The sequence below is a fragment of the Herpailurus yagouaroundi genome, unplaced genomic scaffold (assembly GCF_014898765.1).
Source record: "Herpailurus yagouaroundi ecotype Mexico unplaced genomic scaffold, PumYag 191, whole genome shotgun sequence".
Lineage (NCBI taxonomy): Eukaryota > Metazoa > Chordata > Mammalia > Carnivora > Felidae > Herpailurus > Herpailurus yagouaroundi.
The window spans coordinates 1,846,382-1,910,851 of NW_024412422.1; the positions used below are offsets into that span (position 1 = coordinate 1,846,382).

Consider the following 64,470-nt stretch of genomic DNA (forward strand, 5'->3'; position numbering starts at 1 on the left):
CAACAAAGTACTGGAAATTTTAGCTAATTCAGGAAGAGGAGAAAAGGAAGTAAAAGCTGTAGAGATTGGGAAGGAAGAAATAAAATTGTCTTTGTTCACAGATGACATGATCATCTCTATGTAGGAAATCTGAAAGAATTAACAAAAACACCTCCTGGAACTAATAAGCAATTATAGCAAGGTACAGGATACAAAGTTAATGTACAAATATGAATTATCTTCCTATACGTTAGCAATGAAGAGGTGGAATTTGAAATTTAAAACACAGTACCATTTACATTAGCACCCAAAAATGAAATACTGTAGGTATAAATCCTAAAAAAAAATAACATAAGAGCTAGATGAGGAAAACTACAAAATTCTGATGAATGAAATTTCTGAAAAGAAAGAAATGGAGAAATATTCCACGTCCATGGATAGGAAGGTTAAGATGTCACTTCTTCCCAACTTGATCTAAAGATTCAATACAGTCCCAGTCAAAATCCCAGCAACTGGAGCACTTGGCTGGTTCAGTCAGTGGAGCGTGCGACCGACTCTTCTTCTCGGGGTTGCAAGTTGGAGTGCCATGTTGGGTACAGAGACTACTTAAAAAAAAAAAAAAAATTCCAGCGAGTTCTTTTGTGGATATTGAACAAATGATTCTAAAGTTGATGTGGAAAGGCAAAAGACCCAACATAATATTGAAGGAGAAGAACAAATGCTACTACCTGACTTCAAGATGTACAATAAAGCAACAGTAATCAAGACAGTGGTATTGATTATAGAAGTTTGTGGTATTGGTGAAAGAATAAACAGATCAATGGAACAGAGTGAGGAGCCCAGAAATACACTGACATAAATACAGTCAACTGATCTTTGACAAAGGAGGAAAGTCCATACAACAGATGGTGTTGGAACAACTGGACACCTACAGGCCAAAAACACATGAATCCAGACACAGACCTTACACCCTTCTCAAGAATTAACCCAGAATAGGGGCGCCTGGGTGGCGCAGTCGGTTGAGCGTCCGACTTCAGCCAGGTCACGATCTCGTGGTCCGGGAGTTCGAGCCCCGCGTCAGGCTCTGGGCTGATGGCTCGGAGCCTGGAGCCTGTTTCCGATTCTGTGTCTCCCTCTCTCTCTGCCCCTCCCCTGTTCATGCTCTGTCTCTCTCTGTCCCAAAAATAAATAAACGTTGAAAAAAAAAAATTAAAAAAAAAAAAATTAACCCAGAATATGTGCTAAATGAGCAGAAAGAGTAAAAATACAAAAAATAAGCATTTTATATTAGTAGTGGCTTCTGCACCATCTGTTCTAAAGGAACTGAACTGCGCAGAAGATCTGTGAAGAATAACCTAAGAAATCACTAGTTTTCCAGGGAGTAGAAAAAGGTGCTTAAAAACAATAAAGCCGATATACATACGTAATCACAGCACAAACTATACATGAGACAAGAGGACTGTGTGGGCTATCCTGGGAGCTCTAAACTTAGAAACAATTATTTTGGCCGAGGTTAGGAATTTTTTTTTTTCCTTTAAAGAAACATTTATTTTTTGTTTCTTTCTTTTCAGAGATAGATAGCGGGGGAGGGGCAGAGAGAGAATCCCAAGCAGGCTCCCTGCAGTCAGCCTGGAGCCCAAGCAAGGCAGGGCTGGATCCCACCAACCAAACCATGAAATCATGACATGAACTGAAACCAAGAGTCTGACGCTTAACCAACTGAATTAGGGTAGAGAACCAGCACAACACAGATTTTTAGTGCCGATAAGGAATATTACCAGCAGGCTTCCAAAACAAGATATTCAAAGAAATAAAAAATATTCAGTAAATATTTATGTTCTTATCTCCCATCTGTCCACATCTACTCTGTACTGGAGCTCAGACAGTATAGGATTCCTAATAATTCCCTGTGGTTTACTTAAAAGAGGATCCAGTGGAAATTGGATGGGAGACAACACCACTTTCACAAGAAAAATGAGTAGAACCTAGAAAATGTGAGCAGTCATAGAAAATATGGAAAGCTGTAGGAGATGGATTAAATCAGTAAAAATCTATCATTCCATACAACCCACTTTGCGATAATTAATACAAGCAACAGTAACAAAGTCTGGAAGCCATGCTGTCAGACCAAAACTTTATTTCACGATAAACGAACATCTGAAATGGAGGAAGCAAATATGAGCAAGCATAACGAAAGTGGTGCTCAGGGGGTCCTATCCAAAGAAATTCAAGACAAGAAAACGAAAAACAGATTAAGGATGCAGTTTGCTGCTCCGTTTGTTTTTATAGCACAATGGATGTGAAAGGCAATGCAGCCTTTACACTCAGGATTTTTAAAAAATAAACTCTGGTTTTTAACAACCTGGCACACAGCCCTATCTATAATTAGCTATAATTTACTGAAATGTGGAACCTTAAATACAGTATAATGAAAACTGAAACCTCAGAGGAAGAATATGAAAAAAAAATACAAATAAAAATAGGGTTATTGCTGCAAGGAACTTGTAGCTATTTGTAGAGATTAATCTAGAACTGTGTCACATTGTTAGAACAGTGGGAGGAGAAAGTTCTGGCCGATCTGGTTGAGTGTGATCTAGTCTTCAGGCCCCGTGCCCCTTCCTCTGGGCACATAAATCCTACAAGGCTGCCTGTAGCTGAGACCTTCTTCCAAGACACAAGAGGTCCAAAGTGTTGTGCCAAAACGTTAGTCAACCAGGTGGCCTTTTGAGGCCCCCTTTTGGGGCTTAGTAACTAACATACATGTTGGGATCACCACACAGAGTGCTCCATGGAAATTCCACCACGTTTCCTAAAGGAGGAAAGACCTATTTCTCGACACCCTTCCGGAAAGCATCCGTGGAGCACATCAGACTGTCTCAGAGTTCACAGCTTTTCTTCTTCCAGAAAATAAGACATGATCCTTTTGGGGCCACTAAATTAATAAACTGTGAAAGAAACTGAACTGACACTTAGGAGTCTGTTATCGACAGAATAGTGAAATTTAAGTGGCAAGTTTAAAAACTGAGAAACTTTCCTCATTTCTCCAGCTGGAGTCTTTACTGGAGGTTGACAATTATCGGTCTCTCATGGGACTGTGTGGCAGCACTCTCAGCATGTGACTGTAAGAGCCCCTTTCTTGGATACAAAAGGCAGGAAAAGGCCTCCTGCTGGGTGCTGCATGTCTACAGAACGCTGGCTGGTGAGGCCCTTGCTCTGTTTGACTGTGGACCCCAACAGGCTCAGTGAACTGTTACACAGCGACCTGAACACTCGAACCGAACACCGTACAGCTGTCTGGTGCCTGCATATCAAAGGCCTCAGGGACCTCACTCTGTGCTTCCAACACCAACAAAGTCAGTTCCAAGCAATTCTGGGATGTCCGTAGGGCTGAGAAAAGAAAGAAAACAGAAGCCTGATTAGATCAGCAGTCTCTGGAGCATTGGGAATTGATCCCAACCGAAATAAGAGCTGAAAGCCTGGTATAGTTGGCTGTTTTCATTTACAACTGAGAAAGCTTGGACCCTAAACCACAAATGAGGTACTTTATTACCTTTTTTGTAACATTTCCACATGTGCTCCGTGAAAACCTGATCCTGAGGCACTCAATGATCCCTGGTCAAGTGAGCTTACAATTAGGGTGAGGCAACAGGAAACCATATATCCTGTCCTAGGACACAGCCCACAGCTCCTAGCGTTGATGTAGAATCTGACTTTACATGTCTATTATGGGACTGTGTCGCTGAGACCTTCCCAAGACATGAAAGGTCCAAAGTGTCGTGCCAAAATGTTAGCCTGCACCTCAAGAGCCCCAGCCGATGAGGACAAAGCAGTTCTGCGGCAGGTGAAGCACCTGCTCTGTCTCGTGGGCGGGCTTCCCAGAGTCCCCTGAAAACAAAGGAGCCAGCCTCTTCGTCTCGCAGCACTTTGGAGCGCCAGGGTGGCCGAGCGGCCCTGGTAAAGGAGGGGCAGGCGCAACATGCCCGCCAGGCCCTCCCCCAGCTCTCAGGGGCTTCATTAGTTACCAGCTCTCTGGGAGTAGGGGGACAACCCTCGCTTCTCTGTGCGTCGTGCACAGGGGCCTCTCACGTACTTCCGAGGACAGGGAAGGATGGAAGAGGACAAGAGGATCAGGGAGGGGAGGGGCAACCAGAGGTGCTGAGAGGAAGGAAAACCAGGCCCCTGTTCGCCCGGGCACTACTGTCTGGACAGCTGCCTCTTCACCTCTCCCCTGCCGTGCCAGAGCTCTTAGATGGCTCCTGGTCCCAAACAGGGCCAAATGACATGCACCTCAGCAGTCAGGGCCCAGAGTAAAATCTCCTCAAGGGCTGTCTGAGGCCAAAACAAGGGCTAAGATACGTGTCGAGGCTCCCGACTGGTCGAGAAGGTAGAAACACAAGAGAAGAGGAACGAGGGGGAAGAATCTGAGCTGGCTGGGAAGCAGAGCTTAGCACGGGGCTACAAACAGGCCGGGAAAGCAGGGGCCAGGCTGGGCGCCAGCAGCCTGTGCCCTTCAGACTCCTTACCTTGGGCCAGGAGCCCTGCTTGGCCATCGTCTTCACCTCCTGCTGCAGTAAGGCGTCAGTGAACTGCTCTGCCTGCCTGGCCTCCTCTTCCTCCTCTTCCTCCTGCTGGTCCTCTTCCCATGCCCGCAGCTGGCGCTCTGCAACCTGGCCACCAAGAACAAAGTCAGCCGGGACCGAGCTCCCTGGGCAGAGCCCTGCTTCAGGTCACGAGGGAAAGCCTGTGGATCTACCCCAGTCAGAGAATCCAAGCTAAGGCACAGTGATGGCAAGTGCAAGAGGGAAGGGCACTGATGAGACTGGAAAGGTTGCACGCATGGTAATGTGCAGCTTGTGAAAAGCTCTGGGTGTGGCCACCTGCTTGGAAGATTCTGTGTTCTCTACCAGGTTCCAAACTGAACAGAGAATGGTGGCCCAGCGAGCCACATGCCTGTGGAGGCAGACAGGAGAGGGATGACAGGTAGGCACAGCAGCCTCGCTCCCACACATGGAGGACCTGGAGTGGCACCGGAACGAATCAGGAGGGTCGGGGTTTCAGCTGGAAATGAAATGGGTGCACTGAGCTCACAAATGTGGGCCTCTCGGACAAGGTCTTAGTGCCTGGATGTGGAAATACGTCAAGGGTCCCCGCGTCCGGTGCCATAACAGTGCAGAGGCCACAGCAAGCGGCCTGCCGCTCACATTCCCCTGCTGAGGCTTCCTCCCCCACCAGGCTCAGCCCACCTGGGCCTCCAGCTCCTGTTTCCTGGCCGATTTCAGTTCTTTGCTTTCCTCTTTCTCACGACGAGCTGACTCTCTGACCTCCTCAAGATTTCGAATAAGTTGCTCCCGGTGTCTCAGGGATTCCTCTTGTGCCCGTCGGTTTTGTTCAAGCTTTGCTTGTATTTGTTGTTGTCTCCCGGTCAGAACCTACCCTCAGCAGGAAGGCAAAGGGCAGATTTCAGTTCGACTTAGCAGTTCCCTATTCCACAAGCTGTGGACAGGCTACAGCTGCCCCAAGACCCAGCCTCGTCCTCAGCCTCAGGCCCGAATACCCCACGTGAAGGCAAGTGAGATCACAGCACTGGCCCATGCCACGTCAGCCCGGCTTCCCAACCGTCCCCACCACACAGAAAATGCACACAGACCACGCGTTAGGGAGAGACAGCTGGGCACTGACAAGATCCAAGGAGGCGGATGGAGCTCCCTCCCTAGGCACAGAAACAGCAACAAGCTTGTGAGCCTCACTCCCTCTTGGTAGGTTCCAGAAAAAGAAAGAAACCACAAGCCACACAGATGACCGGAAGTAATCTGGGTCATCCCCTCAACCTTCGGGATCTAAATACTTGCAGAAACCTTGCTGGGCTTGAGACTTGGCCACAGCACAGGATCACATCCAGAGCAGTCAGGACTCAAGAATCAAGAACGGTGGGAAGCCACTTGCTGTACCCAACAGTTATGCTCCCGGGACAGGACACGTGAAGTGGCCACAACTAGGAGGAATTTTGTTTTTCATTTTCAAATTTGTATTTAAATTCTAGTTAACATATAGTGTAATATTGGTTTCAGGAGAATTTAGTGATTCATCAATTACATATCACACCCAGTGCTCAACACAAGAGGAGGAACGTTTTTAATAGGGAAAATCAAAGGTGTTGCAGAGTACCGGTATTCACAGAAGGGAGAGAGCCCCACTGGGACCGGACTTCCCACGGATTCCAAAATGACATGCACCAAATAGTTCCATTTTTAAGCCACTTTAATTTTCAATACATGGATAATGAAAGATTTTTTCTAAAAGATTTCTTGAAAAAAAAAATTTTTTTTTTTTTTTAACTAAGTAATCTCCACACCCAATGCGGGCTCAAACTCATGACCCTGGGATCAAAAGCCACGTGTCCTACCAAATGAACCACCCAGGTGCCCCTCATTCCTTTTAAATTGGGGTACGTCTTAACGCATTACTTAAATACTGACGAGTTGTGTTCTTTCAAGAGTCCACTTCTGGTTATGCACCCCAAAGAAAAAACTCCTAAATAGGATTTTTTTAGGAAATTTCCATTTCCTAAAAATGGAAAGCCTTATGAACCAAGATGTTCACTGCAATGTTTCTTGTAACACCTCAGGAATAAATCAGAATAAAAAGAACACCCACAAGAGGGGAATAGGAAAAAAACCCCACAGTACACCCAACGTGATATATTAAGTGTGATATCATCAAAATACCTACAAAGGAGATGGAACAGTGCATTAGAATGCTGGAACTCAACAGATAGTATAATAAGGAATATGCAGAAAGACATGTTTGCACGTTTCCACACAGAGTGGAAGGAAACAGAGTAACAGCGACTATGCAAATAATGGGGACCTGGGTGACTTTGTTCTTACTTCCTGTACTCCTGAATTTTCTTCTAAAAAGCTGATACTACTTTCACAATGACATTAGAAGTCTATTTAAAAGGAGCGTCTGGGTGGCTCAGACGGTTAAGCGCCCAACTTCGGCTCAGGTCATGATCTCGTGGTTTGTGAGTTCCAGCTCCACATCAAGCTCTGTGCTGATAGCTGGGAGCCTGGAGGCTGCTTTGGATTCTGTGTCTCCCTCTCTCTCTGCCCTTCCCCTGCTCATGCTCTGTCTCTCTCTCTCTCTCTCTCAAGAACATCAAAAAAAAAATTTTTTTTTAAATAAGTCTATTTAAAATAAGCAGAGAGGCCTGTGTTCCAGAACATTTGGCAGGGTCAGTACGCGCTCGCAGCCAGGATTACCTCGCTCATCAGTCTGTCTCGTGCGCTCCTCTCCCGGGCCCACTCCGCCTCTCTCTTTTCCCACATTTCCTTGGCCTCTTCCCTGGGAACACAGAGTGGATGACAGCAGGCTCCTTGCCACCACCAATGGCAGACGAGAACTAAAGACGTGACAGGGCTCCAGCGCATCAGGTACACACGTTCCATAGGGCCAACCTTCAAACCCACTTCTGCGCGCAAACTCTTCACAGTTTACAACTCTGGACTAGCTCATGGAGAGTACTCCTACAGGAAGTACTTTAAGTTGCCTGGCTTATGCTCCCACCTCCTTACAAAACACAACTGTGATGGCTTGCACCCAGGCCATTTAGACACCATGGCAAATGGAGCCACCAGGACCCTGGAGAGGCAGAGGAGCCCTGCTGTGCCTGAGCTCTGTCACTTTGCTCCTGGGGTCACTGCTAGCTCGCCCTGTGGCCTGAGGCAAGTCAGTGACCTCCTCAAGTGACACCTACCCTGCGGATGGATATCAGGATTAAATAAGAGGAGGATGGTAAAGCGCTCTGCACGGTGTCTGACCCACAAGAAATGCCCAATAAATGTGACATGTTATTCAATTTTTTCAATCTACTAGATTTTTAGGATCCAGACCCATTTAAAAAAGACCTAAGAAGCATTCAGCATCTCCATAATTTGTAACAATTTCCTTTCAAATTTCTAAGATCTTAAATGAACAGATCCTTACTCTAAACCCTAGTGGTTTCCACCTTACATAACAAGGGAAACACCCCTGCAAGCCGGGTCTGCTAGCAAACATGTGCTCCTCCCCATGGGCAGATTAACAAGGACGGATGCTTCAGGGACAACAGGAGACCCTGGTGGTGGCCTGCAGAGACCTAAGGGACCAGAGCAGAGGCTGGGAGGGTCCAGCCCAGGCAGGCATCGCCTCTCACCTCAACAGCAGCTGCAGCTCTGCCTCCCGCTCCCTCTCCAGCTGCAGCTGCTCCTCGATGGCCTGCTTCATCCACGCCGCATCGGCCACGGCCTGCTCCCGTCTGGCCAGGTGCTCGCGCTGGTTCTCGTCCTCCTTCTCCAGGAGCGCTTGCAGGATGCGCTTGTCCGCCTCCTAGAGGGTGGAGGAGGAAGCGCGGTGGGCACCCCTCTGCAGCCACAGCACCCCCCCCCCCCCGCCGCTCCCACAGCGCCCCCTTTCTGCACTCAGCACTGACAGCAGACGTTCGTGATGCTTCCAAAGCTTCCCTACATAGAGATGGGAAGAGTCAGGGTATAACCACTTAGGAGTGGTTTAAAATAACGCAGGAGAGGCCCCTTTGCCACCATGCACCTGTCCCTGCCCTCGGACATGCCTGGTAGCACAGCTTTTGAGAACACGGCTGGACAACAGTTTCACTTCTAAGAATATGGACTAGAGACCCAAAGGCACAAAACCAAATGCACAAAATGCTCACTGCAGAGGTCCCGTAGAGGAAAAACAAAAATGACCCAAACGCATTGGTAGGGAACTGGCTGTAGTGGACATGTCCACAGCGAGATGCAGTAAAGAACAAGGGACTTGGGAGGTCCTGGGACGGAAAAATGTACTCGGGAACAGCAGTGGCGCTGCCACCCCTGGACCACCCTGACAGTAGCGGGCAGGGATAGAGGTAGGCGGGTTCTCTCATTCACTATCCCTGTCCCCGTGTCACTAGAGAGCCCATCGACATACCTGACAGGAACACTGAGCAGCCAGTAAAAAGAACAAGCTCATTCCAAGGATTTGAGGTTTACTGTTAGGTGACTGTGCTGAGGAATGCCACTTCAGGGTTTAAAGAACCCCACCACTGCCCTCTGTGTGTGCTGGGTAAATGTATCTAGAATACACAACAAAGCAGACCCCCCTGGGAAGGGGTGGGGGTCGCGAGCTCATCAAGGGGGAATCTCCCCTAGTGTGATATTCTTGCGAGAACGCACTCATTCTGAGCGATAGAAAGCATTTTCTTCCAAAAAGGGTGAAAGAAATGCCAGGCTGACTCAGACTTACCAGTTCCTCTTGGATCTGCTGTGCACGCCTATTGAGTTGCACATTATACTGATGTCTCAAAAAACGTCTAGAAAGGAGCAAAATACGGTCTGCCTTCAGTGTCTTATGAACGATTAGCGGGGGCCAGATAGCTACTTACTACAGATCTTTCTGGTTTGGGACAGCAATGCAAGTCTGAGAAAGCACGAGGCTTGCCCATCTGGGCACACGCACCCCAGCTCTGCCTTCTGCCGGAAGGCTGCCATCTGCTTCCTCTCTTCCTCCAGCCTCTCCAGCTCCCACCGCTGCTTCAGCAGATTCTCCTGCTCCTTCTTCAGTTTGGTGGCCTGTGGTGACAACAGTGCACCCAGTTAAGGTCATCAGAATCGGAGCTTCCTTCACTCTTCGTGTGTATTTTCGGCAGATGCCAGGCAACAGGGCTGGCCCGGCCACCTGGTGATCAGAACTCCCTCTTACCTCTGGGCTCTGAGCCCTTGGCCCAGCACACTCCCTTCCTGCAAGAGCCTTTCCCAGGCCTGTGGACAAGGATCAGATCCATGCTCCATGCTCCTGCAGGACCCTGTACTTGTTCACACCTTCCTATAACTTAATTCCCTTCCGCACCTGACACGGTTCCTGCCATGAAGGCCAGGACCGTGGGTCTTGCTCACAGCTGTATCTCTAGCACCCAGCTCAGTGCTCAGCATCTAGCAGATAGTGGGCATTAAGGATCTGGTTCTGGAATCATTTGGGCCTAAGGAAGGATGGGCTTTCCTTCAGCCAGATGGGAAAATCTAGCCCAGGTATCTAGCTCAGGGAGACTGCACAGTATTCTCAGAACGGCCTCCGAAACCAAAGACCTCATGGTTTATGCCTTGAGATCCAAAACATGCTAGCTGGGGAGAGCTGTAGCTGCATGCTAGAACATCAGACTAAGTCAAGTCTACTTAGTGCACTGGATAATCCAAGTTCCTTTTTTTTTTTTTGTATAAATTTTGAGACAGAGCATGTGAGTTGGGTATAGGGTCAGAAGGGCAGAGAGAGAGAGAGAGAGAGAGAGAGAGAATGAATGAATGAATGAATGAATGAATCCCAATCAGGCTCCATGCTCAGCATGGAGCCTGATGTGGGGCTTGATCCCACAACCCTGGGATCATGACCTGAGCCGAAATCAAGAGTTGGACACTCAACCAATGGAGCCATCCAGCTGCCCCAGGAAAATCCAAGTTCTAAGAAGGCTCTCACATAGAGCCTAAAACACACACGTAAGAGAACAGCTATTAGCTCCATATTGTGAACATTCTAGGATCTGGATGCACAACCTAGGGGGATGGAAAAACCACGGCGAGGAGTATGTGTCCAAAGGGAAAACCCAGCACTGTTGCATTTCTTAGAACCACCCCTCCCCAATATGGTCTTTTTGGTGCCGCTTCCTAAATGCCTGCTTTATAACGGCAAGCGGCTGCAAGAGGAGGCCATGCCCTCACCTCCAACTCCTTCAGCTTCAGCTCCTCCACCTGCTGGAGCAGCGCCTCAGCCTGGAGTTTGCCCTCCAACCGCCTCTTCTCCTCTTCTGCTTTCATCCGCTCCAGTGCTTCCCTTCGGGCCCTTTCATATTCATTTTCATACCGTTTGTTCTCTTCCTCTTGGGTGGCTTCTTGCTACACGGGGTCAGATGAACGCAGGGGGTCAGAATCTGTCACAGAGCCAGCAAAGACCCAGCTCCCCGCCGCTGTTCTGCATTCCAACGTGTCTACAACAGAGGTCATGCCACTTTTCAGCTGCGTGACCCCGGGTGAGGGTGCGTCTTCCCCGGCTCTGTTCTCACAGTGGGAACCATGGAGTGATCCTTCCCTCAGAGGTGATGCTGGGGAAGTACTCAGGACGGTGCCCGGCACAGAGGAGGGGCTCAACAATGTCAGGATTCCTTCCCTTCCAAAAGTCTCCCCAATGAACCCAGAGGCAAAGCTGTGGGTTCACGGAGGTGTGGACTTTTGTCCCCAGAGGTGCTGCTGTCAGCCCGGGTTGAGAGTTTATGATGCGTGCTACATCAAAAGAGACTGCCGGCAGCAAGAGCGACCTTTAAGATGCACCTTCCACCTGCCAGTGGCTGGCCACTGGTGTTATTCTGCCCTGGGGATGATCGGAAAGGATTCTCATATATGTAGGAGCAACAGACGTCTGCTTTTAACGTGTTAAAGTTAACTGAGATAAAGTCTGTTCCTGGACTGGACTCATTAACATCCAGAACAAGAAAACTTGAGAGACCTGGAGTCACAGCACTTGCACCATGCCATGTAGGACTATTTCCAGAGTCATATACCACACCTGTTTTTTTTCTTCTTTCTGCATTTTCCAAGAGTTTATCACGTGCTCCTTGTGAAGGGCTGATTCAATCTGAGGGTGAGAAGGCAGAGAATGTTCATTTCCTCACTGGTTCATCCGACAGATGGACGCTGCAGAGCACAGTGCTACGCCCTGGCAGGTGACCAGAAGTTCCCTAGGCAAGGACTCAGAGGGGCCCAGGTATCTTACAAGGGAGCACAAGATGACCCCAACATATACATTTGGAACCCAACTCAGTTAGTAAACCAAAGGACCAGGCAGTTTGAAACAGATCTAAGGAGTTGTAACAAAGGAACACAAACTTTTCTCCCAGTACCCTGGGGGTTGTGCAGGGGCAGGTCAGCAGACACTGGAATGGAAATATGATCTCAGAGGCCACCCCTGGTTGGTCTGAAGCATGCCAGGGCCCAGATCAGCAGGAGCTGGGTGAGGCCCAGACTCAGCCTTTTGCCTGGCTCCTCGAAACGTCCTCTGCGAAGCAGTGGCTGTATAAACATGTACTCCCCGCAGCAACAGATGTAACACATTTGGGGTTATTAAGAAGAGATACGGGTTTAGCGAATCTGTTGGATCAGAAAATGAACTGGAACTCTATCCAAAAGCTTTTGTTTGGGAAATTGTTTATAAAAATTTTTAATCTCTTTCTCAACTTACAAATGTAAACATCCGCAACTAACTTGAGCATTCTAAATAAACATTTCTGAGTAAAAGACTTTGGAGCACCCACCTAAACGCTCAAATGGCCAGGGAAAGGAGACCTCCCGTGGCTTAGTGCTAACTGCACAAGGCTCAAAAGCACCAAATTGTTCTATTACTTAGTGGCTGGCAATTTTCTAAATATAATTACAAATAAATTAATGCCACCAAACATACACGCAAAATTTAAGTTAAAATACATCAATGAAATCATCACGGATCATCTTCCTCTAGCCCTGTCTCCACAGAATGCCGCCACCCAAGCCAGACCGCCCCCCACCTGCCCCAGGATCTTGCATATTTGTCCTCCTTTCTCCTGCCACCCTGTTCTGGTCTCCGCCGTCACTGCCCTGCTCACCTCAACACTGCTGCCAAAGCTACTGCTCCCTGAAATGTGGCCAGGGTGCCGCCACAGCCCTGCTTAAAATCATCCAGGTGCTCCCCAGCGCTTCCAGGAGAAGGCCACACAGGGCTGGCTGGGGTCCAGGCCCACGTGCCTCACCAGCCTCAACTCTTGCAGCCCCTGCTCGCCATATGACATCACAAACTCTCAGCCACTCGTCACTCCCTAGATGCACTCTGCTCTCGTGACTCCGGCCTGCTCCTCGCTCAGCTGCCTCAATCTAGAATGTCCTTTCCTCACCTTTACACCATCAAGTTAACACCCAAGTCCTTCCAGACTCCTCCATCCCCGCAACTTCTGAGATGCCGCTCTGACCCACAACTGAGCTGGGGGCACTGCCCCAAATGCCCATCCTCCTGGGCTTTCCCAGCCTACTGCAACCCGCACTGGACCGCAAGTTCCTAAGAAGGGGGGACCCCAGCTAATCTCCACGTGCCCAGGTGCTGGACCATGTGGCAAATGTTCAATAAGTATTGGCTGAACACCCAAGAAACCAGATCTGCATGTGGCATCGTTCAGGTGGCCGGGGTGTTCTCTGTTCCACCCCAGTAAGAGATGCAAGTTCAAAAACAAGAAGAGAAACATGATTTTATCTACTTAGGCAAAGCAAAGGATCTCGCTGGTTTTCACCTCTCGAAGTTTGGGGTTGTTCTTCTTCCAGTGTTCATACAGAAGCTGTTCGGCAATCTGTCAAGGAAACACAAAGAGGGAAGCCTGATGTCACTTTTCAAATTCATTCACATTTTGGATAACCCACAGTGGCGGTCACCTGAGGCGGAGAGCCCCTCGGCTGGCACGCTGTCACTGCGCCTGCCCTCCGGACCTACTGCCTGCCTTGCATCCCTGGCTCTGGGAGACACCAGAGTGGAACCAGACAGCTCTGACAAATGACTCCCACAGTGGTGATGGAAGGGCGCCAAGATCTGATGCTACAGATGGGTCCCAGATGTGACAATCTGCTTCAAAATATACAGCAGGCTTAAAAACACAGACTGGGGCTCACCATTCCCCACAGCTACTTGGAAGATCAAACAGACCAGCGCGCAGCCTGCTGGGGCCACAGGACTGATATAAAGACAAAGGACTCGGATGTAATGACCTGAGGTGACTCGTGCAAAACACACGTGGAGAACAACGTAGCACAAAGCACCTCGCCCTGCAGGCTCTGGAGTTTACCGTTGTCTCATCAGACCAGTGTGCCCAGGGACCCCGTGTGTGTGTCACTGACGGGCTGGGGACGCTCCTGCTCCGTAGGCTCCAGAAGGGCTAGGAGGAGTTACCAGTTTCCTTTGCTCTTCTCGGGCCGACTTGAGATCGCCATGCCGCTCTCGGAGTCTGCCTTCCCGCGTGTCCATGCTTAGCCTTAGCTCCTCCAGTTGTCTGGCCAGCAGGGCCTGCTCCTCCAGCAGCAGCTGCCTCAGTCTCTCCCGCCTGGCTTCCAGCTGCTTCCGCTTCTCCTCTTTCAGCTTCTCACGCTGATAGGCATGCATGCTGGGTGAGAAGGAGCCCTCCCCACGTCAGTCACGCTACAGCCACACGTGGCACACTCACTGCCGTGGGTAAGAGAGGCTGAGGTGGACATGACGCGGTGACACGGTAAAGTGTCTTCCGGCTAAAGTGAAGACAGCGGGTCACAGACCACCGTGCATGACAGAATCTTGCTTTTGCCATAAGAAAATGTACATTGGGGGCGCCTGGGTGGCTCAGTCAGTTGAGCGTCCAACTTTGGCTCAGGTCATGATCCCGTGGTTCGTGAGTTCGAGCCCCGCGCTGGGCCCTGTGCTGACAGCTCAGAGCCTGGAGCCTGCTTCGGATTCTGTGTCTCCCTCTCTCTCTGCCCCTCACCTGCTCATGCTCTGTCTCTCTGTCTCAAAAATAAATAAAACATTTCAAAAAAAAAGAAAGAAAATGTACAGCGGGGGCACCCTGGCGGCTCAGTTGGCTGAGCGTCAGACTTCGGCTCAGGCCATGATCTCCCTCTCTCTCTCTGCCCCTCCCCTGCTTGCGCTCTCGCTCTCTCTCTCAAAAATAATAAACTAAAAAAAAAAAAAAAAAGAAAGAAAAGAAAAAGAAAATGTACAGTGGTCTCACATATGCATGTGGTAACAGTACTAGCTAGTATTGTTTGAGCAATTCCTATATACTAGGTATTATATCTAGGGATAGCTTTCTATTAATCACACACCCAACAAAGTAGGTTCTGTTTTAGCCCCACTTCACTGATGAGGAAACTGAGGCTCATTCATATAGCAAGTGACAGTCAGGAATTCCATCTGGGTTTGTCTGACTCCAAAGCCCATGCTTTTAACTTTCATGTTTTTTACATGTAATTCTGCAAAAATGGATGCGTGTGTGTGCGAATATTTATACACACACAAATGGGGAAAAGCATGGGAGAACAGGTGTATCAGACTGTGCACTGTGATTCTCTCTGGGGACACGGGGTTACAAGAAGACTTCCAGGTTCTACACATATTTCTTATTGTTTTCACTTTTTCAATGCAAATGTATTATTCACTGATGATCTTTTTTTTTTTTTTTCAATTTTCAGTTGGGAAACATCACCATGCATGCAATCTATGCAACTTCCTCAAGCAAACATGCTGATTAGCCATGGGGTTCTTAGTTCTTACAGCCACATCCCCTGAACAACAAGTGGTTTCCTGCCTCCATCCCATCAAGGTCACTGCAGTTACCTTCGCTGGTAGGACGTCTTGGAGCTCCACTCCGCCTGTTTGGAGCTACAGATATCAGACATCTTGAAGTAGCGGCTGTTCTGGTCCCACTGCTGCCGAAGCCGGGCCTCCTGCTCTCGGTGTCGCTGTCGGGCCATCTGCTGGTCCAGGAGCCTCCGGCTGCACCATTGGGAAGGCAGCGTGGGGAGTGCCATCTGAGGAATGGTAGCAATGGTAGGAAAATGAGCCTGCTGCAGCTCCCTAATGAGTGGTCCTCATCCCTTGGCTGCACCCTGGAATCACCCCACTCCAGACCAATGACATCAAAGAAGTCTTAGCTCAGGCTCCCAGGCATCAGCATTTTTAATTTTTTTTTTTTTAAAGTAGTCTCTACACCCAACGTGGAACTCGAACTCACAACCCTGAGATCAAGACTAGCATGCTCTTCCCCCTGAGCCAGCCAGGCACCCTAGGCATCAGCATTTAAAAAATCATGTGCCATCAAGTCTGCAAATCATCACTGTTTTTAAATTTTTTTAGAGAGAAAGAGCGTGAGCCGGGGAGAGGGTCAGAGAGAAAGAGAGAAAAAGTCTCAAGCAAACTCCATGCTCAGCACGGGGCCAGATACAGGCCTCCATCCCACCACTCTGGGATCATGACCCGACTGAAATCGTGAGTCACATGCTCAACAGACTGAGCCACCCAGGTGCTCCTGCAAAGCATCACTTTAAATAAGCCTGGACTCCACTCAGCTGTGAGCCAGACATCATCAAGGGCGCTACAGACGAAGACCGGGAACCAGTCCTAGCAATGCTGGACCAAGCACCTGGGGCTTTCTATGCTCCCCACAAAGTAACAGGAATAATAATCTCAGGGACAAAAAATGTACCAAGCTCTTGACATATATGAATGATCTTTTTCACTGTAATAATCACTCCATTATTTGGCAGGTGAAGAAACTTAAGTTCGAAATGGTAAAGTGACTTGCCCAAGACCACAGAGCCAGGAAGGAGAGGCAATAAAAGAGGTGGGATCCTAATTCATATCAGTCTCAGGCCAGGGCCTAGTCAAGAGTCTGCCTGTTGGGACCAACAAGCCCTGGCTCTGGCAGCCCCCAGGGAGCGGCCTCGCCTGCCCTCATCTTACAGATGGGGAAACTGAGACCCAGGAAGAAATCGATTTGCCCGGGTCACGGAGCAAATGGGGCCATAACTGGAGACTTGAAAGCAGAGAGCAGTCTTACTCCGTACACGTTCCGACCCCAGAGCTGTCCTCCTGGGCAGGGTCTACACTGTGCCTGGTTAGGACAGTGCTTACGGAAAGTCTGTCTGGGTCCAGGCCAAGCCTCAAACTCAGTGCTCAGGCCTGGGGGGAAATAATCTACGTCTATGGGCCAAACGTGGCCCGCAGCTGCCCCTTTATAACCTGTCTTAAACCTGTGGCGCGCCTGACATGATTTTTTCCTTGCCCTGCAAGCCGTCCGCGGAAAAGCTTTCCGCCGGGAATCAAGAAACAAGACTCCGATCCCGCATCAGTCGCATCCTTCACGCAGCCTTCACATCCACGTACGCTTTGCAGAGCAAAGCGTGGGACCCAGAGTGCGCAGGGAACAGGGAGGACTCGACGGCCGGTCCCCCGGCGCCCGCCGCGGTTCCCGCCAACACCGGGCCACGGCGGCCGGGCTCCGCGCGTTCGGGCCCCCACGCCGGTTCCGGCCGAGCCCAATGCCCGACTCACGTTTCTCCGCGCCCCGGAGTTCCCGAAGACTGCCCCCACCGAGCTCCCGCATGCTCCAACCAAGCCCGACAGGTCCCGCGGCCACGCTTCCGGGGCCGCCAAGCACCAACTCCGGCGGTTTCGCCGCTTGTTGCCGGGGCAACAGACCGATGACGGAGCGCCGCGAGGGCCAAGCCGCCTCCAACGCGATACCGGACACTCAGACAGAAAGGAGGTTGTGATTTTTCTCTGGCGCCCTCTCGTGGGGGGAGGGAGATCAATCGCAAACGTCGCTGGTCCCGGAAACCAGCAAGGAGGAGGGTAAAGGCATCCAGTCACTACTACTCAAAATTCAGGGTGGTGGTTACCTGGAGTGTGTGTGTTGAGGGGGGGGGGGGGGGGGGGGGTGGTGGTGAGGGGAATGTAGGTGAGGGTGGAGGGAAGTCAGGGGGATACGACAGGAGAGGAGAATATAAATCAGTGGTTCTCAAACCTGGCTGCACACGAGAATCACCTGGGGAAGGCTTAAGTCTAGATGCCGTTAAAGAAGTAAAAATAAATAAATACAGACCAAACTCCAGACGAGTCCCATCAGGTTCTCAGGGTGTCAGAGGTTGTCTTAGCTCCCCAGGGGCACTCAGTGTGCAACCAGCTCGGAGAACCGCTGGCCTAAATAGATACACGTTATTGGAAACGATTGTCTTTCGCTTGGTGGTGAGTTCCAGAGTGTTGGTTCTATTGGTGTTTTCTGACCCACATGTGTTACACGTATTGTTTTATGTGTGAAAAAGATAATTAAGGGGAACCTAGAGCATGCGACTCTTGATGTCAGGGTCATGAGTTCAAGACCCACGTTGGCGTAGTTTTAAAAAATTTTATTTTTTAAAAAGTTTACCAAAAAAAAAAAGATAATAAACTTCACTCATTCATCCTCTTTTCTTTAATTTTCCCATTCTTTGTATTTAATTCCCTTCATTCCTCCTTTCATTCTTATTCATCTGTTTTTTCTGGTGCGGTGAAGTATCTTGTTGAACACTTTGGCCTCTATTCCAACCTCCGCCAAGCTACTTGTGGGGTCTTGGGCATGTCACTTCATCTCTCTATGAAATGAGAATATGAAAGTAATTGAACAGGGATACCATTAGACCAAGACAGCCCTGATGCCTTGCTTGCTTAGGACGCAAACTGAAACCTGAATCAGGTTTCAGGCAAACTGAAGCCAGAATCAAGGCCCTAGAGTCTGAGAATATTTTTTTTTTCTTTTTTTTTTTTTTAAATGTTTGTTGTGGGTTTTTTTTTAACTTTTTTTTTAAATTTATTTTTGAGACAGAGAGAGACAGAGCATGAACGGGGGAGGGGCAGAGAGAGAGGGAGACACAGAATCGGAAGCAGGCTCCAGGCTCTGAGCCATCAGCCCAGAGCCCGATGCGGGGCTCGAACTCATGGACCGTGAGATCGTGACCTGAGCTGAAGTCGGACGCTTAACCGACTGAGCCACCCAGGCACCCCTAGAGTCTGAGAATATTAACGTTTATTCATTTTTGAGAAAGAGAGAGCTCGTGCGTACAAGTGGGGGAAGGGCAGAGATAGAGGGGGAGACACAGAATCCCAAGCAGGCTCCAGGCTCTGAGCTGTCAACACAGAGCTCGACACAGGCCTCGAACCCACAGATAGTGAGACCATGACCTGAGCTGAAATCGGACCCTTAAGTGACTGAGTCACCCAGGTGCCCCTAGAGTCTGAGAAAATTAAATGTAAGGACAACCAATCACAAACAGCCACCTAGCCTTTCCCAGATAAAACAACTACCTATGTGGCAGCCAATAAAATGATTTCCTTGCTTTGCTTCCGTGTCTTCTTTGTAAAAAGAAAGCTCTCCCCCAGCTCCTGCCTGGTGGCAGAGAGCTCCTACCCACCTTTGGTGTGGCATCACCCAGTTAAAATATATGCCCAAATAAACTCTTGAAAAATTAGAATGTGCCTCAGTTTACCCTTGAACAAGAATACCACCAGTGCTGTTGTTTAAGGTTGCCCTTGTGAGACGAAATGAAGTTTCAGTGGAGACCACCTGGTCGATCCCAGGTAAGTACTCCTTTTTATACATCTCCCTTTACTTAGTTGACTCAGGGTCTGCCCTGCCCCGTACGTGAGATTCCCCAGGGTTACCCTTCTGTTGGTGCCTACCCCTTTGGCCAAGCTCAAGGCCTTTTCCATATCGTGTCCCCAATGGGCAAGGGAGGCAGCTACCCACTGGGGGCCAGTCCAGCAAAAGAACCCAAGACATAAATGCTTATTGGTGGGTCTCTGTGAATGTGGTAGGAACTTCAGAAATAAGTGAACTGGGTAGGGGGAGACCTCCTTCAGGTCCTGATTTTGTGACTCTTGAGTGAGTCCCCTTTGCCACCTGGTCCTAGGTTTTCTTATCTGTATGATGGCCTTAAAGGACCAAACAAGCTCCATTAGTGGGATTCCAGGGCTTAGGGCTTGACTAGCCTGGTCCCCAGGCCATGGTCTCTAGGTCTCTTCTGCTCAACAGTCATCCCCACTGGACCCCCACTTAGTCAACCTCTACCCTCATGGTTACATAGCTACCTGTAGCTCATTAAGCATCTTTACAAGTATCCTTTCCTTTGATCCTCCCAGAATCCCTGTGAGATATTTTATCATTCCCATTTTATTTTTTTAAGATTTTATTTTTATACCCACCGTATACCCAACGTATACGTTGGGTGGGGCTTGAACTCATAACCCCAAGATCAAGAGTCTCATGCTCCGACTAAGCCTGCCAGGCACCGTTTATTATTCCCATTTTAAAGTTGACTAAACTGAGCCTCAGAAAGTGGCATCCCTTGCCTGGGGAGGGTGGTGGAAGCCCTGCTCTGATTCTGGGGCGCGGGCTTCCCTGCTGTTGTCTTGGCATCCAGCACATGGTAGGCTCACCGTGGTATTTGCTGAGAATGAACGAGTAGATTCCCTGCACTTGAATGCCTTCTTCTTCAGAAGAAAAGGGGAGGGGCGCCTGGGTGGCCCAGTCAGTTAAGCGTCCAACTCTTCGTTTCAGCTCAGGCTGTGATTTCACCGTTAGTGAGTTTGAGCCCTGCACCAGGCGTCGCGCTGGTAGTGCAGGGCCTGCTTGGGATTCTCTCTCTCTGTGTCTCTGTCTCTGTCTCTCTCTCTCTGCCCCTCCCCTGTTCATGCTCTCTCTAAAATAAACTTAAAAAAGGGGGGGGGGCGGGAGCATGATATCAAAAGCAAAAAGAAAAAACAGAACTCACGTTGCTGGAATACTCATTTAAACCTCCCTCCCGCGGGAGTCCTGCCTCCATTCTGTACACGAGGGAACTGAGACCCTGGAGAAGTCAAGTCACTCTCTTGAGGTCACACAGCAAGGACTAGGAGAGCCAGGATTTCCACGCACCCCCCAGACCTTACGATCCCTCTTCAGACTGCTTTTCCAAGAGCCTGTGACTTGCAGGTGTAGCTCTTAAAAGAGGCCGGCAGATGTGGACCAGCTGGGCCATTTAAAGAGTTCAACGATGTTAAATATTTACTGACAGGTTGATGACTATGGCCCACAGGGGGCTGAGAGGGGAAATCCAGGCAGGTGGATGCCGTACATGCTGGGCCCTGGGCCAGCGCGGTGAGGAGGGCTGTTCTTGGACTTGTGTCTCTGGGTGTCCTGGCAGGGCAGGAGAAAACAGGACCGGGGAGATGGTGTGGCCGCATGGGAGCAGCTCCCCGTTGGCTGAAACGTGACAGTGCTGGAGGCCATGCTGTGCCCTCACTTAATTAGCAGGTGTCATTGCCAAGGCACATGGGTCTATGCTGGGGTTTCACGGAATTTCAACATCAGCCACCCAGATGCTCTCTTCTCACCTGGGCTGGGCTCCCCATCCTCCCGGATGCTGAAGTAGGCCAGCAGCTCAGAGATCCTGGGGCTACGAGGCTGCCTGCTGGAGCCCCAGTTTTGTGTTTTAATAACAACAATGGGAATAATCATAAATGTAGGTATCTGTGAGAAAAAAAAAAGTGTAAAATGGCATTCACCAGAAACAGTGGATATCACTAGGGGGCAGGATTCAGGGTGATTTGAATTTTTATTTCCCTCCAGGTTTTTGAATTTATGATGGTCGCTGTTGCTTGTGTAATTAACAAAAAAATAAGGCATTGGTTGGTTAATCATAACAACCTCACTTCCATCGTGCCTTAGACTTTATGAGGTACTTTCAATGCATGAATGGCTTTCAACCTTGGCTGCAGGTCTGGATCACCTAGAGAAATTTTTTTAAATCCTCATGCTTGATCCTGGAGACAGGTTCTGATGTAGGTGGTCAGAGGTGGGGTCTGGGCATCTGTATTCTTTCCCATTTTTGGTAGTTTATCTCTTTAATTAAAAACATTTGGGGGGCACCTGGGGGGTTCAGTCGGTTAAGTGTCCGACTTCGGCTCAGGTCATGATCTCGTGATTCATGGGTTCGAGCCCCACATCGGATGGGCACTGTGCTGACAGCTCAGAGCCTAGAGCCTGCTTCAGATTCTGTGCCTCTCCTCTCTCTCTCTGCTCCTCTCTTGCTCACGCTCTGTCTCTCTCAAAAATAAATAAACATTGAAAAAAAAGTTTTGGGGTGCCTGGGTGGCTCAGTGGGTTGAATGTCCTATGCAGAGTTCAGCTCAGGTCATGATCCAAGGGTCGTGGGACTGAGCCCAGATTCAGGCTCCACACTGAGCATGAAGCCTGCTTGGGATTCTCTCCCTCTCTCCCTCTCACAATATAAAAAAAAAAAAAAAAAAAAAAAAAAGTATCAAATTAAAAAATAAAAATAAATTTCAAAAAAAATTTTTAATGTTTATTTATTTTTGAGAAAGTAAGCACAAGCAGGGGAGGGGTGGGGTGGGGGGGAGGGACAGAGGATCTGAAGTGGGTTCCATGCTGACAGCTGAGAGCCCAATGTGGGGGCTCAAACTCACAAACTGTAAGATCATGACCTGAACCTAAGTCAGAGGCTCAACAGACTAAGCCACCCAGGTGCTCCTAAATTCAAAAAGTGTTAATTGACGTATGGTTGATACATAATATCATGTTAGTTTCAGGTGTATAACACAGATCCAATATGTAACGAAATGTATATGTAACGAAATGCTCACCACCATGAGTGTAGTCCCCATCTTCCGCCAAAGTTATTACAATATTATTGACTGTATTCCCTTTGCTGTACTTGTCATCCCTGTGACTTATTTAACTGGAAGCTTATCTGTACTTTTCATACACTTTAGAATAGTTTTCGATTCACAGAAAAATGCAAAGATAGTACAGAGAGTTCCTTCTGCTTTATACTCCTTTTTCCGTTACTAACATGTTATGTTCATTAGGTACTTCTGTAGGACAGAAGTCTCACGGGGTTGAGTTCAAGGAGTCAAGTTCAAGCTCCTGATGCGGCTACATTTCCGGAGGCTCCAGGGAAGAATGGGTGTCTTTGCCTTCTTCAGGCTTCTGGAGGCTGCCATGTTCCTGGGCTTTCTTTCGTCTTCACAGCCCACAGCCTAGCATCTCCTTCTGCCCATTCTTCGCCAGCCGCATCTGCTCGGCCTCAGCTGGGGAATCTTCTCCACTTTTAAGGATTCATGTGCCCACCTGGATGATTCAGGATAACCTTCCCATTCCAAGGTTTTTAACCTTAACCACCTCTGCAAACCCCTTCTTCCACGTAGCCAAGGTAACCTGTTCACAGGTTCTGGAATTAGGGGGTGGACGTCTTTGGAGGTCAGTATTCCACCCACCACAGGAGGAAAGGGGGACACTTTTAATTATCGTCATTCAATTTCATTTGGCTTTGCCTTTTGTTTTTTACCACCACCCCCCCCCCAAATAGTACATCACTACCACATCTCTTATCCTTCTAAGCCCTCCTGGCCTCTGTTTACCTCCTTCCTCCCAGTTTGGAGGTCGTCACCCTGAGAGAAACCTGTACAGGTAAGTCTGCCCTCTTCAGGTGCGTGGCCAGGACCTTCCATTACCACGGATGCTCTATTTGTCAATCAGGTGAGCTCATCAGACCCTATTCGAACAGACCTGTTCCTATGTGCAGAGGAAGCTGAAAAATGGAATTCTGTTCCAGAACCTCCCATTCAGGTCGTACAGCCTGCTTCCACCTGCTGGAATACATTTGTCTGATGGAACAGCACTAGTTTTGTTTTTTTTGTTTTTTTTTGGTATTCCTTTTATTTTTCAAGGCCAGCCCCGTATGAAGGAAGCAGCCTCTGTGTAGCTCTGAATCATTTCGTGTCACTGAGCTTTAATTTTCCTATCTATGAAATAGGGATGATAGTATGAATTTGTTATTGACAGCTGCCTTAGCCCAGGGCCAGCACATTGTGGGAACTTGATAAATAATACCTGTTGGTGTCATAATTGCCCTGATACAATTTTATGCGTAGCGCCTGCCTCTGTAAGTGCTGGGTTCATTTCCCCCCTCCTAAAGGAAGGCGCTGGGAAATTGTTACTTATTTGCATACGAGCGGTTGATAAACTCGCCACCATTCCCCCCAGTTTCCCTGCTCAAGCTACACCCTGATTGGGGTTGGGGTATTGCCTTCTCTCTGTGGTTCAGGAGGAAATCCTGATCTGTCTAACCCAACTACGGTGGACCCACAGCCTTGTGGGGGAGAGGGGGTGGGGCCCAGTTCTAACCAAAGACACTTCAGGGGATGTCTGCTGGGGGTGGGGGTGGGGCAACTCCTGGGTACTGTTATATGTGCAAGAGACCTGTGGTACTGCTGCAGCCATAACCCCAGCAGGAGCATGCCACCAACACAGCTGACCGTGACCATCACAGGGCAGGAAGAGAGAAGGGTCGCTGCTTGATGGCGATGTCAGAAACAGAATCGACCCATCCCATGGGCCCCAATCCCAGAGCTTGGTTCTTCCTTTCTTTTCTTTTCTTTTTCTTTCTTTCTTTCTTTCTTTCCTTCTTTCTTTCTTTCTTTCTTTCTTTCTTTCTTTCTTTCTTTCTTCTTTCCTTTTTTCTTTTAAGATCTTTCTTTTTATTACTGTTTTATAGTAAAACAAAACAAAACAAAACACATAACTTGATATCTACCCCCTTAACAAAGCTTTAACTATACGGTACAGAATTGTTGATGGATAAAGAAGATGTGATACGTACAATGGGACTCCTTTTACAGGATAAAATAGTCTTCTTGCTTTATGTCATTTTTCAGTTACCAGGAAACATTCCCATCGACAGACTTTTCTAGAGCAACATCACTCACAGTGCAGTATGTATGTGTATATACATATGGATAATATTTGGGGAGGAGGGCATTAAAATACACTTATAAAATCAACCACGTTAAACATTTTAAAAATGTATTTATTTTTGTTTTAGAGCATGTGTGCAGGCGGGGGAGAGGGACAGAGGGAGAGAGAGATTCCCAAGCAGGCTCAGGCTCAGCGAGGAGCCCGACACAGGGTTCAGTCTCACCAACCATGAGATCATGACCTGAGCCAAAACCAAGAGTCGGACACTCAACTGACTGAGCCTCTGAGGCACCCCAATTTTAACCATTTTTAAGTGTGCAATTCAGTGGCATTAAGCACACTCACAATGTTGTGCAGCCGCTCAGCGTGTGTTTCAACTATTATCTAATATACAAAACCAGGTCATGGAAAATAATAATAATGATGATGATAATAATAATAATAACACTCCACGGCACATACCACACTGGAGGCGGGGATGGTTTTTTCATGGTCGAGGTATTGCTGGCCAAAAAAGACACTAGAAAACAAAATATTCAAACACCCCTTTCCCCAGGCAGGTTGGCAGTTTGCTGTGGCCCACACACAGGAACCGGTGCTGAAAGAATGCCCCCCCCAACTCCCAGGGGTGCAGCAGGGACCTAGAATAGAACTTGAATCATTCAGGCTGCTTGCCTTTGTCACGGCTGACTTTCAGAAGAACGCCCGCACCCTGTGCAAACAGCAGGCTTCCTGGAAGACAACGTGATGTGCGAGACCTTCAGTTTTAGAATCGGCCTGTAATTCTTGATCCACGACGGCAGCTGGAGAACCGATGTCAGAGGTTCCCCCCACATCCCCACCCCAGTTCTCCCTGGGCAGGGGTGGGGGGGGGCCAAGACCACAGTTGAAGAACCACCTGACCCAGCTTGGTGGAGCTCACCCTTGACTTTACACAGAGAAGGGGAGGACGTACCCAAATGGGGCAAGTGGCACAGTCAGTGTGTCTTGTGAGAGCAGCTGGTGGCCTCAGCGAGCCGAGACAGAAACAAGCTGCAGAGAAGGGGAGAGAGACTCAGCCAGTACCTGCGTGGCACTTATTGAACATCTATTGTCCTCTGCGCCTCTGTGATTTCTCTTCTCACGGTGTCTCCAGGAAGAATGAGTTATTGCAACCCCACTTTTTAGATGGGGACACTGAGGTTCAGTGTGGTTGGGCAGAGGACGCTCATGGCCAGTGTCGTGAGTCAGGGTCCCCATCCCAAAGTCCACACCGGTTCCATTCTGCTGGGCTGTCAGATGTGGGCGTGGCCCACCGAGATGGGGCATCAAGCCAGCCTTGCGTTTTCCATGGCTTTCCTGGACATGGGCACCCAGGGGCCATCCCTGGACGGTAGAGAGCTTCCACTTCCCAAGTTACCAAGTTCAGGGTGATTGGAGGATGGTGTGAGAGCAACTCCCTTCTCTGCTCAACTTTGAGCCTTCCTGGGCTCCCCCTTTCCCTCTACATGAAGTCCACACCTTGAACAAGTCACTGGATCCAACGTTGGCTGTTGGCCAACCTTGCCCGCCATATTGGCCTTTCCTTTAAGCCCTGTGGCCTGCATTTCTGCCATGCTGTGCCCTCTGCCTGGAAGGCTCTGCCCTACTTCTAACTCTTCCTCACCCTTCAGATCTTGTAAATGCCACTTCCTCTGGGAAGCCCTCCCTGATCTTCTCTAATGACATCAAGTTGCCTGGCCTCAGGACACCCTGCATTTTCCCCATAGTGTTCACTGCAGTGTGAAATGAGGTAAACATTCATAACCTGGGGTGCCTAAATGGTTAAGTTGGTCACTTTAAGTCGGCAACTGAGTGGCTCGGTCGGTGAAGCATCCGACTTCGGCTCAGGTCATGATCTCACGGTCCGTGGGTTTGAGCCCCTCGTCAGGCTCTGTGCTGACAGCTCGGAGCCTGGAGCCTGTTTCAAATTCTGTGTGTGTGTCTCTGTCTGCTCTGTCTCTATCTCTCAGAAATAAATAAATGTTGAAAAAATTTTTAATTAATAACCTGCCCACACCAAACCGAACTCCATGAGAATAGGGACTTGCTGCCTTGCTCCTGCTGTGTGTCCCAGTCTCTGCCAGACTGATCGGTACCCTGTAGCTGCTTAATAAATACTTGATGAGTGAGTGAGTGAAACTCCAGCCAGGGGGGTACTAACTTAAGCACACAAGTAGTCAGGGGCATGAAGGCATGAGTGGGAAGGCCACGCCTTTGCCAGAAAGGTGTGTCCCTAAACCTGGGCCGTGTGCCAGGACTGGTTCCTGAAAATTAGTGCCATCTCAGCTGAGCAAGCGCCTGGGGTGTTCCCAGACTCTTCTGCTGCATTTTGAGCGCCTTTGTCCCTGGGAAAGCTTCAGCCCTTGGCCTGTCTCCTCACGTGTGTCTCTTGAGGACAATAAAGTTCTCCCATTACTGGCTTGGGGCAGCAGGAGAGAGGGACACCCCCCCCGCCAAAGCCACTATTGGAATTAGGAGGTAGAAGGGTGATGGGGCACCTGGGTGGCTCAGTCGGTTGAGCGTCCGACTTTGGCTCAGGTCATGATCTCATGGTCTGTGAGTTTGAGCCCGGCATCGGGCTCTGTGCTGACGGCTCGGAGCCTGGAGCCTGCTTCCCATTCTGTGTCTCCCTCTCTCTCTGCCCCTCCCTGCTTGCGCACTCTCTCTTTTTCTCTGAAAAATAAATAAACATTTAAAAAATTAAAAAAAAAAAAAAGGAAAAAGAACTGAGATCCTTCCCTGCTTGGACATAATAAGCAGCCAGTGGCGAGAGCTGACCTAGACTGGACTTATCTTACCTTATCTTCACTGGGGACCCACAGACTGTGTGTCTTTTTCGTTCACTTCTTACGCCCTCTGTTATCTTGTTTGTTGTGCAACTTCTCTCCTGCTCCGTGTGCCCCATGAGAAGCCAAGTGAATCACGTGGTAAAATGTCATTGAACTTGGAATCCTGAACCTGCTTTATAATTACGTTAGCCTTGCTCTATGACGGAAGAAAGCCGATGCTGTGGAAAGATACAACTCGTGTCTGCGCCTTCATAGCGTGCTCAGGGCGAAGGGGCCTCGAGTTATGGTGCCAGACCTACTCACCTAACAGTTGGCAGGAAATGAGGCTCGAAAAAGGGACATCAAGGGGCGCCTGGGTGGCTCAGTCAGTTAAGCGTCCGGTTTCAACTCAGGTCATGATCTTGCGGTTCGTGAGTTCAAGCCCCGTATCAGGTTCTGTGCTGACAGCTCAGAGCCTGGAGCCTGCTTCAGATTTTGTGTTTTCCTCTCTGCTCCTCCCCCGCCTCAAAAATAAACATTAAAAAATTTTTTTAAAAAATAGGGACATCCATCAAGTCTTGAAACCAATCAACGGAGTTGGAACCAGATCCTGGGTCCCCTGACAGGTGGGCCTGGGTGCTTTCCACCTCACCGGGCTCCCAGCGTTACCCAGAATTTCTGAGAGCTGGGCAGGGCATGTCGATCATCAGCAACATCATCTTGGGCATCCCCACATGACTTGTGTCAAGTGCCAACCTGTGTCCTGGGCGAATCTTTAAATATGCCATCTCCTTGGGGCACCTGGGTGGCTCAGTCGGTTGAGCATCAGACGGTGGCTCAGGTCATGATCTTGCCATTCCCGAGTTCGAGCCCCACGTCGGCTCTGTGCTGACAGCTCAGAGCCTGAAGCCTCATTCGGATTCTGTGTCTCCCTCTCTCTCTGCCCCTCCCTTACTCGCGCTCTCTCTGTCTCTCTCTCTCTCTCTCTCAAAAATAAACATTAAAAATGTTTTTTTTAATATACTATCTCCTTGAATACTGTCCTCAACACTTTGAAGGAGGTGCTCTTAGGATCCCCATTTCACAGATGAGGAAACTGAGGCTCAGAGAGGTTATGTCATTTGCTCAACATCACACAGGTAGAAGCAGGGTTTGATCCCATGTCTGTCCGACTCCAGAACCTGTGCTCCTCTCGGTTCCCTTATGTCCTCATTCTCAGATGGCTTAGATTCAGTGTGTGATTCATTTCTGTCAACAACAATACAAGTTTCTGTGAGCTCCTGGACGGGGTGCCATCTTGGCGCCCACAAATCCCTAGCAGAGCCTGGCTCGCGGGAGAAGCTTAAGAAGTGATTGTGGAGTTGAGAGGCGCCTGGGTGGCTCAGTCCGGTACGCGTTCGACTCTTGGTTTCCACTCGGGTCATATTCTTGTGGTTTATGAGCTCAAGCCCTGCATCAGGCTCTGTGCTGATAGTGCAGAGGCTGCTTGGGATTCTCTCTCTCCCTCTCTCTCTGCCCCTCCCCTGCTCGCTCTCTATCTCTTTCTCTCAAAAAGAAATAGACATTTTTAAAAAGTGACTGTGGAGTTGAATGGAATGAAGAAGACCAGCTTTCACTTTTTCTATTTCTCCCACTGAATAACAGTGGTAATTGGCCATGACGTTGTGTTAGGTCAGGCACACAGTGGCTGGGTCTCCTTTCAGCGTGTTCCCCGGAGGCCCCCCCCCCGCCTCCCCCCTGCTGCGGGGGCGCAAGGATGACGTGGTATTCCTCCCTTTCCTCTACTCTGTGCTGTTTAAGTGCCCCAAATGCTATTTTCATCCGGAAACTGAAAAAATGCTCAAATATTTAGCTGCAGCGCGCTGTGCCGTTTTCCCGTTTTCCCGGGATGGCAGCGAGTGGGCCTGCTGGTGGGTGTCGCCTTTGCGTTAATTAGGGAAAAGCAGCAGACGGGCCCTGGAAACAGCAAGGCGGGTTGGCATGGCGGCTCTTTCACACCCAGAGGAGTTGGCTCAACAAAGCCCATTTGGCACATTTAATCCTGCTGAAAACCTGGCAGTTGGAGAGGTGACATCACTGGAATCAATTACCCCCACAACTGCCAGTCCTGGGTAGAAATAACTCAAGAAATCAATTCATAATAACCACGCCATTCATCGGGGGCTGCCTGCCTGCCTGCCAACCTCCCGACCGCCTGATTTACATTAACCCTTTCAACCTCACGTCAGCCCTGAGAGGTAGTGGCCGTTTTTCCTATCCTCTTTTTACCGATGGGGTTGTAGGGGCCCAGGCCGGGCCACCCCAAGATGGGCCACTTTGGCATGAGAGCTATTTAGAGTTAAAAAGCCATCAAACCCCAGCAGCTTCAGGAAAAGTTCCTTACCTCCCCCTAGAACTGCCTAAAAAGACTTTAGATAGAGGACCCGCTCTGGGGAGAGGCTAGCACAAGAACGTGACTACATTAGGATGTGAACCGGGCACGGTGGACAGGGAGGGGCCACTTTGATCAAAGTCCTCTCTTGCTGGAGGGGAGGTGCGTGGGGGGATGGGCGAAATGGGTGACGGGCACCAAGGAGGGCACTTGTTGGGATGAGCGCTGGGTGTTACACGTAAGTGATGAATCGCTCAATTCTACTCCTGAAACCATTATTACACTGTATGTTAACTCACTTGGATTTAAATGAAAGGAAAAACAAGTCCTCTCTATGTCCCATTGTTTCTGAGTGGCCCAGAAAACATTTGTTTACTGAACAGTTACTCCTTTTCATCTTCCTGTGAATTGCATTCCTTCCCTTTGAAGTCCCAGACCCCCTGTCCCCTTCTCCTTAGTTCAGCATGACACATAGGTCTCCTTTTGCCTGTCTTTGGAACTTCCATGTCTGTGTGGATTTCCTATACATACAAAACTAAATCTGATTTTTCTCCTGTTAACCTGTCTTACATCAATTTGATTCTTGGTCCAGCTAGGACCTCGAGGGGACAGGATCTTCTTGCTCCCCAACAAGACCGCTGGGGCTTAGAGAGGGGACGTGTGGTAGGCTGAGTAATGGCCCCCAAAGAGATGGGCTCCCAATCCCTGGAACCCCTCAATCTGTCCTTATTTGGAAGAAGGGGTCTTCGCAGGTGTAATTAAGTTCAGGGTCTTGTGATGGGGGGTTTATCCTGCATTGTCTGGGTGGGTTCTAACTGCCATCACAAGCACCCTTATAGGACAGACACGGGGAGACTGTGCAGACACGAGGGAGACTGTGTGGAGACAGAGGCAGATGTTGGAGCCATGCATCCATAGCCAGAGGATCCCTGGAGCCCTCAGAAGCTGGGAGAGGCAAGGGACAGTTTCTCCTCTAGAGCTCTCCCAGGTCATGCCGTGCTGCGCTCACCTTGATTTTGCCCTGGTGATACAGATTTCACACTTCTGACCTCCAAAACAGAGAGAATAATTTTCTGGTTGTTTTAAATCACCGGGTTTGTGGTCCTTCGTTATATAGCAGCCACAGGAAACTCACACAGGAAATGACTTGTCCGCGGCCACCCAGCTGGAAAGTGGAGGTGTGGGGCTTTAAACACAGCAAATGCTCAAAAAACATGACCTGTGATTATTACGATGTTGCATGTGGGAAGGCTGAGTCGTAGGATAAAGTGTCAGAAAGACCATGAATTTGGCCTACTTTGTCCATCCCAACAGATGGCGTTGGGGAGAGACAGTTTGAGTAACCAGGATTTGATGACTCAGTTTGGGAAGAAGCTATTAACAGCGCTGGGTGGGGCTGGCTCAGGAAAATGATGAAATGTTGTTGGGTGAACACCTCACCCCCACTGAGTCAGTTCCAACCATGAGAGTCAACTCTGCTGGCCAAGCTGGTCTTGCAGTTCGGCTTGAGAGGGGTTTGCAACCAACAGAGCCAGCAGGATGGCCCAACGATCCAAAAAGATGAGATGGTTCCTCTGTGTCTGGCCGTATTTCCCCCATAGCACTTTATTTATTGATGATTTTATCCTCTGTTTCTCTGTGGTCCAGAGTAAACCCTCAACACGTACTTATTGAATGTATGAATGTCTGCCCCGCCGCAGGACGCTAAGGCCAGCTTGCCAAAGGCTTATTTCGCTCTTCCCCTGTTCCTTCCATATCTCCTCCTTTCCTCTCCCTTCTGCTCTTGAACAGTTCAATCCAAGAACCATTGGGGCGGTGGGGGGGAGTCCCAGCAAGGTAAGCATCAGTAGCAGGGGAATGGGGCGAGGGTGTATGCTGGTCCCAGAGGATGTCATAGCCCAAATGGGATGAGGAGGGTAGCCCAGCCTGGGTGGCCAGAGCTCATGCGAGTGAGGATGGCATCCTCGTGGAAAGGCAGCCGAGCTTGAGCAGGCTGTAAAGTGCATCCTTGTTGGGGAGAGGGAGGCATCAATAATAAGAAATTGTTGCACATGGGGGATTGGCCACATGAGTGAACACATTGAAAACAATGAGAATATACCAGGTCTCTCATGGTTGGACAAGGGAATCACCAATGTGGAAACAGGAAAATCTGGAATTAGCATTGGATCTATTAAGATGAACTCATGATTCTTTTAACTTAAAAAAAAAAGTTTATTTTTGAGAGACAGGGAGAGAGAGTTGGAGAGGGGCAGAGAGAGAGGGAGACACAGAATCCGAAGCAGGCTCCAGGCTCTGAGCTGTCAGCACAGAGCCCGACGCGGGGCTCGAACTCACGAACCGTGAGATCGTGACCTGAGCCACCCAGGCACCCCTGACCTCATGATTTTTAATGTAGCAGAGGACCATCGAGACAAACATAGACAAGTATGGATAGAAATGTGTGTGCATATGTGGGTGTGCATGTGTGTATAGCTCTGTCCATGGGGCGGATCTGGGAGCGGTGACACCCCAGTAACAGGAAGCACGTGTAGATCTTGGTGTCTGAACACCATTCTCCATTAAAAGGAACCTGGGCTCTTTGGAGAATGGCTGCTTCCAGGCCTAGGGCAGGGAAAGGACAAAATAAGCCTGGAGTATGTTGTGCCAGAGAGTAAGGAAGTGCTTACAGAACGATGGTGACATGTCTGAAGGACACAGAAGCCAGCTGGAAGGGACCATCACAGACCCAATCTAAGCTAATTTAGGCACCCAAATAAAGAATAACAGTAACGTGTTTGTAACTCATGGAATCATTTACCTCTGTCTGCACGGACATAAATAAATAAATGGAAAGTTTGATCAGAGATGGGACATTTACCTGGTCTCACAGTACTTCCCTCTGAAATATCTATTTGTTTCAAGTAGGGAAAGAGCAGATGCACTACACAGTGGAGAAGCCTGGAAGGCACCACCTCATACACGTGATCGAATTAACGTCAATAGTGGGACCAACTGAAGTCACAGATTATCTATTAAGATATAATGAGAGACACAGCACATCACTTCTGTGATGGTTCGTGATGCATAGAATCCACAATCTGCATCTAATCTAAGATGCGTGGCCCAAATCTAATGAAGAGGAAACTTGAAGGACGCCTGGGTGGCTCAGCTGGTTAAGCATCCGACTCTAGATTTTGGCTCAGGTCATGATCTCACAGTTCGTGAGTTCAAGCCCCACACTGGGCTCCTCACTGACAGTACAGAGCCTGCTTGGGATTCTCTCTCTCTCTCTCTCTCTCTCTCTCTCTCTCTCCGTCTCTGCCACTCCCTTCTCAATAAATAAATAAATAAAATTAAAAAAAAGAGGAAACATCAAACAAACATAAACAGAGACATATTCTCCAAATAACTGCCTTGCCTCTTCATAGTATCCAGGTCATGAGAGCCAAAGAAAGACTCGGAAATGTTCCAGACAGAAAAAGCCTCCAGAAACCTCACAGGACAACTAACTACAAGCAACATGAGATTCTGAACTGGACCTTTTTGCTACAAAGTTCATCATTTGGTCAAATGGTGAAACTTGAATAGATCTGAGCATTAGATGGTACTAATGTATCAGTGTTAATTTCCTGCATTGACAGATGTACGTACTGTGATCCCACTGGAGAACATCCTTTTTGGGAGGAAATACACGTTGAAATATTTAGGGTGGTGGGGCATTGTGTCAGCAACTTATGCTCCCTTGGTTCAGGGATAAACAGCTATTTGAATTGTACTTGTAACTTCTCTGTAAATTTGAGATTGTGTCAAAAGAAAAAAAAGAAATGTTTTGTGTGGCTTGCATAGTGTTTTTTATTTTTATTTTTATTTTTTAGGGAGGCTCCATGCCTGACACAGGTTGAACTCATGACCCTGAGATCAGGACCTGAGCTGAAATCAGGAGTCAGGTACTTAACCGACTGAGCCACCCAGTTGCCCTTACATGATGTTTTTTTAAAATTTTTGAATTAGCTGCCAATACCTAAAAATCAAGAGATTTTACCCCCTATTCTAGGTTTCTGACTTCTTGAGAAATCTGAAATGCTAACAATTCTGGGCAATGAGTGGCTAGGTGAACAGCCACACCGCCCTTTAGATGGGCCAGGTGACCTCTTCTCCACAGTTCCCACCACTCCTTACTGTATAAAACCTAGCCCACAGCATCCATGATGCTACCAGCCTGCCCCCTGGGACCAGCCCAACCTCTATGATAAACTATGGGAATCACCCAGAGCAGGTACTTAAAACATTTGTTGGCTGGCTGGCTGGCTGGGTAGGCAAGATGGGTCGACAGATGAACTTTCAAGATACTCTATGAACCAAGAGCAATGACCTTTCTCAGCACATTAAATATATGTTCCATGGCAAGACAATTCTTATAGACTTGAATTTCTTTTTTTAATGTTGATTTATTTGGTGGGGGGCGCAGAGAGAGAGGGAGAGAGAATCTCAAGTAGGTTCCACGCTCAGCGCAGAGCTCGATCCTACAACCGTGAGGCCACAACTTGAGCCAAAATCAAGGGGCGGACGCTCAACCAGGTGAGCCACCCAGGCACCCCTAGACCTGAATTTCTTGTAGTGGCCATAGTCTCTGGGTGGTTTGGCTGGGATGCTGCAAGTTGAGAAATCAGGGTGTTGTCTGATGCTGGAGGTCCTCGTAGTAGGTTGTGATCTCTCTGTGGAATTGATGGAGGTGTCTGAAAGGTGGGTGGGGTACTGGCACTGGGTCAGGGTGCTGGGTAGGATGGTGAGGCTTCAAGGAGATGGTATCTTAAGATGCCTGAGGTGGGGAGGTTGGGTGGGGTGGGAACAAGCCAAGGTTGATGACTTGGGTTCCTATCAGTGAGAGATCTGACTTGATGGGGCATGTCAAGATCTGTGTCATGAGCAAGAATGATGATAGCTTTGTCTCCCTCAGACAGACCCCCTCACTTCCCAACTGCACTTGGGTTATAGCCTTGATGTGGAACAATCTCTCTCTTCTCCCATCTGCCTCCTGAAAGACTAAATTAAGAATATTTCATATAGTTTAGCAATGATTTTTCTGGCACTAGTGATTTCTCATTGCCCTTAACATGAAGTCCAAACTCTGTATCACCCCCTACCTAACCCAACATGCCCCTGCTCACCTGCCTTAGCTAAATAAACTCCTATCTCTCCACTCTCATACCCGCCCCCCCCCCCCCCCCCCACCGGTTGCTTGCACACACCCAAGCTCTTTGTCACCTTAAGGCTTTTGCACATGCTCCAGCCACTCTGGCTGTCTCCTAATACTCCTTCAGATCTCAGCTCTTCGTAGATACTTATTGCCCAAACCTCCTACATCCTATCTCCCTCACTCGCCCTCTGACATTCTGTTTTATTTTCTTCATTTATAGTTATTAGTGTCCGAAATTGTCTTACTTATGTATCGTATTGTATTGTCTCCCAAACTAGAAAGCCAGCATCACAAGACCAGGAATTTTGCTGTACTGTTCACACCTTTTATCCACAATTCCTACCTAGCACCGTGCACGGCACAGACTGGGCACAAGTAAATATTAATTCCAGAATGAATGAGAAGCTCTCAACAACTGTGTGCTAGATTTCTTTGGAGAAGATGGGTATTGGGTTTTAGGACACAAGGATCTAGGTGGGTTGTGGCTGATGTGAATTGTGCTCCAAGTGGTGACAACCATGTATCCTGGGCTATCGGTCTGAGGTTAGGTTTGGGGAAACAAGGGTTCAGTCTGATGGTGGTTGAGTTGGATGGTAAACTGGGCCAGGTCCCTTAGGTAACATCAGACCGTTCAGGTCAGACAGGACCCCAGATTTCAGGAAACGGGAGTCTTAGCTAGGCATGGCTGAGTTAAACTTGTGACTTGAGCAGCGTCCAACAGGTGAAAGATCATTGAAGAACAGTCAAACGTCCCCATTGGTTGCAGCTAAAGAGAACTGCGACCCGAACAGCGTCCAACAGGTTGCTTGGGGCTGTTGGAGGACAGACAGGCTCTGTTCTTGGGGAAACAGGTGTCCTCGGGGGCGCTGGCTGTGTTGGGCTGTAAAGTTGGGCTGGTAGGTGAGTGGAGTTGTGACCTGGGCAGCTCTACGCCCCCATCAGGCGAGGACCCGGCCCAAGCCGGTCCTCCCGGGTTGGGGGCGGAGGGGGAACACGCCGCCGGGGCCGCAGGGAACGCCCGCAGAAGGTTCACCTGGGAGCGGCTCACCTGGGCGGACCTAGACTGGCGAGTCCGCGCGCTTTCAGGCCGGACTGGCCGGCCCCGCCCCCTGACCAATGGCGGCGGGGAGGCGGGCGGCGACGCGCGCGGATTGGGCGGGCGGGCGCGAAGGCGGGCGCGGATTGGCGCGGGCGGGTGGGGGCGGGGCAGTGCGTCTGGGCGCTTAGGCGCTTGGCCTGCGGGCGGCGCTGAGCGCTCGGCTACGCGGGCGCGGCGAGGGCGGAAGTGGCGACGCTGGCGTCCCCTGAGTCTGCGGCGGGCGGCAGTGACGGCCCCAGCGCTGACGGCGGCGGCCCGGGGGGCGGCGTGGACGCCCGCGGCGCCGGCTGGGGCATCACCGCCGGCCTCGACCCCGAAATGGCGCTGCTGGCCGAGCACCTGCTGAAGCCGCTGCCCGCGGACAAGCAGATCGAGACGGGGCCCTTCCTCGAGGCGGTGTCCCACCTGCCGCCCTTCTTCGGTGAGCAGGGGTGAATGGGGGAGCCAGCCCGCAGCTCTTCTCCGGAGCGCTCCCAGATGCACCCGAACCCCCCTCCTCCCGAGCATCCTCCAGCCGTCCCTCTCCCGGACACTCCAGATCCTATTTCCCCAGGCACCCGAGACCCCTCTTTCCTTACAGGCACCCCAGGTCCTCCCTCTCCCGGACACCCCCAGATCCTTCGTCTCCTCCAGACACTCCACTCCTTCATCTCCACCGCCTCACACTCCACCGTTTCCTTAAGATGCCTACCCCCCTCCCGCCGCGCCAGTTCTCCACTTCCTTGGGCTCCCCCAATCATCCCTCTCCCCCAGACACCCCTGACACTGCCAATCCTCCCATCTTCCCGAAAGCATCCCGCCCCTTCAACCCCAAATCCTGTATCCCTCACCCTAGCATTCCCTTCTTGCTTGTCAGAATGGCTTTCAACTCCCTCCCCTTAACATAACCCTCCCATTCCATAAGCCCTCTCTTTTCCTTACATTCTCCAGCCTCCCCCTCGCAGGTGTGAACCCTTCTTTCCTCAATTCCCCCATTCCAGATCAAAGACACCCCAGCCCTGCTCCAAGGGAGGAAGGATGAGGAGGGAGGTTTTGAAGAGGGATTCGCAAAACTCTGGCACCCCTTTCTAGGGGGAACCACCTGAAGTTTTTCCTCCATTTAGAACAGGGCTCAGGTCAGGGGAAGCTGCTTTGTGGGGTGACATCAGACACAGAGTGCTTGGCATGGGCTCTGGAAGAAGACCCCTGCCTCATATGGCAGGTCCAGGAAGGCTGTGGGAGCATGAGGAAGGCAGTCGCTAAGCCGGTTTCAGAGCGTCCTTCCTCACCTCCCTGAGCCCGGCCCAGGCCCTGGATGGAAAATGGGAAATAGAAGACAATACCACCAGCCGCTGCCCTTTGCCTTTCGGGTCCTGGCTAAAGGTGCAACCTGACCCTTCCATGTGGGCTTGCCCTGCGCCTTGCCCTGCTCATTCACTCGGTGGCCTTGCAGGAAGATACCCGTCCCCAGGACAGAGTTCAGCTGTAACCCACAAACTAACAGAACCTTAACACCGACCTGGGGCTGAAGAGATCTGGCACACGGACAGCCACTCCCATTACCCCTAAGTGGGTGGTCCCCATCTGTGAAATGGGTTTGCTGATTTCTCAGGCTAGCCGCGAGGGGGTAAATGTGCGTAAAGCTGTGAGGCCTTAAATGCCATATGGATCTTAGCTGTGGGGGGAGCGGTTATCGCATCAGTTCCTTGGTCCAGTTTTGGTTCCTTCACATAGTAGATGATTAATCAGGGTTTGAGTGAGTGCAGTCACCTGGTTCGTATGATCCTCAGACCTGGGTTGGCAACCCGAGAGCAGGGTCTTGGCCTTTTATGTCCGCAGCTGCACCCTCAGTATCCAGAGCAGTGCCTGGCACATAGTAGGTGCTTAGTCCATCCTCATGGAGTGTCTGAAATGTTCTTATCAGTTATCTCAGTGTTGAAATAACACTGACTCTCCAGGCAGGGGATCGGGAACTCACTGGCTTTGGCACTGAGGAACTTTTTATTTGCATGCCTCCCCCCACCCCCCACCACTTCTTGTTCTGTGAACATTGGCAGGACTCAGCCAGCTTGCCCTGGACAAGGATTCAGAATCTGTTTAAGCTAATGGTTCTCCACTGAGGGCGGTTTTGCCCCTCAGGGGACAGCTGGCAATGTCTAGAGCCATTTTTGTTTGTCACAGCTTGTGCGTGCGTGTGTGCGTGTGTGTGTGTGTGTGTGTGTGTGTGTGTGTGTTGGGCGGGGCTGGGGGGGGTGGCGTGCAGGGAGGTGCTGCTGGCATTCAGTGGGTAGAGGCCAGGGATATGCAGCAAAATACCCTACAATGCAGAGGACGACTTCACCACAAAGAATTGATCCAGCCCCAAATGTTTGCCTTGTCGAGGTGAGAAACCCCAAGTTAATCTCTTTATCTTCGGCAAAGGTGCCCGTACTACGGTTCTGCAGTTGGGGGCACCCTCACCGGATGCGATCATCTGGCTGCTTTTAGAGGAGAGGGGACGGTGGCCCCTGGAGCCAGCAGGGCCATGATGCCAGGGCTGAAGAGCATCCCCTCCTCCCTTCCTCTGATCTGAAAGGACCCTTGTCTTTGCTGTGAGCCATGTGCCGTGGGGCAGCACATCTGTTGACAGAGGCCCCACTTATACAGACGCCTCCGTGGGTTGGCCCACACAGAATAATTCTTAGCCCTCTTAAAAAAAAATGTGATAATCCATTTTGAACCATTGTGCTTGTCTGGGAGAAGAGTTTCTCCTGAGGATTTCAGGTTTAGGAGGATGCTCCCCCCAGTGGCCTTTCTCTGGGACTCAGGGGTCCGTTGAGATCCACCGTGAGCTCTAACACAGGGGCTCTGTCTCATCTTGGGGGCGTGTGGTCACCTGGATGATCCGGGTGGCTTGCGTGTGTCTTCTTGAATGGGGCAGGTCTGGCTTAGTGGATGCAAGAAGTCTGAAATAGGTTGCAGCCACGCTTCCCTCTAAATCAGGGTCTCTCCACCATGGCACGGCTGATGGTTGAGGCAGGATCATGCTTTGTGGTGGGCGCTGTCCTGTGCATTTAGTGGCATCCCTGGCCTCTACCTACTCGATGCCAGTAACACCTCCCTGTCCCCAAGTTGGGACAACGACTTGTGCAAGGAGACAAAATCTGGTTTGAGAACCACTGTTCTTCATATAAATAGGGCAAAGGGCTGAAAGCTGTTTTGTTTTGCTTTAAATATTTATTTTTGAGAGAGCGCAGGTGGGGGAGGGGCAGAGGGAGGGGGACAGAGGATCCCAAGCAGGCTCCTCTCCAACAGCAGCGAGCCTGATGTGGGGCTCGAACTCATGAACTGCGAGATCATGATCTCTGAGCCGAAGTCGGGAGCTCAGCCGACTGAGCCACCCGGGCGCCCCAGAAAGCTGTGTTTTTAAAAAGTATTGAATGCTGTAAGGAAGATCTGTGTATCGAAGGAAAAACTTTGCAAGAAGAAATGATAAATAAAAATCTCCCTGTCATCTGTTGAGCACTTACGATGTGCTAGTACTCTAATCCTCTCAGAACCTTTTGAGGTCGGGTTTTTTGGTTTGCTTGTTTTTATTTTGAGAGCATCTCTGTTGACATTCCGAAATACTTTCCTATTGGACTCATTTTTGTCCGTCTTAAGGGAAAATGCATAAGTTGCTTTTTTCCGCCCACTGTATAGCATGACCATCTTCCCATGCCTGTCACCATTTGTCACGGCTGCTTAGAATTCCTTTGTTTGAATGTGGTCATCCTTTAATTAACCAGTCCCCTGCTGTGGGCCACGCACATCGCTTTTCTCGTGGTCTGCTCTCGTAAACAACTCTCGTAAACAACACTGCAGTGAACATCCTCGTATATGTTTCTTCGTGTACTTCTTATATTATTTGTAATTTTTAGAAGTGAAATTGCTGGGTTGAAGGATGCGAAAGCTTTTAGAGCAATCACATTTCTTTCACTTTTGTCGGGTGTGGTTTGTGACAGAGTTGGTCGGCCCGGGTGAATGCTGATTCCTCGGGCTGCGGGTCTGGTGTGGCTTAGAGCATCACATCTTGGGCTAGCCCTTCGTCCTTATCTCTGGACTTTACTATGTCCACTTAGAGTCCAGCCCCTTGTCTGGCTTCTTTCTCCACCTTGACCCAGTAATTGGATCTCATGTCTGAGTGATCAGCTTGCAACTGACTTCTGTGAGGCTTCCTCTCTCATCTTTTAGGTCAATTATGCAGCAATGTTCTACAGTACTAACAATTAGAGGGCGGAGGCAGTGGGAGAGGGGGAGGGAGAGACAGGGATGTCATTTCATCTGGTCACTCCCTGCCTAGAAGCCTCCGTGGCTCCCTATTACCCCACCTTGAAATCTGTGTTGTAGCCTCTCTGGATGGCTTGCAGCCCCACAAGTGGTGCCATGCCATCACTTGCCTCTGCCCGGCACACCCCTCCTCCTCTCCAGCCTACCACCTTCCTTTGGCCTGGCTGGGCTCCGCTTATCCCTACGGGAAAGTCACTTCATCCGGAAAGTCTTTCCTGACTCCCTTAGACTACCACAGAACCTATCACATTCTGTGACTTTGAGCTATTTCAGCACCTGGCCCCAGGTGAGCTGGTGATATTTGCTGAGTGAATGCTTTTGGTTCCATTCCCATGTTTTTGTTTTTGTTTTTGTTTTTGTTTTTTTCTGGGTTCTTTCTAGAAGAAATTTTGCTTTTCTCTCTCTTTCTGAATTAAAATACATAACTCATGGAGTGCCTGGGTGGCTCAGTCAGTTAGGCAGCCAACTTCAGCTCAGGTCATGATCTCAGGGTTCATGAGTTCGAGCCCCGCATCGGGCTCTGTGCTGCCAGCTCAGAGCCTGGAGCCTGTTTCAGAATCTGTGTCTCCCTCTCTCTCTGCCCCTCCCCTGCCCCCGCTCTCTCTCTCAAAAATAAATATAAACATTAAAAGTTTTTTTAAATAGTAATAAATGAATAAATTTAAAAAAATACATAACTCATAAACCGTACCCATGGCAGACATGACATTATTAATCAGTCATGATACCGCTCTCTCCCTTCTAGTCTAGACACAGCCTCGGTGTTTTTCTTAACACGCTGTTCCAGGTCAGTCGGACGTGGTGCATGAAGTCACGCCTGTCTGTTCTCACTGTTTAGGGAGAAACTAAAGATGCAGAAGTGGAAGGGAATGATCTCCATCTCTCAGTTCTTGACATCCACTTTCTGGGGATGATTTTTCTTCCTTAAGATCTCTTATGTAATTAAATGGATGTTCAGAGAATCAGGCCTTACAGGTATCTGGTGCTCATTAAATAGTCTTAGGGGAAACCCCAGAAAGAGTGATTTCCCATCCCTTTGGTTCAGTGCTCGCTCTATTTGGGGGGGGGGGGACAGTGGCAGCCCAGAAGGACAGAATTATCTTCTTGTTATACAGCCAGAGAAACCGAGGCCCGAGAGGTTAGGTGACATGCCCAGGGTCACACAGCCAGGGGGTAACCAACCAGTGGAGCCCAGCCACAGCTCAGGTCAAACCAGAACTCGGGCCTCAGGCCTCAGGATTCCTTATGCAGCCGTCTTGGCCATGTGCCACTTGCTGTCTGGCAGACGAGAAACCCTCTTCTGCCCCGCGTGGAGCCACCTGCATGGCCCCTAAAGAGTCCAGGGGGCACAGTGACGGGTTCAAGAGTCCGGAACCACAAACCAGATATGCAGCTTTCCTCCCGGGTGTTTGCCTCCTAATTGGCCCTCCAAGCTGGGCCCCCCCGCAACCCTTGCTCATTTGAATGCAAATTTGAATGACTGGGATATAGAAGTCACCCAGTCATCCCAAACAGGTCAGCTTCTCCTGTAATTGGAACATGGCGTTAACCGCCTGGGAACCAGCCCACTTAACACCCCTTGGCCTGGGAGTAAGAAGTTCCCCTTGTTTGAGGGAAGTTATCTGCCCCAGGGCAACAAGTACCTTCTGGGACTCGGGACCACCTATCAGATCTCTGCGGTGTTTTAAAGCTAATATCGCAAGAAAGATGAGCAAGAAACTAGATTAAACCGTCTTACTATAGCAGGTTAGTTATTTTTTTTTTTTTAATTTTTTTTTTCAATGTTTATTTATTTTGGGGACAGAGAGAGACAGAGCATGAACGGGGGAGGGGCAGAGACAGAGGGAGACACAGAATTGGAAACAGGCTCCAGGCTCTGAGCCATCAGCCCAGAGCCCGACGCGGGGCTCGAACTCACAGACTGTGAGATCGTGACCTGGCTGAAGTCAGACGCTTAACCGACTGCGCCACCCAGGCGCCCCTAGTTATCATTTTGGTTGAGTGTCTGTTGAAGGCTGGATTCTGTAGGGACCGGACATAGACTGTGTGCCTGTGAGGGATGCTTTTAGAGGAAACTGTGTCCCTGTGGGAGGAAGAGGCCAAAAACACACTTTCTGCAATAGGGTTTTGCAATTTTGAAACTGCCAGGAGACTCTTAGTGGCTGGCAGTGCCTTTGCAGGTAGTGGGTGGGGGCCACCAGACTTGAGGAGCACCTACTGTGTGCCCGATGTCCTTCTGATGTGTCACGCTCATGATCTCACCTGGGGAAGAGCTGCGTGACCCCTGATGAAAGAGGCGCCGCTGACTCCCCTGTGTTAGCCGGTTGTGTCTGTAACAGCTGTGAGTTGGCTGCTTTTGAAGCTCAACCGGGAGAAGTCACTTTGAACTTGGGTCCGTTGTCTGCTGAAGGCCTTGCTCTGAAAATCGTAGGTAGATGAATGGGAAGAAACACGGGCCCTGGCGGCAGGCCGAGCCCACGCGAGCTTGAGTCCTGGTTCCACGGCGCCAAGGCCGTGTCCACGCCTAAGTTCATCCCCTCTCTGTCTAGGCCTCCAGCCCTGACTGGGCTTGGCCTCCCAAGAAGGATGGAGGTGACCTTCCCAAATGATTTTGGTGCTCAGCGCCCAGAATCGCTTCATCTTTGCCCAGATAGGACGGATGGCCTCAGGCCTTCAGACACTGCCACACAGCCCTTGGGAAAGAAACAAAGATTTCCAGAAAGAAGCTGTCTCTCCATCTGTGGGTCTGGTGACCGACGGCCAGGGCTTGGGACCAGCTGCTGGTCTGAGACTGCTCCAGCACCCTCATTTATAATATCCAAAGACCAGCGCGGAGCACAGACCACCGGTGCCCGCCTGCTTTGTCCTCCAGTGACTGCGAGTAGATCCTCCTCGTCCCCATGTTCAGAAAAGTCTGGCCCTGAGGTCAAGGACTGAAGTCTGGCTTCTGCTCCCGGACGGACTCAAATGGAGAAGTAGGAGGGAAAGTGTCCACTCTGTCTCTTGCTAGCTCATCCAGGCCTGCCTCACCTCCAGCACAGGGCTGCTTGGAGGAACAGTGCCCCATTGCGAATCCCTCAGGGGCAGAGGTCGGGCCCTCCCGGGGCCCAGCAGTGCATCCAGCAGAGCGGAGCTGTCCAGAGGTGTCGACCTGAAAGGGAATGAATGGGAAGAGCGAGTGACAGAGGGCTTTGTAAAATATAACGCACGACCCTGATCACAGCCAGCGTGACTCCTGTCTTGAGTGGCGCCCACGTGCCGAGCTTTGAACGAGCCTCTGTCTCATTTCTAAGCCTTCTAATGACCTTACGAATTCGGAAGGAGTAGCAGCATTTTACAGAAGAAGAAACCGAGGTTCCGAGTGGGGAAGGGAGTTGACCAGGTCGGCACAGCTGGGAAGTGGTCCACGGAGCTGAGAAGTGGGCTGGCCCTGTGATAAGGGAGGGCAGCACTCAAAGACCCGGGAGGTCTTACTCAGGGCAGAAGTAGTTTCTGGTCCTTCCCCGCTGTTTGGGAGTGGGGGAGGGGAATGCTAGGAAATCCCCATCTGGCCGAGCAGCGCTGGTTTCAGTGAGCCACCCGGAGGGGCTCTGGTCTTAGGTTTCATTGTTTCAGTTTAAAAACCGCCTGGGTGGATGTTCACTCCTTTTGTTGCTTTCTTACAGTGTTACTTGTATCGGGGGCTTTTTTTTTTTTTTTTGGTTAGCGTGTTAACTGTATCTGAGCTTTTAAGTCATTACAGCTGATCCGCCCTCTCCAGGGTCCTATAAAAACCAGCCAGCTCACACTTTCCTGTGCTCGGAAGTGATTCATTTTCTGCCGTGCTGTTCCCCCAAGTTCCCTCACTCCACTCTCGTCTGAGAGCCCGTTTTTTTTTTTTTTTTTTAATGGTCTGGAGTACATTCGAAGTCCTTATTTTATGACAGGAGGTTTCCTGCTAATTGTATCCATATCCATCAGTAGGCCCCACTTTCTCTCCTCCCTCCCTTACTCTCTTTCTTCTGTGATTTCTCAGTCATTGGGAGCCTTCTTCTCTGGATTTCCTCTCTGAAGAAAAGCTTTGTCTGTTGAGAAAGATGAAAATGAGGTTATAAATAATAATAATAAGCATAAAGAATAGTTTCTTTTTTCCTGAGCATTTACTAGGTGCTAGAGACCGTGCAAAGCCCTTTAAACAACACCTCATTTAAACCTCCCGGCGACCCGGTGAGGTGAGGGTCCGTTGTCGGCCTCATTTTACAAATGAGGAAGCCGCGGCTCAGAGAGGTTAACTGATTTCTCCCAGGCCACACAGCAAGTAGAGAAAAATGAGTTTCCCAGCCACATCCCTACTTCAGGGGTGGCTTTTGTTGAAGGGGACAACTGTGGACAAAGGGAGTTGGCATGCCATAGGGGTGATTTTTAATTTATAACCAGTGTTGTGGATTGGTTTTCTTTTGTTTTTAAATATTTATTTTTGAGACAGTGGGGCAGGGCAGAGAGAGAGAGAGAGAGAGAGAGAGAGATGGAAGAACCAAAGTGGGCTCTGCACTGACAGCAGAGAGCCCGACACGGGGCTCAAGTCCACGACCCATGAGATCGTGACCTGAGCTGAAATCAAAGAGTCAGGCGCTTAACCCTCTGGGCCACCCGGGTGCCACAGGATTGTTTTGTAAACATCCTTTCCTCTTTAGACAGTAAAAATTTTAAAAACGACAATTCACAGAACAATAAAATGCCTTATCTCGAGAAGTCTTAGTTTTACGAAGGTGGGCATTCTCAAAGCAGGCCTTAGTATAGACTGAGCTGTCACACACACACACCACATGCCTGTGGATTAATAAATGATTCACTTCCATGAGCTGTAATTTGAGTGCCTCCCATTATGGTCCTTGAAAACCCAGGACCTGTAAAGTTAATCTGCCCCGTATCTTTAACAACGGAACCTAATTATCCAGCTACTGAAAAAAAAAAAAAAATTGAATTTGAAATAGAACCTTCATGGGGCGCCTGGGTGGCGCAGTCGGTTAAGCATCCGACTTCGGCTCAGGTCACGATCTCGCGGTCCGGGAGTTCGAGCCCCGTGTCGGGCTCTGGGCTGCCAGCTCAGAGTCTGGAGCCTGTTTCCGATTCTGTGTCTCCCTCTCTCTCTGCCCCTCCCCCGCTCATGCTCTGTCTCTCCCTATCTCAAAAATAAATAAAAACGTTTAAAAAAAAAAATGAAATAGAACCTTCCTAAACCAGGTTCCTAGCATCAATGACACAGGCATCCTGTTCTTCCTTTTTGAAGTAAGTATTGGTTGGGGTCAGGGTTTCCATCCTGAATCACACAGGCTGAAAGCAAAGCCTTGTGTCTAAGAAGAGGAGTGCTTTTTATTCCTCTGCCAAAATTATTCCTGAGATGGAATGAGAGGGGGGTCCAGGCAGGGCAGTTCAGTCGCCCCGTTGCCCAGTGCCTGGCAGGTGTCGTGGGGAAGCTTGCATTTGTGTGCTGTGGTCGTGCTCAGAGCGTTCATAACCACTGTCGCTTTCCAACCACGTTGAAGCTGGAAAAAGCAGGAACGAGTCCGATTCTGGGTGGCATATGGTGACCGATGGCTTGTGGGGCATTCTGCTCTCTGGGCAACCTCCTTCATCTGAACCCTGGCGGATCCCAGGTAGGAGGTTGTCCAGCCAGAATCGTCACGGAGGTCCTGCACAAAATGCTTGACCTTGATGCTGACCCCCTTCGTTATTTGTTTCCCAAGTATCTGGCAGAATGAAAGCGCTACAGCAAAAGCAGGAGGGAGTGGTGCTCCTTGCCCGTCAAGAACAATTTCTTTTCGATTAGGCAACATGGTCCTGAAAACCTGAAAATGCCACGTAGAGCCACTTAGTGAAGGGTTCAGGGGGTCTGTGAGGTTACTGGCTCACACCTTTATCATAATTCCTATCATCGATGATGGCCCTATTTAGAAAACCGTGCGTGGCTTGGTATACGAAAGCAGGGACATTTGTGTTACATTTTGATTTGTTTCATCCAGAGTGGTTGAACTAGAGAAGGTTGGGGCATTCGTTACATTAGACAGCTAAAAAAATATTTCGCCGTTTTAATTTTATCTTCTTTTTATTGTCAAGGTAAGACATTTTGTTGTTGTTCTATGTTATGCCATTTTTCTATCAGGTTTGGCTGTTTCTTATTGATTTATCAGACCTCTTTACATATTAAGGATAATTATCTTTAGTCTATGGTTTGTTTCACAGACCAGCCCTCCGACCATCAGTTTGTTTGCCTGTGATTGGTGATGGGATATCTCCTCATGCCCCATGTAAGAGGTTTCTGGGTTTTGTAATGAGCTTTGTGGTATTTTCCTTATGCCTTCTGGATTGAGTTAGCATGCTTAGAAAAACCTTCCACACCGAACAGAAGTGGCCATTTGCCACATATTCCAGATAACCAAGGCTTATCTGTATTTAGAATCTGTGCCCATTAGGAGTGGTCCTATGGAGTAAGACGTTGGAGTTCTAGCTTATTCTTTCCTTTCCTCTTTCTTTCTTTCTTTCTTTCTTTCTTTCTTTCTTTCTTTCTCTTTCTTTCTTTCATTCTTTCACAGAGAAAGAAACTCTCACAACTTTCACAACTTCCTTTCTCCCTGGAGGTAAGATGAGGAACTAGGAAACCATCCAAACCCCCTCCCTCCCTTTTGGCAGAGGGCTTCTGGATGGCATTTTAAAGAGTCTGTTTGCTGACAACAATAAAAACCAACTTGGAGGTATATCTGCAAAACTGGTAAAACAAGAAAGGTAATTTTGGGGCACGGCTACATTCTGTAGGAAAGGTAAGGCTGGGTAGTGTCACAGTCTGCCCAGAGCAGGGGCCAGCTTGAGTTTAAACTATTCAAAAGGCCACCATGTGCTTGGCGATTAAAATCATCTTCTGGTTTTCCTGTCAGAGTACTCTCCTTTTTGGTGAGTTCACCTGGCTGGAAACATTCTAGAAAGAAAGGTGAGGGAGAAGTGGAACAGGCCTGGTTCTGTAATTACGTCTGAGTGCCTGGCTTCCTCTTTGTGACCCTAGGCAAGTCCCTTGGCTTTTCTGGGCCTGGCGGCCTTGGACGGCACCAAAGACAGACAAGCCCGGAACTTTCAGCAGGTCATATTGAAGCAGGTTTCAGCCTCAACTGCACCTGCACACGGCACCTGTGGGCTGCGGACAGTGAGGGACCTGAGCCTGGCACGGTTAAGTCACTTGTCCAAAGTCACAGACCTGGGACCTGAACCCAGACTAGCAGACCTCAGAGCACCACACCGCCTCCTCCCTGCTCCCAGGTGCTCCGAAACTGACCCCGACGTGCGCGTCTGTGTGTGCACAGAGATGCCTCTCCTGCTGGAAGTGGACTCTGGGGTCAGCCTCCCCACCTCTCTCTCCTGGGGTCCGCCCACCCCCCCACCCCCACCCCCCGCCGTCCCTCTCAGCTCGTCCTCTGCTCCCTGCTCCAGAAGTACACTTAGGCCCTGCATCTCTGCCCTCCCTGGTGGAGCAGAAGCTGTGTCCCTGCGTGGTGGCCACGGCACACAATAGCCACTGCTCCCAGGGCCCGGCTCCTGCTGACCACAGCGGCCTCGTGACCCGCATAGCGCACTGTCAGGAGAACGTGAAACAAAAAGCCTTTCTCCCTGCCACCGGGGCAGGACTGCTCAGAAACTGCACAAGAGCTCTTTTCAGAGCCGAGGAGGCCAGATAACATTTTTCTGCGTCTCTGAAATGCATGCTCAGTGACCTGTGTCACTGGGACAGGCCGGTAAACTGCCCATGCTTGGTTGGCAATGACTGGTTCCGGAGCCCCGGGTCTGTACGTTCTCCCATGGAAGGTTCTCCTCGACTCGGCCCGTAGCGGGGAAAGCGATCACACGCAGACCGAGCGCTCAGTTGGCACGTATGATGCCTCCCCACGTCGCGCGTTCCCCCAGGGCCTGTCTTCCTACATTCTCCTTTATCAGAGAAACTGGGGCCCCATCCCCTCCCCGTATTCTCCGCCATCTTGGTGGTATGGGTGCCTCTAGAACCATGCGTCGGGTCAATCGGCACCACCAGTGGGTGGATAGAAAGTGGGACTGGAGGGAAGTTTCCACCGTCGGGCCACTCATTCGTGCCACGCATGCTGGGCACAGGGGGCACAGGGCGGGGGGGAGGGGGGGACCCAGGTGACCAGGTCCCTGCCCTCTCAGAGCTCAAGTCCAAGGGGGAGATGGGTGGTAAATAGAATGACACGTGGAACCACAAGCACCGTGAAACGGACTCAGAAAAAAAGTAAAAGGAAAAAATACGACTTTATGAGCAAAAAAACCCCCACAAAAAACACAAGCCCTGACTTTTCCCCCAGCATGTTAAATGCGACAGCTTTTTTCCTAATTTTTAAATGTTTATTTATTTTTTTTGAGAGAGAGAGAGAGAGACAGACACAGAGTACAAGCAGGGGAGGGGCAGAGAGAGAGGGAGACACAATCCAAAGCAGGCTCCAGGCTCTGCGCTGTCAGCACTCAGCCTGATGTGGGGCTCAAACCCACGGAACCGTGAGATTACCACCTGATCCAAAGTCGGACGCTTAACGCACTGAGCCACCCAGGTGCCCCGACAATTTTCAAACATAAGGTAAAATTGAAAGAATTTTACAGTGAATATTTGCACACCCACCACCTGCATTCTGCCATTAATATTTTACTGCACCTGTTTTTCCATCCATCAGTTCACCCTGTATCTTTGGACATTATGCATTTTTGGAGGATGAGGACATGAAGCCATCAGCCAGAACTGAGGAGCAGTCAGTCCCCATGCAGCACATCCAGGGGACCCGCCTGGCCCCCGTGAGGGTCAGCATTGGTGACCCCTGGCTGCACAGTCAAGAGGGAACAGTCACTGTGACTGGCTTGCTTGCATTACTATTTAAGTCCAGAATGCCTCGTCCTTTGCGGCAGCCGGTAGTAACCTGCTCCAGGGTTAGCAAATTCCACGACCGTCCCTGCTGGATGAAGTCAGTGGTGCGTCAGGCAAGATGAAAGATTGGGATGGGGTAGTTTGGGAGGCCCGAGTGCTCAGGATTAAGTGGGGCAGGCCGACTGGACCCCCAGCCCAGCACCCGGGAGCCGCCCCTGCACGGCCCCGTGGAAGGAGGTCTGGCCCCACAGGCACGGGAGAGAAGCCCAGTGGATGACAGAAGGCTGGCCAATCAGCCCGAGGATTCCGTGCCTGAAGCCTGCCCTGGGCCTGATGAGGGGCCTCAGGAAGGCAGAGGATAGAGGGATGTGGATACAGGCCAAGCGTGTTCCCGTCGGACAGAGATTCCGCAGGGCCCCGTGGCTTCTGAGCACAGCTGGCTGACGTTTGCAGGACCACGGAGCTTGAAGTCGTGAACGTGGTCAAAACCCATCTTACTGAGTGTTCGTGCACTGGGCACTCTGCTAAATGCGTCCAGTACGTGGTTTTTTAATTCCTGTGACAGTCCTATGAATTAAGTACTATTACTGCCCCATTTGACATGAGAGGAAACCGAGGCACCCAGGCGAGGAGACTTGCTCAACTGGGGTGTGGCCGGGGCAGGATTCAAACAAACCCCATCTGTCTGGATGCCTTCCCCACTTTCTTTCCACTGGCTTCTGGGGTATTTCATTTATAGTGTCTAAAGCTGTTTCCCCAATGCACCTCTTTTAACAGCTGTGCTTGGACTGTTCCAGATGGCTGGCCAGGTGTGCCGGGTCACCTTGGGTGGAATTCAGTCTGCAGCTGCCCCTCCCCCAAGCCTCTGCTCCCGTCCGGCCAAGGTGGCGTGCACACGGAGGCCCCTGCCTGACCTGCCGGGCGAGGAGAGTCTGGCATGTCCCTCCCGTGGGTACCCACGGTGGCCTGCTCGGGCGTCTGTGTCCCCGGGGCCCTGTGGTCTCTGGACACAGCAACGAGGGGGGGAAGAATGTGTTGGGGGAGCACAGCTGGCTTCAGGCTCTGAGGGTGAGGGTCGCGCTGAACCTGCTCACGAGGGAACCAGCCGTTCCCTGCGTGTTTCCTCCATGCCAAGTCCTCAGCAAGGGGCTCTGACCTGTGGGGTGTCTCAGGTCCTCACGACAGTGCCAGAGGGTCACAAAGGAGGGAAAGGAGGGGGGCTGGCTGCTCAGAGTCCCAGGCCCCGCCCACTTCGAGGTCCGCCTTTCATCGACTCAAAGGTGTCACTGGCGGGGCGCCTGGGTGGCTCAGTTGGTTAAGCGTCCAACTCTTGGTTTCTGCTCAGGTCACGGTCTCATGGTTCGTGAGTTTGAACCCGGAGTCTGGCTCTGTGCTGGCATAGTGCAGCCTGCTTGGGATTCTCTCTCTCGCTTCTTCTCTCGCTGCCCCTCCCCCACCCGTGCTCTCCCTCTCGCTCGCTCTCTCGCTCTCAAAATAAATAAACTTCAAAAACATAGACAAAAAACGGTGTCACCAGTAACACCAAGAAGGGAAAACCCCCTCCAATTAAGAACATTCCGATTCCAGACCTAAACAAAACGTGTGCCTTGGAGGTGGGTTCTTTCAAGTCCTGCCCGCGGCATCTCTGATCGGTCCTGCTGCCCCACTGGCTAGATGGGAAGGCTGAGGCCAGTGCCTGCAGAGCAGGGTGGAGGTTGAGCCCGAGTCCCTCACGCTGTGTTAAGTGACTGGGACCCCATTGCTGACGTGTTCTCCCGGGCTCTGAGGCTGGGTCTCCGAACCGTGGAGCCTCTGCGTCGCCAGTTTCTTTCTCTCTTTCAGGCTGGTGATGAGAAGGTCATTTAAAAAAATTTTTTTTAATGTTTATTATTTATTTTTGAGAGAGAGAGAGACAGAGTGTGAGCAGGGGAGGGGCAGAGAGAGAGGGAGACACAGATTCGGGAGCAGGCTCCCAGCTCTGAGCTGTCAGCACAGAACCCGATGCGGGGCTCAAACCCATGAAACGCGAGATCATGACCTGAGCCGAAGTCGGACCCTTAACCGACTGAGCCACCCAGGTGCCCGAGAAGGTCATTTTTAATAAATCTGGCCCTTCTGCCTCATAAGATTCCTCAGACGGCCTCCTGGCCAGCTGGGCGATTAGCGGTGATCCGCCTTGTTGGCCAAGAGGGCTTTCTCAGAACATTATTTCTGCAAGGTACTGTATACAGCTGTGCTGATCAATACGTGTGCGATTTACATTTCAATGAATGAAAGTCAAATAAAATTACAAATTCAGTTCCTCAGTCACACCACATTTCAGGTGCTCGGTAGCCACATGGGGTCTATATTAATGCAGATATAGAACATTTCCATCACTGCAGAAAGTTCTGGGCAGTGCTGTCCAAGAACAAAGGGCGCTGTGGATAAAAGGATTTGCCCCCTAGATATTCCAGTTGGATTTTAAAGGCTCTGACAAGTCCTGCAACAAGAAACTGGTCTCAGCTGGAGCCCACTGCTCCAAATTAACTCACCCACAAGCCTTCTTACCACCTATAAACAGCTCCGCTCGTCCCTAAACACACCCAGTGAACTGCCTTCCGGTTCCCAAGCGTCTGTGGCCTATGGAGTTCCTGAATCTCCTCCTTGTTGGGAATCTGAATCTCTCTTCTGGTTTTGTCCCCAGATTGCCTCGGGTCCCCAGTGTTTACTCCCATCAAGGCAGACATAAGTGGCAACATCACGGTATGTACTTGGCCCAGCAGCCACAGCCCGGAACCTCCACTGGGACTGTGAACCTGCATTAGTCACCAGTGCCCTGCTCCTGGCCGCAGGCTCCCCAGGTTGAGGAACAGGAAGGAGACATGGAAAACAGGCTTGGCCCCCAGGTCATCTGGCCCAGGGCTCTTGGTGCTCCTTTGAAATCATATACCCCGCAGTCACAGCCTGACGGGGATGATCATCTGAAGGGTTGACCTGGGAAGGAACCTCCTGGTTCTTGTATCCACCCCGACCAAATAAGAAGTAAACTCCAAAGTCCACGGGTGCATTGGCTCGGCCCTTCCCCCCTCCCCATTCCTGGGTCATCCCCTGGACTGCCGTCACCCAGCCACTGCCCTTCTCCCCGTGAGGATCCACGTACGGCCTGGCCTGCCGCTTGGCCACGCTGGGTTGTCTCATTTTGTCAGCCCAGCGGCCCTTTGAGGCTGGTCTGTCATTATCCCCATTTTACAGATGAGGAAGCCGGGGCTCAGCGGGGTGGAAGGGCTCACCTAAGGTCACACAGCAAGGAAGGAGCGGAGGTGGGATTCAGATCCAAAGTGCCTGGCTCCGATTCAGGAGCCTTGTTCCCGGGCATCTTTGAATCCCAAAGCGACCGTCCACTTCCGATGCTCAGGGTCTGAGGTGCCATCGATCGTGGTTGGAGAGCATGGACCCTGGAACCGGTCTATGGCGGATCCCGCTGCCAGCTATCCCTTCCCCTGTCTGAGCCTCGCTTTCCCCACTGCAAATGGGGATCATGACAGCAACATCAGGATCACTGGGAGGATCCAGTAGAGCAGCGCCCATGAAGGGCTTTGCCAACCCTCCCGGCTCACGGAAGGTGCTCGGTAAACGTGAACAGTCATGGTAGTTGCTGTCATGTAGTTACTGGCACAAGCCCCTGCTGCTGGTGCTGGCGCGGGTGGGAAGGAGAGGGGTGCTCCCCGACCAGGCGTGGGGGCCGTCCGTCCGTGGGGACGACCTTTCCAAGGGAGAACCCCGTGTGCTCTGTTTCAGAAAATCAAAGCCGTGTACGACAGCAACCCGGCCAAATTCCGGACCCTGCAGAACATCCTGGAGGTGGAGAAGGAGATGTACGGAGCAGAGTGGCCCAAAGTGGGAGCCACGCTGGCGCTGATGTGGCTGAAAAGGTGATGGGCTTGGGGGGCAGGGCGTGTGTGGCCGTGCAGCCCCGGGGGCCCTGCTCTGCAGACTAGGAGTGTCCAACCCTACCGTTGCCCTCCGAGGCCACCCCCGTTCCTTTCACGTGTGTGAAATGCTGAGAAAAAGTGCCCAAAGGGCCAAGGCCCCCCTGCTGGTGATGCTCCCTTGTTCCAGTCCCATCAGAGGCATAGCAAGTGAGTGCCTACTCTAGACGTCGTTCTAATCGTTTTTTACGCCTGATCGTATTTCGTGTGCTGTGAGTTAGGTGTGGTGATCATCCCCATCTCACAGGGGGAGGCCACTGGGGCTCTGGAGGCCAAATAATGTGCCCAGGTCACAGGGTCAGAGCTGGACCCCAATGGCCAAGCACAGTCGTGCAGGTTGTACACTGCACAAAGGTGTCCTATCTAGGGCTGGTTGCATCATGCACGTGCCAGGTTTGACTTTATGAGAGCTTCTTGACAGGAATACAGCGTCTTGAGGAGAAGGCACTCTCTCTGATTTGCACAGAATTGTCCCATGGGCTGGAGGCAGGGTACCCTGATAGGGGATTTGAACCCAGACAGTCTTACCCCAAACTTGAGAACGCTCATAATCACTATATATATATATCATCCTTCCAGCAGATACTTGACCCCACATCCAGTTGTTCTCATCTCACAGATAAGACCACCGAGGCTCAGAGAGCCCAGGCAGCTGGCTGGCTGAGCTCACACAGCTCTCTACCAGCCACAGAATTCTCCTTTAGCTGTGTAGACACCACTGGCAGCTGCCATGAAGCCAGGCACATACTCCGCCCCACGGATGTTCCTAGTGTTGCCCTCTCTTGGGCCTGCAGTCAGGAAGGGTGCTCCTCCCCTGTGTCTCTCCCCAGCCCCAGCCGGCCGCCTCTCCCCACCACATACTTCTTTGGTGAAATGGAACAGAGAGAGTCTGCTGCCTGGAGGGCGCAGCCAAGAGGACGTCAGGGGGTGGGTGGGCTGCAGTTAACGCCTTCACGGCATGTTTTAGGGACCACCCCCACCCACTTTTGTCTCTCGGTGAGGCCTGCCCCCTGGTTCATCCATCGGCAAGTTCTGCCGGTTTCTTAGGAGGAGCAAGGCAGATGGTGATGTTCAGCTCGGTTAGATTGTTCGTGTCCCGATCAGACATGGGCAGAGCCGGGTGACTGGGAGGGCGGGTGAAGGGAGACGCCAACTGGCTGAGCATGTAATAAGCACCTGCTGTGTGCTGGGCGTGTGGGATGCCGCATCGAACAAGTGGGGTCCCTCTTCAGATTCCACAGCCTGAGTAGGGTATCTGGCTGGTGGGTGCATCCTGACAGCAGGGTAGCAGTGCCTGGAGCAGAGAGAGGTCAGGGAGGGCTTCCTGGAGGAGAGGTGCCAGGCAGAGTCTCTGGGACTGAGCAGGAGGGTCCCAGGAGGACGAGGCCTTGGAGAGGTGGGAGGGCAGGAGAGGCCCGGTGCCTGCTGGTCTGGGAGGGTCTGGTCTCACAGGTTCTGGATGTGAGGCAGGAGCAGGGAGGGACCAGGTGGGATTGGACAGAGGTGAGTCCCAGCCTTATCGGGGTGCTGGGGAGCCACCGAGGGCCATGAAGGTGTTCAGCCACAGGGTCAGATGGTACCCCATCCCGGCTGCTGGGTAGAGGGCGGTCATTAGGGCTGTGGGGAGGCAGAGGCTCAGCAGAGGTGGCCGAGCAGGACAGGGCTGGGATTGTCCCCTGGGCTCAGTCCCACAGCCCAGGCTGATCCCTGATGGTTAAGGGCTCTGATTCAGGTATGGAGGACTTCCCTTTACCTCACAGGTGACAAAGAGACCCTTTAGTCCCAGTGCTCCTGCCCCTAAAAGCCTCCCCTCATCCCCCGCCAGCCTGATCCCCACCTCTCTGCAAGGAAGGAACAGAGCAGCTCATCCAGGGACTCTGGGGGGAGAGGGAAGGATGGGGAAGGAAGGAGTCGGGCTCCGGGGTCAGAGAGTGGGGTTCGCATCCTGGCCTTTGCCTGAGCCTTTCGGGGGTGCCTCGATGTTCTCCTCTGTGAAACGGGCAGGTTGTGCCGAGCCTAGCCTCCTGGGGCCGAGGGAGCCGGAGATGAGATGCCGTGCATTCAAGGACCTGGAGGAGGGGCTCAAGCGGCCACGGGAGGGTGTAGACAGTGGCTCGGGGCGGTGGTGGAGGCGGGGCGTCCAGGCACAAGGCGGGCTGGTCAGTGTGCCCGCAGTCCGTGGTCCGCGAGCTGACGTGTGGCAGGGGCTGGCCGCGTGGACACAGAAGTGGGCAAGGCAGGCCCAGACCCGGCCTCGTAGACCTTGCAGCCCGGCGGGGAGCGCGGCCAGCGGCCAGCGGCAGGTCTCCTCTGGACAAGGTGCTCAGGAGCCGCTGCGCTGAGCCGGCTGGTCACGTTACACGTAAGCGGGGTCGAAGCTACCACTGGGGAGCGTGTGTGCGCGTGCGTGTGTGTGCGTACCCGCAGCTCACAGCGGGCGCTCGGGTCCAAGTGCGTCAGGGTCTGTGCAGGGGTGTGCCGGCGTCGTGGCGAGTCTGAGCGCGCCTGGTCCTGAAGCACAGTCTCTCTCCCGGGCCGCAGGGGCCTCCGCTTCATCCAGGTCTTCCTCCAGAGCATCTGCGACGGGGAGCGGGACGAGAATCACCCCAACCTCATCCGCGTCAACGCCACCAAGGCCTACGAGATGGCCCTCAAGAAGTACCACGGCTGGATCGTGCAGAAGATCTTTCAGGTGAGCTGGCCCCCCTCCTGCCACAGCTTAGCCGCGGCCCTGGGGGACCTGGTTGGGCCCAGCCGGGCCTATTCAGGGTGAGGCTGGCTCACGCAGGGGCCCTGTCACGTGCGCTCGCCCAGCCCCATCTGTGGCCGTGGTGGGTGTTCCTAGAGCTGCTCCGTGCTGTTTCTGTTGAGTGTCCCGTGACGCCTGACCGGGGGGCTGTGGGAGCAACCCTGGCGGAGACTCTTGAAGACCGAGGGTCGCTGGCGGGCAGGCCTGTTTGGCCCCTTGGATTCTGCCCGGATCCTCACCCTTGGAAGGGAGGGGAAGAAGGGCTCCTGTACCCACCAGGGCATCTGCTAAAGAGACGCGGGTCCACAGGGCTCTTGGTGGCTTACGTTGGGGTGACATTGGCCAGGGTTTCTGGAAGTGGGGCTTCAGCACCAGCCTGGTTGCCTGGGGGCCCCCAGGATCACTAGCTGAGAGGCCCATCGGGAAGATGTCAGGAGGTCCTTGGGGTGCCCCCCATGCTGTCTCTGGCTAACTCTCGTCTCTTGGCCCCTCGTCTGGCCCAGCCTGTCCTGGCCACCCTCCCCTGCAGCCCATCCTCTGTCCCCTGAGAACCGGGGTCCAACAGGGTGGTCTCTTTCCCACATGGCACAGGCTGGGACAGGAGCCAGTCTGGGTACAGGCAGGAAGAGCTGGGCCACCTCTGGCTGTGCCCCCTGGTGGGGCTGGGGGCAGGGCCTAGGTGGGTGCCATGAAGCCCTGCTCCCCCTCCCCCACGCTGTGTTGCCCCCTGCAAAGTCCTTGCAACCCACACCTGAGTGATAACAGCATGTCCTGTGTGCCTGGCCCAGGGCGGGCTGCCCACACATTCTACTCTTCACAAACGCACATCCTCACCTCCATTTCACAGATGAGGAATCTGGTGCTCAGAGAGGTTGGTTAATTATCTCGCTCAAGGTCACACAGTAAGATGCGGTCTGGGATTCCACCTCCCTGAGCCTCGGCATCGTCATCTTTCAAATGGGCGTAAACTAGGCCTCACCTCCAAGGGTTGTAGTAAAGATTAAAGGAGTTAATATGTACAAAGTGCTTGGTGCCTGGTTTACACTCAGTAAATTAAAGCTTTACTGCTGCTGTTTGTATGGATGATATTATTATTTATACCCACCCCAGCCTAACTCCTAGCCTAAGCTTCTGACTCAGCTGCAACCTTTTCTTTCTGGCTCTGCAATTCTGCACGTTACCTGTTCTCTGTACTTTTCAAGTGTCAGGGGAGCCTTGAAATTTAGGGACATGTCGCCCCCGCCCCCCCGAAGGAGAAAAGAGGCCCCCGTCCATGTCAGCAGCCCTCTCCCCTGGTCTGAAAGTGCGGTCTCTGAAGAAGCAGTCCACCTTCTCCAGAGCAGGGGACCCAGAGGGAAGCGGCTCGTCCATGCTGAGCACCTACTGTGTGCCTGGTGCCATGCTGAGTACTTTGCACAACCTCCTTGATCCTTACGAGAGCAACCTGATGCCCGTGGGTGCCATTATCATCCCGATTTTACAGATGAGGAAACTGAGGCTCAGAGAGGCTAAGTAACTTGCTCAAGGCTCACAGCTAGTCGGCGGCACAAGCTGGAATTTGAACCCAGGTCTGTCTGTCCCCGAAGCTGGTGTCCTGTCCCTCACGGGGGTAGAAGGGAACACATATCTCCCTCTTCCTTTCTCTTCCGACACCATGAGTAGCAGGGACCTCGGGGACACCCCCTCCCAGAACCCCACTGTGCCCTGCCTGGCGGCCCCTGCTGGTCCCCTAACTCTGTGCCCCCTCCCATCTCGCCCGTCTCAAGGCAGCGCTCTACGCGGCACCCTACAAGTCTGACTTCCTGAAAGCGCTCTCCAAGGGGCAGAACGTGACAGAGGAAGAGTGCCTAGAGAAGGTCCGCCTCTTCCTGGTCAACTACACGGCCACCATCGACGTCATCTACGAGATGTACACCAAGATGAACGCCGAGCTCAACTACAAGGTGTAGGCACGTGCACCCCAGCAACCGGCTAACCCGAATCACTGTGAATCAAGCTGGCGGGCCGCCCGCCGGCCCGCGTGCCCCCACCCCGGAGCGGCCCAGAGTCCGGCCGGGGTCTGCAGGGGCCGGGAGGCCCAGGTTTTTATTTTTAAGTCATTTTTGGGGGTATATCCTCACGGAGCAATAAATAACGATCCTACTTCCGAATCTCCTTTGAATTTCACAACAGCACAGACTGACTTTATCCCTTCATTTCAGTGTGGGAAAGATCAATTAATGTTTCTAATCAAGTTCTAAGGTTTGTTTTTGTTTTTTTTCTCCCCCCACGCGGAGCATAACTCTGGGGGAACTGTGTGTCATACCCCTCCCTTGAAAAAGAAGCATGTGTCCTTAGGATCTGGCTGAATGTTTTGGGTATTTTAAGGACCATGAGGAGTTTGATCTGAAATTACACAGAGCCGCTGTTGTGGGATTTTTTTTTTTTTTTAAGCAAACTGGCGTGTGTTCTCATGTGGTTTGCACAGCCCGACCTCACAACAGTCATTAAAGATACTGCTCTTTCTTACTGTCTTTTGCCAGACAGTTTTTTTATAGCCGAAACCAACCAGCAAGCCTTTGATGGCCACGGGGAGGGTTATTTTAAAGCTATCAGGCACAAATGAGTGGCCCTGTGTGACTATATTTGCATTTTTCTGCATAGTTATTTTCTTCAGGGACAGCTTTTCCAACCTAAGAAACTACCTACTGTGTGAACTCTCTCAAGGGGGAGAGGATGAACCCTCCATCTACTGAGACCCAAGAAAAATGCCTCGCTGCCTTAACTGTCCTTTTTGGCGCTAAAAAGAGCTGTATTTTTTAAAGTGTTGGGGTGAACAGAGCAGCCCCAAAAGAATTGATGTGTGTTAAAAACCCACTGAGGAACAATTGGTGATTTTTATGCAGAGACTAAATGATCCTTAATAAACAAATCTCTATTTTGGAATCACCTTGGTGTGCTGGTTTTGGTTCTTGATCCCTTTCCCACCCCCCTGCTTCTGGATAAGAGGTTACAACTGGGGACCAGCCAGGGCCCTGCTTTCTGGCCTCCGTGGTTTACAAAAATAGAAGTGGTTGCCACATTGAGAAACTGGAGAAATTTCACACACAAATCTTGATTTCTAGCTTCTTTAGAAGAAAAATCAGACTGCGTGGCAGGAGCTGAGGAATAATTGCCCCCTTGGCTGGGTAGGACAAGTGGACAAATATATTCTCCATTTTGCCCCAGTCCCTACCAATCCCTCTTGCCTCCCTAACCTGTGACCTGAAGTTATTCGCTTGCTCGTAGGCTGATGCTTTTTCTGATACTTGGGTTAAATGGAGAGAGGATCTTTGTTTTACTTCATTCCTGCTCCTACAGAGTTGGTAGTCTAGTGGGCAGGATGGGCCAGTAAATCAATAGGGATGATACAGAGTAGTCCGTGCCCAGAGGGTGCCTGGGGCCACAGATGAGGGGCCGCATCCTGGGATGCCTCTTAGAGAGTCATGCCTTGCCCTGAGCCTCCATGGAAGCGGTGGGGTGGGAAAGAGCCTGGCAGAGGAGGACGGGCAGGGGACGGATGCTCCAAGGCATGAGTGAGACACCCAGGGCAGGCTGTGTGTGTGTGAAATCATGTGATGAAGGGATATGAACGTGACCCTGAAAATTATGGAGCACCTTCAAGGGTCCTTGTTCAATCAGCCAGGTAACCAGTTTGGAAGGCTGCCTCTCGCACGACCAAGGGATGGATGCCCGAACTGAGATTTCTACTGTCTCTGATTTCATTATATTTTCCAGTGTTGCTGGTGGTAGGAATGCTACTGGGCTTTCCAAGCTCCAACTGATTTTTAGGCTTTTTAATTCTGCCACAGCTAAAAGGAATTCTGCGTCTTCATTTTAGAAACAACCTTTCTAGGGGCGCCTGGGGGGCTCAGTCGATTAAGCGTCCAACTTCGGCTCGGGTGATGATCTCACAGTTCGTGGGTTTGAGCCCCACGTTGGGCTCTGTGCTGACAGCTCGGAGCCTGGAGCCTGCCCCTCCCCTGCTCACGCTCTGACTCTGTCTCTCAAAAATAAACGTTAAAAAAATAAAAAACAGCCTTTCTTGGGGTGCTTGTCTGGTTCAGTTGGTAGAGCATGAGACTCTTTTTTTTTTTAATTTTTTAAAAAATTTTTATTTATTTTTGAGACAGAGACAGAACACGCGTGGGGGAGGGGTAGAGACAGAGAGGGAGACACAGAATCTGAAACAGGCTCCAGGCTCTGAGCTGTCAGCACAGGGCCCGATGCCGGGCTCGAACTTGGGAACGATGAGATCATGACCTGAGCTGAAGTCAGATGCTTAACCGACTACCCACCCAGGCGCCCCCGAGCATGAGACTCTTGATCTTGGGGTCGTGTGTTCGAGCCCCACAGTGGGGATAGAAATTACTTTAGAAAAAGAGAGGCTTTTCTTCGTGTCTCTGACATAATACGATGGGACCGGGAAGACAATGTGTTTGTGGAAGGTCGGCATTTGCCCAGGCCAGCCTCCTTCACTCCTGGCACCTGCTGGGCCCCAGGGGGCACACTGGGTGCCCAGAGACAAAGCCGGCAGTGCATCCACGTCCTCCCATTTCATTTTTGTCAAAGTGGGACTGATTTCTGCCCCGGGGCCAGGGAGGAAGGAACACACATTGAGCGCCTGCTGTGTACCCGGCCCACCCAGTACAAGTGGTTTACAGGCACCATTTCACAACCCCCTGGGCTGGCATCAGGAGCCCCATCTGTCAGATGAGGAAACTGAACCCAGAGGACAGGGCAAGAGGACTTGGCCAGGGTGACCTGGCCAGGCACTGGGGTTTCACATCTGAATTTGTATCTCCCGTCAGCTGTAGCCACTTCTGCGCCAGCTGACAGAGTCAGCCCGCCTCCCAGCACATCTTCCTGCCAGGACATCCCTCTGTGGGGAGTCACTTATCTGAGCCACGTTAACCTGACAGTGCGCAGAAACCTGGATGAGCCCAAAAGTTGGACAGAGGTTGACTGGTGTATTCACCTGTTGGTTCATTCTTCTAAACACAACAATAGTTCAAGCCCGTAATAAATATTTCAAACCCATCATAATACATCTCTATGATAGACAAGGAACTGAAACCCATTTCTCCCTAAAAAAAAGCCTCGGTTTCCTTTTCTGTACCACAGGGGTCTTGCTAATACCCACCTCACAGGTTGTGAGGCTTAAATTGTTTTTAAAAAGCTTAATGCTTATTTTTGAGAGACACAGGGAGAGAGAGTGTGGGCAGGGCAGGGGCAGAAGAGAGAAGGAGACACAGAATCTGAAGCAGGCTCTAGGCTCCGAGCTGTCAGCACAGAGCCCCATGGGTGGCTGGAACTCAGGAACGGTGAGATCGTGACCTGAGCTGAAGTCTGACGCTTAACCAACTGAGCCACCCAGGCGCCCCACGGGTTGAGAGGTTTAAATGAAATGTTACTGGGGTGCCTGGGTGGCTCGGTCCGTTAAGCCACTGGCTCTTGGTTTCAGCTCAGGTCATGATCTCAAGGTTCAAGCCCCGTGTGGCCCTGCGCTGACAGCTTGGAGCCTACGCGATTCTGTCTCTCTGCTCCTCCCCTGCTTGCGCACATGCTGTCTCTCAAAATAAATAAATATACTTAAAAAATAACACAAATGTTACTATTTGCAAAGCAATTAGAAGTGTCTGAAGCGTAGAAAGCTGTCTTAGTGTTAAATAAAACTGCAAAGATATGTTTATGCGTTCGGGTGTATAGGATGATGTGATGGAGTAGGGAATCCTGGCTCTGTTACAGCTGAGTGGCCACAGACAAACCACTGCGGCTCTCTGAGCCTCAGTTTCCTCATCTGTACAAGGGGGATGTAATAGTCCCCAGCTCACTTGAGAGTCAATGAAACTGCCTGTTAGGGCGCTGGGCTGCGTGATCGTTCGGTGTTGGCCTGATTTTCGTTTACAGAGAGTTACAGGAGAATAGAGGGGTCCTCCCTTCATCGGGTTTGGTGGGTTGGTGGATGAGTTCCCCGGGTGTACGCCCCTCCCCCCGCCTCCGCCCGCTTGGGGCCGCGCGCCTGCGCGCTGACCGCCTGCGGCTCCCGCAGAGCCCGGTAGGTGGCGCTGTGGGCACTGCGCCCCCGAGGCACAGCCGCGAGTCCCTGCCAGTCCCGGACCGGATCTCCCCGCCTCGGCCCGGGCTCCCGCTAGCGTCATCCGGGTGGCTTCCAAGGGCCAAGTGAGGAGCCCCAACTGAATCCTGGTGGGAAAGTTTGAAGCCTCTCAAGCGGAGGCTTTGGGGTTCTGACTTCATTCAGCTCAGCCTCTGTGTCAAAGGTGTATCTTGTTGCTTTTGCTGCTACTTCCCCTACAGGATACCCCTACGAGATACATCTTCTACCTGTCAGGCACCGCCACCGTTGCCACCACCACCCAGCACATTTTGGGGTTCAAGTCCAGGTTCTATAACTTTGTAGCTGCGTGATCCAGGGAAGTCAGTTCACCACGCTGAGCCTCAGTTTCTGCATCTGTAAAATGGGACAGGAACACTTCTACCTAGCAGGAGTACCTAATATAATGGGTGTAAAGTGCCCGACATGTAGAAGATGTTCAAGAAATGGCCTTTATTCATTTTTAAATGTATTATGATTATTATCATATATATTATGATTATATATATATGATGATGATGGTCATTATTAAAATTACTATGGCATCATAGCGTTTGAACACGATAGCGTTATGGATACACACTAGGGGCTCCTGAAGGGACAACCTGGCCCTTAATGCAGTTAACACGCCCCATGTTCACACACTCCTCATTCTTAAAGATACAGAGCAAGACCCATGTGAACACGCCAGCGGAAAAGCCCAGGAAACATCGTGCAGCCTGGCTGCTTTTCTGACTCTGCCTTGATCTGCTGTGGGACTTTGGGCAAGTTCCTTCTCCCCTCTGGGCTTTAGTTTCCTCATCTATAATATCAGGAGGTTAGATAGTTCAAAGCTCCCTCCCCGCTGTCAATCTCCAGGAGCCACCTCGTGTCACTCGTAAGGAGCCCCTGGTATGCACGCGTGATTCCAGTGAAATCAACACTACACCCTCAAGCGGGGACATCAGTCCTTTCTCGTGACCTCTAGGGGAATGACACATGCAAAGTGTTTAGCACAGGGCCTGGCACTTACAGGGTGCTTGATAAAGGACAGTGAGGACAATGACTCGCCCTTCGGCAGCCCTTCATCTAGCTCAGAGAGAACTGTCTGGAAGGCAAGTCATTCAGTTGCTGTTTGCTGAGCACCTACTATGTGCAAGGCCCTGAGCTAGGCTCAGGGGGTCCTGCAGGGAAAGGACAGATAAGGCCCCATCCTCCAAGGGGCTCTTGCACCACTGGAGGAGACGGAGATGGGGGAGGGCACAAAAGCTCTCTGAGGAGGTGACATTTGAGCTGAGATCTGAAGGGGGAGAAAGAACAGGCCATGAAAAGGGGCTGGCTACAACTAGTGCAAAGGCCCTGAGGTAGGCGGAAAAGCAGCTTGTACTAAGGAGGGAGAGAGGGCAGAGTGGCTGGAGCCTGGAGATTAAGGTGGGGTGTGGTTTTTGTTTTAAGAGCAAGGGAAGTCATAAGCCCTGTGAACAGAGGGCGAGGAAGCCAATTCACAGTTTACAAAGCTCTTTCCTAGGATCTCCATGGGTTCTTTTCCTGGACTCAGAAAAGAGGCTATCTCCCCACCCCCCACCTGTGCCTCTTCTTGGCTGAGAAAATGGAGCCCTCATCACAAGTATGTGTGAGTGGGGAGGGGTCCCAGGCCTCTGTGAAAGCCTGGGGCCTTCCTCCAGAAAGTGCTAGTTCCCTGTGAGGATTTCACTCATTACTCCAGCGACCTTCACGGACCCCCCAGCAGCCTACCTCGGGACCCCAGCTGGGGAGCCCTGAATCACTCAGACCCCGCTGGCACCGAGGCCTAGATGCCCCCCTCCCTCACCACGCCACAACTCCAGATGAAGGCTATCTTTGAAATGCCAGCGGGCAGCTGAGGCCCAACCACACCCACAGGAGGGTGGCTGTGCCCATGGCAACGGTCCTCGGAAGGGAAGGGCTTCCTTCCCACCTGCTCTCAGGTTTCTGCCCCAGGGAGAATTCCAGAGGAGCCCCATTGAAGGTGTCTGGCCGGGCAGGGCCTCCGGTCTCTGGGCCAGTCACAAGCAGCCCTGGGGTGGCCAAACCAGCTGATTTGTCGCCAGCCTCTTGCATCCTGTCTCAGTGGCTTCTTGGCAAATGTGAGGGGATGTGATTTCATGGGGGGGGCCTGCTGTCTCCTGGGGCAGGCTCCCAGAAGAGACTGTCGGAGACACGGCGCCCTCCCTCCCGGCTGTGTGACCTCAGGCCGGTTCCTTCACCTCTCTGGGTGTGCTTCCTCTCCTGTAGCTGGGAGGAATCCATGAGGAGAAAGCCCTACGCACTACCTGGCACACACCTTTCCCCAGCTGTCTCTTCTGTCTTTTCTTCTCATCGCGGCTTGGGCCCATCCATGCCGTGCACTCACTGGAGAAAGGACAAGAAGGCCGGCCAGAATTTCTCACCTGGACAGCCCCGCACTCTCCAGTCCCATCCAGTGGCTGGGGCCAGTGCCAGGTGGCTGCTGTAGGGGTTGCGGGGGGCGGGTGGCGTTTGAATTTAGACGGTGCCGGGTTCAAATCCTGACCGCATCCTGGCAGGTACCTTGGGCAAGGGGTTTCACTGTTCGGAGCCTCAGTGTATCCACCTGCGGAAGGGGCTGGAGAAGACTCCCCGCCTTGAGGCCGTGGGGAGGCGGGGCCTTGAGGCCGTGGGGAGGCGG

The 64,470-nt window shown here is 51.2% G+C and overlaps 2 protein-coding genes and 1 long non-coding RNA gene across 3 annotated transcripts; 2 read left to right on the plus strand and 1 right to left on the minus strand.

Annotated features, from left to right (window-relative positions):
- Nucleotides 1-2,096: 2,096 nt before the first annotated feature.
- TCHP (trichoplein keratin filament binding) lies at nt 2,097-17,232 on the minus strand. Its single transcript, XM_040443602.1, has 13 exons — nt 17,098-17,232; nt 15,382-15,575; nt 13,966-14,176; nt 13,316-13,372; nt 11,569-11,637; nt 10,728-10,901; nt 9,475-9,587; nt 9,262-9,328; nt 8,174-8,346; nt 7,242-7,323; nt 5,223-5,408; nt 4,503-4,646; nt 2,097-3,366 (listed from the first exon to the last, which is right to left on the minus strand). Exons 2-13 carry the CDS (start codon nt 15,573-15,575, stop codon nt 3,334-3,336), a joined length of 1,503 nt encoding a protein of 500 aa, XP_040299536.1. The 5' UTR covers nt 17,098-17,232; the 3' UTR covers nt 2,097-3,333.
- Nucleotides 17,233-35,998: 18,766 nt separating this feature from the next.
- GLTP (glycolipid transfer protein) lies at nt 35,999-58,599 on the plus strand. Its single transcript, XM_040443603.1, has 5 exons — nt 35,999-36,193; nt 51,639-51,697; nt 52,733-52,866; nt 55,465-55,615; nt 57,439-58,599. Exons 1-5 carry the CDS (start codon nt 36,091-36,093, stop codon nt 57,619-57,621), a joined length of 630 nt encoding a protein of 209 aa, XP_040299537.1. The 5' UTR covers nt 35,999-36,090; the 3' UTR covers nt 57,622-58,599.
- On the plus strand, nt 45,215-48,401 carry LOC121010177 (uncharacterized). Its single transcript, XR_005781032.1, has 2 exons — nt 45,215-46,821; nt 47,096-48,401. It is a non-coding gene; the product is annotated as an uncharacterized LOC121010177 (long non-coding RNA).
- Nucleotides 58,600-64,470: the final 5,871 nt, after the last annotated feature.

Coding starts and splice junctions, on each gene's coding strand:
- TCHP (XM_040443602.1), bottom strand. CDS start 15,575: ATGGCACTCCCCACGCTGCCTTCCCAATGGTGCAGCCGGAGGCTCCTG. Junction 11,638..13,315: donor ACAACCCCAAACTTCGAGAG/GTGAAAACCAGC, acceptor TCTCACCCTCAG/ATTGAATCAGCCCTTCACAA. Junction 10,902..11,568: donor AGAAAGAAGAAAAAAAACAG/GTGTGGTATATG, acceptor GACCCCGTGTAG/CAAGAAGCCACCCAAGAGGA.
- GLTP (XM_040443603.1), top strand. CDS start 36,091: ATGGCGCTGCTGGCCGAGCACCTGCTGAAGCCGCTGCCCGCGGACAAG. Junction 51,698..52,732: donor ACATAAGTGGCAACATCACG/GTATGTACTTGG, acceptor GCTCTGTTTCAG/AAAATCAAAGCCGTGTACGA. Junction 55,616..57,438: donor TCGTGCAGAAGATCTTTCAG/GTGAGCTGGCCC, acceptor GCCCGTCTCAAG/GCAGCGCTCTACGCGGCACC.